General features: G+C 42.1%; 9 protein-coding genes across 9 annotated transcripts; 6 read left to right on the top strand and 3 right to left on the bottom strand.

Annotated features, from left to right (window-relative positions):
* Window positions 1–20,192: 20,192 nt before the first annotated feature.
* Window positions 20,193–30,820, top strand: LOC101388759 (H1.2 linker histone, cluster member). The gene is made up of 2 exons (XM_004432047.3): window positions 20,193–20,883; window positions 30,555–30,820. Exons 1-2 carry the CDS (start codon window positions 20,246–20,248, stop codon window positions 30,781–30,783), a joined length of 867 nt encoding a protein of 288 aa, XP_004432104.2. The 5' UTR covers window positions 20,193–20,245; the 3' UTR covers window positions 30,784–30,820.
* On the bottom strand, window positions 29,025–29,523 carry LOC106802100 (histone H3.1). The gene has a single exon (XM_014788701.2). It carries the CDS (start codon window positions 29,519–29,521, stop codon window positions 29,075–29,077), a length of 447 nt encoding a protein of 148 aa, XP_014644187.2. The 5' UTR covers window positions 29,522–29,523; the 3' UTR covers window positions 29,025–29,074.
* A 394-nt stretch (window positions 30,821–31,214) lies between the features above and the next one.
* Window positions 31,215–31,664, top strand: H2BC3 (H2B clustered histone 3). The gene has a single exon (XM_014788696.2). It carries the CDS (start codon window positions 31,236–31,238, stop codon window positions 31,614–31,616), a length of 381 nt encoding a protein of 126 aa, XP_014644182.1. The 5' UTR covers window positions 31,215–31,235; the 3' UTR covers window positions 31,617–31,664.
* Window positions 31,665–42,183: 10,519 nt separating this feature from the next.
* H2AC4 (H2A clustered histone 4) lies at window positions 42,184–42,735 on the top strand. Its single transcript, XM_014788690.2, has one exon. It carries the CDS (start codon window positions 42,237–42,239, stop codon window positions 42,627–42,629), a length of 393 nt encoding a protein of 130 aa, XP_014644176.2. The 5' UTR covers window positions 42,184–42,236; the 3' UTR covers window positions 42,630–42,735.
* An 839-nt stretch (window positions 42,736–43,574) lies between these two features.
* H3C2 (H3 clustered histone 2) lies at window positions 43,575–44,079 on the top strand. The gene has a single exon (XM_014788689.2). The coding sequence runs from the start codon at window positions 43,619–43,621 to the stop codon at window positions 44,027–44,029; it is 411 nt and encodes a 136-aa protein (XP_014644175.1). The 5' UTR covers window positions 43,575–43,618; the 3' UTR covers window positions 44,030–44,079.
* Window positions 44,080–48,524: 4,445 nt separating this feature from the next.
* Window positions 48,525–48,979, top strand: H4C2 (H4 clustered histone 2). Its single transcript, XM_014788699.2, has one exon. The coding sequence runs from the start codon at window positions 48,583–48,585 to the stop codon at window positions 48,892–48,894; it is 312 nt and encodes a 103-aa protein (XP_014644185.1). The 5' UTR covers window positions 48,525–48,582; the 3' UTR covers window positions 48,895–48,979.
* Window positions 48,980–57,430: 8,451 nt separating this feature from the next.
* On the bottom strand, window positions 57,431–57,862 carry H4C1 (H4 clustered histone 1). The gene has a single exon (XM_004432049.3). The coding sequence runs from the start codon at window positions 57,819–57,821 to the stop codon at window positions 57,510–57,512; it is 312 nt and encodes a 103-aa protein (XP_004432106.1). The 5' UTR covers window positions 57,822–57,862; the 3' UTR covers window positions 57,431–57,509.
* Window positions 57,863–58,407: 545 nt separating this feature from the next.
* H3C1 (H3 clustered histone 1) lies at window positions 58,408–59,125 on the bottom strand. Its single transcript, XM_004432050.2, has one exon. It carries the CDS (start codon window positions 59,074–59,076, stop codon window positions 58,666–58,668), a length of 411 nt encoding a protein of 136 aa, XP_004432107.1. The 5' UTR covers window positions 59,077–59,125; the 3' UTR covers window positions 58,408–58,665.
* Window positions 59,126–61,662: 2,537 nt separating this feature from the next.
* Window positions 61,663–62,607, top strand: H1-1 (H1.1 linker histone, cluster member). Its single transcript, XM_004432051.3, has one exon. It carries the CDS (start codon window positions 61,708–61,710, stop codon window positions 62,359–62,361), a length of 654 nt encoding a protein of 217 aa, XP_004432108.1. The 5' UTR covers window positions 61,663–61,707; the 3' UTR covers window positions 62,362–62,607.
* The last annotated feature ends 7,506 nt before the right edge of the window (window positions 62,608–70,113 follow it).

Here is a 70,113-nt window from a genome sequence, read left to right as displayed (position 1 = left end):
AAATGGTGGGAGACTGAAAATTCCAAGCTTCTAATCATAGTTGAGTGATTCTGGTGACCAGCCCCCATCCAGGAGCCAACCAAGAGCCCACCCAGAGTCACCTCATTAGAACAAAAGACACTTCCCTCACCAGGAAATTACAAGGGTTTCAGGAGCCCTGTGTCAGGAACTAGGGGCAGAACCAATATATATTTTCTCAGTTGTCCCAACACCATTTGTTGAAAAGACTGTTCTTTCTTTACTGAATTGTTTTGTCACCTTTGTCAAAAATCAATTGACTGTAAATGTGAAGATTTATTTCTGGACTCTCAATTCTATTCCACTGATCTATATTCCTGAAAGTGCTTATATCAAAATTAAGGATTCCTGTTCAGTGAAGGATACCATGGATAAAGTTAATACAGTAGACAGCTGACAGAATGGCAGAAAATTATATGCAATATCTAAAACAGACAAAATGATTAGTAATTAGAATATACAAGGAACTCCTATAAATCAAGAAGAACAAGACAGAAGCTCCAAACTGAAAATGGGTGAAAAAAATGAATAAGAAATTTGTATGGAGGAAAACCCAAAGCACTTGGTAATAAAGGTAATGCAAAGTGATGTATCATTTTGCATCTCTTAGATCATTAGCAAATTAGAAAGCTGAATGCTGCCCAGTGTTGTGTGCATGTGGGGACACAGGAATCCTCATGTGCCGCTGACAGGAGTGCAGACTGGGGCTTCAACTCCACTCCTGGGCAGGTTTTCTAAAGAATTTCTCAAACATGTCCCATGTTTGTGGGTGACCAGAAAGTGCAGGCAGACAGGGTATCCTTCGCTGAGAGAGCAGAGAGGTGAAATGGAGCAACTGCGTGATACGGTATTGGAAGAATCCACAAGAAGTTATTTTAGTAAATTAAAAATGCATGCATAGAAAACAAGGACATTTTCCTTCTGAAAGACATTTTCAACCAAAAATATCCATTTAACTCATTTTAAAGGAAGTCTGCAAGGGTGGAACAGGAATGGGATATGGGGAAAGAAAGGAATACGTAAGTGGATTAAAGAAACATACACACACACGTACACTCCTCTGTGCATGCTGTTGCTGGCAGAAATAGGTGGGCCTGGAAGATGAAAGGTCTTCTACACCCCACCTGCTGGACACAGCAAATGGCCAGGGATGAGCTCTCACTCCATGAAGGGAGACTGGAGACAAAAGGTGCTAACTGGTCTGGGGCTTCAGCAGCTGACTGCAGAACAGATTGAGAGTAAGCCCCGCTACCCTTCTTCTCATCTTCCTTATCAGATTAGAACAGTTTTTTTCAAAGAACTCCATTTCAGCCATGGCGAGAATGTCTGCTAAAATGAGCACCCAAGCAGTGGTGTTCATGGTGTCAGACGAAGACTGAAAGGAGATGCGAAATTTGGGGTTCAACAGGACTGAATGTCTGACTTCTTTCCCCACCTCACCAGGATGTGAGATTCTGGGTCCTTTGTCCCAACCCTTTGTTCAGGTGAATATGCCAGACCCACCCAGAGCTACCAACCCCGACAGCCTGGATCCATACTCCACATGCTGATGACAGTCCCATTCATGCCTCTGTCCTCAGCATGGCAGGAGTATATGGCTTCCTCTCCCCCAGAGACGATCACATTCACCCAGCATTAACAGGTTCCATTCCTGCTGGGCCAGCACCCTCTGTGGTCTGAGTCCAGGCTTTCCTGGCCCCTTAGCAAGCTTAGCATGATAGCACAGTGGAAGAAACGGGGGACTTGGCACCAAAACACTGTTTCCCACCAAGAAGTCTGATGGCTGGTCACATATGTTGAAGGAGGTTCTGAGGAGCAGGAGTGAGATGAGGAATGAGCCCTGGGCTGTCCTCTTCCCTGGCCTCCCTCCTTCCTGAGATGTCAGCTCACTCCATGAGACTCAGAAACCACTTACACGCCAAGCCTCTGGTCCTCGGCTAGTGCTTCAGCCTCATCGATTTATGTCTCTGGATACCCTCATGGATGAGCAGATGTTATGGGTTGAAGTGTCTCCCTCCCAAGAGTTGCTGAAGTCCTAACCCCTAGTACCTGTGAATATGACCTCATTTGGAATAGAATCTTTGCAAATGATCAAATTAAGATGAGGTCACTAGGATGGGCCATAATCCAATATAACTGATTTTGACACAGAGAAGCTTACAGAGAGAGGATGTGAAGACACAGGGGACGCCCATACAAGCCAAGGCAGGCTAGAAGCTAAGAGAGAGTCCTGGAGCAGATTTTCCCTCACATTCCTCAGAAGTTACCAACCTTGCTGAAACCTTGATTTCAGAACTAGCCTCCAGAACTGTGAGGCAATAAATTCTGTTGTTTAATCCACCCAGTTTGTGGTACTTTGTTACTGCAGCCTCGGGAAACTCATGCAGGAGGAAAGGATGAATCATGGAGTCTCGAGTGTCAGGAAGTCCAGGCCTCCAGAAAAAGGCTTCACTGAAATCTCTGTTAGCAAAATCAAATGAATTAAGAACCTTTTAAGGAATCTGATAAGTTGGCAAGATGCTGGAGAATGCTCTAAAACAGCACTGTTCATAGAACTCTCTGTGATCGTGGAAACCTTTCTGTACTGTCCAAAAACATAGCTGTTCGCCACATGTGGCTGTTGAGCTCTGGAAATGTGACTAGTTTGTCTGAGGAACAGGATGTTTAAATTTACTAATTTTTATTAATTACAATAGCCACGTGTGCCCAGTGCTTACCGTATTGGACAGCACAGTTCTTAATTCTTTTATGGTGAGACAGGACTCACCAGGGTGTGAAACTGGGGCCAATTTGCTTTAACTCAGTTAGCTGTCTGTTTGCAAAAGTGGACAGACAATGCATTACTAAAGCCCACCCTATAGATAACATCTCTGACACTTGGGTCACCATGGGAATGGGTGCTTAAGTTGTTTTTCCAGAACTGAGAGTCAGAACTGAGAGTCGACTCCTTGTCTGGTTCAGGCCGGTTAAGACCACTGACTCATCAACTGGGCCTGTGCAAATGCCTGATAGGTGACCCTTTGACGTCAGGGGGCTGAAAACTCCACCCTCAGGTCATGCTAATGCCACCATTTTGTGAACATGCGTCCTACGAAGAGCCATGAATCCTGACTACGCTTGCGCAGATCATCTATTACCTCACTTATCCTTACCTCCAATCATCTATCCCTACATTTCAGACCACCCTGCCCCCTTATCCCATAAATATCCCTAATCCCCATTTTCGGAGAGGCAGATTTGAGACCTGTTCTCTTGTCTTCTCAACTGGCTGCCTTGTAAATAAACATTTCATTGCTGCAAAACTCGTCATCTCAGTGATTGGCATACTGTGGGGCAGGCAAAATGAGCCTAGTTGGGTAACAGGTGGATGCTGATGGCCAAGCAGCAGAGGCAGGTGACAGACATGCAAGAGACAAATGCCACAGTGAGGTCTCCCCAAACCTGGACATAAAGTCTCCCCACCCTTAGCTCTCCACTGAGATAGAGTTGATGTTATTAATGTGCATTTTTATGTCCTTTTCCTTACAGAAAGATCGTTCAAGAATTACCTTGGCATTTTAAAAACACAATGTTCAATTCATTATTATGACAAAAGTAAATTAGTAGCTCTTGTTTAAACTTTTAAATTCAATTGCCATAAGTCATTATTGCACTTACCAATCTACCAAATTTTTGACAATAATTTTTGATGGGACTTTTGGAATTTTAATAACCGAATTTTTAAAAACATTTTAACTGTGATTATAAATTTAATATATTGGATTTTTAAAGTATCCAATTATCTGATTAACAAGCAAAAGTTCTCCACATGCTTCAATACCTCTTAAAAATCAAATAAGCAAATACTTAACATGGTGAATTTTAAATGTTATAATAATGCTTATCAACTTAGTAAGACAGCGAATAAAAATCACGTTTTCATTATTTTCTCCAATATAATTTTGTATCAATCAAATTCTTTTAATCATTTGAAATACTTAAAATATGAAATATTCACACTTTACTTCTTAACACAAAAATATTAACATAATGGGTTTGATTTGTTTCATCATTTATCAACTTAAATCTAGACCTGTTCAGGATTAAGGGACATTTGCCTCCTAGTAAGTGTGTCCCCATAAACAGCTATGGGGCCTCCAGCCTTCCCAGGAGAATTTTGGGGAATATCTCCTCAGGCGGTTATGGTTGCATAATAACTAGAGATTTTTGGTCAGAAAGTGAATTCTGAAGCTATAGATACTCAGGAATAATTCTTCTTAGGTCGCAGCCACCAGTGCTCTATAATTCTGGGCCATTAGTGTTCTGAGTACCTGCCCAAGGGGTTCTCTCCCAGCCCAGATCTCAGTAGGCAAGATGCACTTTACTGGATTAGGTTAATGGTCTCTCATAGCTAACTCGCTGCACAGTGTGGTTATGTAAATGACCTCTAACTGGACATTGCATTTCTCTAGCCTGGCAGTCTTGCCTAAGGTCATTCTACTGACAAATATAACACAAGCTGCAGCTCAAATTTACCATTCTTAAAATATGTCTGAAGATAGAATGTTCCAAAACAATGAAGGGGGTGACCAATGAATACTTAAGAGGGAGTTGGAAGAAACATGAATGGGAGTAGATGCCATGGCCCCCAACAGGAAAATTCAACTGTATTTCCACTAAGTGTAGGAAAGAGTTAGAAACATTCAAGAGTTAGAAACAAGAGTTAGAAACATAAAAGTTAGAAACATAGTCTTAGGTGAAAGGACGCTTTATTAAAATTATCATACTCACCTGGTTCTGACTCTCCCACTCATCAATGGAAAATAAAAGTAATTTGGTTACTCAAGTTGAATTTCTGATCAGGAAGCAGGTGCCTTGTCCAAGTTGAAACATGAATTCCAGTCTGTTGGTCAGTTGGTGTTTAGACTATAAATTAAATGGTGCTATGGTTCCTATTCCAGTCTCTTGTGTTCTGGGTCAGTGGGAGATGGTCCTGTTCTCACCTGCCTCCCATGTGCCTCCAGGCCAATCCTTGCTCTGACAATACTGAGACCTAGCTCACTACTAGACTGCATGACTCAGTACTGGGCCTTGGTGAAGTTCTAATGGATACTGACTTCTCTGACCAAAGGATGCGGTTGGGGCTCAGGAGGTCACAAGCCTGAATCTAGTTTTAAAGATTCCATTAGAAGGGACAGGTACCTAATTACACCAGAGATTTCTTCCTAGGTCCTGAGTACTTCTGAAGATAGTGTTTACAATCACCATTAATAAAGGCATGGTGGTGTTGTGCGCAGCCTTTCTTCTTCTTCAACTTCTCCACCATGTTTTGGGCATCAGGGATGTCAGCATTCCGGCTGAGTGACTCCTGCTAGAATGTGAGGTACTCCTGACCCTCAGAGCCATATTTCCAGAAGCTCTCATAGTTGCTATCCTCCTGGAGGTTGCAGTTTACAGCCATCGGCAGAACATAAGGCCCTGGTGTCCCAAAGCCTGAAAAGGAGCATTATTTCAGGTCAGAAAAGTAAAAGCCCCCCTTTCCTCTTCCCCGACATAGCATTTGGGCAGAGAGGACCTGCCACCTTTCCATCACAGAAACCCTGAAAGGAGGGCTAACTCTCCATTGGGTTCTGAGACTTTCATATGCTCATGAAAAACTGGGAGGAGTGGGGGTCCCTGACTCACTTGTCCCTGAGTCTTGTCCCCACCTCATTTCAGGGCTCATGTCCCTCCTCATTAGGCCTCTGGCTATTCTGCTTTATTATGTCCCGCAGCAACACTCTGGAGTTCCATCTGAAGAGTTTCATATTCTGTACTAACTCCTACCACTCCTCAGAGCCCTTCAGGGTCTCCCACAGATCCCAGCTTCGAATGCTTTGGCTCCTAGCGTCATATTTCAAAAAGAGCTATTTGTTCACATACACGAAGGCCTGAGTCTGGGTCCTGCCTTTGACCGACTGAGTTATGGTTGTGTAGAGAAAGTGAAGGGAAGAAGACCCTGCAAGGAAGACACTCTCTTCAGAAATGAGTTCTCCAACATGAGTGGAAGCTCTGATCAAACAAGTCTGCAGCTCAAACTGCTCTCCTTCTCAATAGTCTTCAGTAGTCAGCTCTTAACTACCGAAAGGGGTTGACGCCACTTGGTTTCGAGTCTAACGCCACCATGGTGCAGCCCTGGCCTCATCTTATAAATGAAGGGCTTCCAGCTCCAAGATTCCATCTTTGCCTTTTGTCAATTGTAATCTCAAATTGTCCAAGTCGTATTCATCACTCAGGGAGAAAAAGAAAAATGAAATACAATTTGCAGAATTCCAGCTCTGTACCAAGGATCATGCTAAGTGAATACTCTCAACATCTTTTAAAAAATATATTATCCCTATTTACAAATAGACACTTGAAGGTCTTGCTCAAGTTGACAGAGATTAATAACTCATTATTAACCATAGATTAATAAAACTCATAGATTAATGAACTCAGAGATTAATAATTCTGTGAACTCACAGAGATCAATTAATTTTGTTTTTTATTCCACTTTATTCATGACTTTTTTTTTTTTTTTTTGGTCTTCTGAAGCAAGTGGTATAAACCTAAGATGAATTTCTAAGAACATTTGGATTTGTTAGGAGAACTTTTTTCCCCGTCTTCATCCAGATATCCACACAAGAAAAACTTGATTGTGCCCTTTTAGGCCCCCTCACCTGGCTCCTCCCCTGACTGCTCTCAGATCCCTGGCCACTTCACCCACCCTCCACCCCCACCCCTGGCCCAGGCCCCCTCTCTGGCTAATTCCCAGACCCCTCCAAAAGTTTCCTCCTACCCCAAACCCTTCCGTCACCGCGTCCAATCCACTACGCCAGTTGGGGGCCCCTCCCTCCAGCTCCATCTACCTCCCCCTCCTCTACCCTTTCCCAATCCCTTCCGAATCTGACCCAACCCCATCCAGGCTGGGTTTCAGGCTCCAGCTTCTTGCCGGCTCTTCCAGCCCCTAAATTCAGTTTAGTCACAGGAGAAATTCTGCACAAAACCCGAAAGGGGGAGAGAAATGAGCACAGAATTTTTATTCTTATTTTATTTATTATATATCTTAAGAGCGAGAGAGGAGACCTTGCAGAGGAACAAATAACAGTGGCCTGGAAAATGACCACACCTGTGGGAGTTACTCAACCAGGGGACCCGCGGGGTGGGAAGAGGGCAAGGGGTTCCAGCCAGAGACTCCGTGGTGGGGGCAGGGGGACAGAAAGGGTCTCCAGGAGGAGAAGCAGCTGAATTCAAGCCATCTTGGAGCAGACTACACTTTCCCAAAGAAAGGCTGCTAGGAGCTTGGGGAACATCATGGCGGTGCTGCGACCTTAGCTGCAGGTTTAGACAGGCTTTTGGAAAGATGCGTGTGTGAGCTCTTGCAGGTGTTAGTGGACACCACCTACCAACTATGGGCTTACACAAGACTGGGGGGAAATGGAAAGCTAAAAGGATGCTGGGAGTTGAATCTTCTAAAGCAAGAGTTGTCAAATTGTGTTCCCCAGACCAGAAGCATCAGGGTCGCTCAGGAACCTGTCACAAATGCAAACTCCCAGACCCAATCCCAAACCTACTGAAGTACAAACAGTAGGAGTAGAGCCTGCCAATCTGTTTGAAGAAGCCCTCCTGGTGATCTGATGCACAGTGGAGCTTGAACACCACTGCTCTTCGGGTTACTTGTCTGATCTGGGGAGCATATAGGCCAGGCAGAGCACTCAATCAGCCAGCTTCCATTCCCTTCCCACGGTCTTGCTTCTGAGTTTCATCTCCATGTGAGTTCCAGCTCACATCACATCTCAGCAGAACTTCCAACAACCTTTGAAAAAATATCACTTTTCCCTTTGCCAAAGGACTTTGTGCACACCGCTTATTATAGAAATTGTTTTACAGACTTAACATATGTTTATGAGAGAAAAATTAAAACCAGATAAGCAAAAAGAGGAAAATAAAAATCGCCTGCAATCTGACACTCTAGAGATAAAGCTCCATCGACATATTCATATATTTCCTTCCAGTAGTTTCTCACAGAGCCACAACTAGGAGATTTTACATATATACATTTATATATATCTCCATCCCTTTTACATACTCTTCCCTCGGCTGGAAGACCTCTCTCCCTTTTGTCTTTCCTTTAAACTCCTCCTAAACAATGAGCACAGTGACCTTTTTCAACCTTGTTTAGCACTACTGCCTGGTGTAAGTACTCATACAACAAACATGTGTGAATTGAATAAACAAATGAGTGAGTGAGTGAATGAATGTTCAAGGTTGGATTGTGAAGCCAACTGCAGCCCACTTAGGAAGAGTTTCTGGCTCTCTATGTTCCCAGAGCACCTGGTACATGTCAACATTAGAGAATATATTGCATTGACTTACAAATATACGTTAATATCTGAACTCCTCCACTAGATTCTTCAGTGACTGAGACCATCTCTTTTCTTCTTGATAATCCTAATGCTTTGCAGAGTAACAAGGACAGAGCTACAGAGTTGCTTCTGTCATAACAGTTTGTGCATTCCTGAAAAAACCCACATGCAAAAAAAAAAAAGTATGCTAAAATCAACAAGGTTTATAGAAAGATAGGATTGGGCAGACAACTCAAAACTGTGGAACACGTTTGCAAAAGGAAGAAGCAACTGCTTCCCTCACAGATACTCAGAAGAGGTCCTTAAGTAACTTAGAACCTTGCACTGATGTTCAATTGAGTTAATTAATGGATAATCATTGAATAGATAGCTAAGTCATTTCTAAGTAAAATAGAACACTGAAATGTTTTCTAAGCACATCTGTAGGTTCATATGCTTTTTCTTCTTATTTTTACATGCTCTAGAGAGGCTATATCTTTGGGTTTGTTAATGAGCATGTTTATTTTAGCCACTTTCAGTAGCTCTAAGCAAATAACCTAACATTCATATCATCAGAATCCCAGGAGAAGAAATAGAGAGTTGGACTGAAAGAATACTTGAAGAAATAATACCTAAATATTTCAAAATTTGATGTAAGACATAAACCGAGTGAACCCCAAATAAGATATAACCAACGAAACTCATGTCAAACACTTCATAATTAAAATTCTAGAAACTATGGACAAATTTAAAAGATCTTGAAAGCATCCAGAAAGAAATGACCTAAATGGGAACACCAACTCAGATCACAGTGGATTGCTCATCAGAAAGAATGGAGGCCAGAAGGAAACCGCATATATTTTTTAGGTGTTGAAAGAAAAGAACCGTCAACGGCAAATTCTGTATCCTTTAGGTAAAACTATTTTCAGGAATGAAGGGGAAATAAAGACATTCTCAGATGAAAGAAAACTAAAAGAATTTTTTGCTACCAGACCTACCTTTAAAGAATGGTTAAGGAAAGTTTTTGAAACAGAAGAGAAATGATGAAAGAAGGAATCTTAGAGCCAGGAAGAAAGAATGAACAATGGAAAGACCAGAAATATGAGTAAACACAATAGATTGTCCTTCTCATGAGTTTCTATATCATATTTGATGACTGAAACTAAAATTATAATACAATTTGATACTCAAGACAATATTTTAAATTAAGGAGGATAAAGGGATCTAAATGGAAATGAAGTGTCTATGATTCACTCAAGATGATAAAACATTGATTCTAGTAGACTATGATAAGTCACATACATTGTAAGCCCCAGAGTAACCACTGGCAAAACCATACAAAGAAAGACACACAAAAATATTATAAATAAATCAAGATGGAATTTTAAGAAATTGTTCAAGTAACCCACAGAAAGGCAAGAAAAGAGAAATTGAGGAAACAAACAGAAAACAATAAAACGGCAGAGTTAAACCCTAACATGTCAAAAATTGCCTCAAATGTAAATTATCTAAATACCTAAATTAAAAGCAGAGTTTGGCAGAGTGGATTAAAAAAAAAAAAAAAAAAACCTGAAATCTTAATTGCTTCTCTATCCTCCAACAAAATTTTCCAACACTGGAAATGTCTGTACCATTCACTCCATAGCTGAGGCCAAAATACGTTAAGTCACTCTTAACGTCTCTTCCACTGGAATATAAGTTTCATGCAAGGCTTTGTTTGATTCACAGGTATAGTTGTTATGGGTTGAATTGTGCCCCCTCAAAAAAAGATACGTTGTAGTCCTAATCCCTAGTACCTCTGAATGTGACCTTATCTGGAGATAGGATCTTTATAGAGGTCACCAAGTTAAAATTAGGTCATTAGATTGGGCTTTAAACCCATTTGATCAGTATCCTTACAAAAAGGGGGAAATGTGAACAGACACAGATTCACAGAGGGAAGAAGATGTGAAGAGAACAGGGAGAAGATGATCCTCTACAAGTCATGGAGTGCCTGAGGCTGCCAAGAGAGAGGCCCGGAACAGATCCTTCCCTCACAGACCTCAGAAAGAACCAACCTTGTCAACTCCTTGATTTTGGACTTCTAAGCCTTCAGAACTGTGACACAATACTTATCTATATTAGAGCTGTATAGCAGCTCTAAGAAACTAATACAGTTACGGTACCTGGCTCAGTGTGTTATACACAGTAGACACTCAATGAAAATTTGTTGAAATAAAAAATAATTTGGGGAGATAAGCCTGGGTGTTAGTGTTCTAGGAGGCAAATGGAGGAAGGGGCAGGGAGAATTTAATATTGAGTATGCAGATTTTCTTTTAAAGTCCTATTTCCAGTTTTGCACTGCATCTTCATCTTCAGCTGTGCCTGAGGCCTCTGAATCCGCTGTCTCTCTGATTCAGCATTACCAAAGAAAACCCCTCAGTCTTCTGCTGAGCTGGGCTCTGGTAGTCGCCCGGCTGTTAATGTGAGGAGGTAATCTGGGCAACAAAATGCTTCTTTCACAGGTCTCTAACAAATTGGTTAGATTTGCCTATTTTCAGTCCTGCCCATAACCCTGACCTCAGAGATACCTGGTGTCTCAAAGACCTAAATATTTCTAGGGTTCTATGGCAGGGAATTTATTTGTTTCTTATTGGTCTTTCCTCCTGGAGGTGTTGGATACAGCTTTCTCTGGTCTAACAAGGCATTTAGCATTCATCCATCTGCTCTAGAGCTTCTAAAATTCTGTTTACTTCTCTCATGGGTTGTTGTCTTTTCTCCCATTCCCTTCATCTATGAGGGTTTATACCTTCTCTGCAAAATCCTTTACTGTCATTGGCTGGGGTTAGGAGAAGGAGCAGAGACTGACGTGTTCAGTCAGCATGTTTAACTGCAAGTTGGTTCCTTTAAACAAAAAAATAATGAGATGTAACAGTGGTAGGAGCAAACCCTATTTGCTAGGAACCATGCTAAACCTTATGTATACATTATCTCACTTCATTTTCAAAAATATCATGCTATCTATCAAGGAGTTTACAGTCAGGTTGAGGAGACACGCCCTAATACATTAAATAGCTAAATAGCAACGCCCTGGAGTTCTAGTGTTGGAGTTCAAGTGTCATCTTGACAATTCCATTTCTTAGTGCAAATGTTATCTAGTTAGGAGTCCAAAGACCTGATTGCTTGTTCCTGGCCTTTTACTGTACTGTGGCCTTACCCAGCTTTTCTGAACCTCAATCTGCTCATCTGTTAAATGGGGTTAATCATTTCTTACCACCAAATGATACTTTATATGAGTGACCTCTTACAACTGTTAACAGATCTAGACATCACTAGAAGGTAATAAGTACAGACCTGGCAGATTAGGAATAAACTGTATGCAATACATTTTGGTTTAGAGTGCCATCAGAACTAATGCCATACCATCGTGTAAATGTCTAGTTCAGCTGGGAAGAGTCTGAGGCCAATGCCATGGCTACTTTTGTTAATTGTTATTCTTCAGCCCTTTCAACAGCCTTAGAAAGTTTAAGGGAGAAAATATCTTTGATATTTAACATCTTCCATTGAAAACTGTCCATATATATTTTTTTTCATCACTGATGAGAAAAGCAACAGAGTCTACTCTTGTTCACCTTTGCACAACCTGAGTTTTTGTAAACTCTATTTTCTGGTGAGTATAAATGTGTGCTTTAAAGGCATATGAATTATAATCAGTCTGCAAGGCTAACATATGGTAAAGCCACTTCAACTCTCTAAGTCTCAATTTTCTAATTTGTAAAGAGGTGATAGTAACAGCTATTTCATAAAATGATATTTAGAATTAAATGAAAAAAATTAAAGGTTGATAAATGAAGGCCTCAGCACAGTGCCTGACATATAATCAAGGCTAAACCATGTTTATTGTTATTACATATCCTAATATAATAATAATAATATTATCAATGACATTGCATATCTGAAGATGTTGATCCCTGCCAAGTGACTGGTTAGAACCCTCTTACAGTTTGCCTGTATTGTGGTTATCATCTCACTACTAAAATAATAATAATAAAAAAGATGAAACATATGCAGTCTCTCCGGGTCTCTGGGGTTCTTATGCTTAATTTGCTACTCACGTTTAAATTGAAGTGGCTCTATGAGACTATTTCTACTCCCATTATTTGGTACAATTGGCCATTTCCTCCTTTGGTCTCCACTCTACACTATACAGACAGACGTAAAACATTCCTGCCCATTCTCTTCCCTTGTCTTTCCCCTTTTATTCTAAACTGTAAGCACTACGAGGGTAGTTATCTGTATTTCTCCTGCTTAATAATTGTTTGGGGGAGTGAATGAATCAATCAATGTGAGTTTCTTGTCCATTTGACAATTTATTTTTCTTTATGAAGAATATTGTCTCCGAAGGTCCTGGTAGCCAGCCCCCATGTATTTGACTGCTCTGGGCCCTTACTCCAGTCTCACAGCTTCTCAATACTGTCGCCGTCAACTGTGGGTAATAATCATTTTTTTTTTTTATTTTTTTTGAGGAAGATCAGCCCTGAGCTAACATGCGTGCTAATCCTCCTCTTTTTGCTGAGGAAGACTGGCTCTGGGCTAACATCTATTGCCAATCTTCCTCCTTTTTTTCCCCCAAAGCCCCAGCAGATAGCTGTATGTCATAGTTGCACATCCTTCTAGTTGCTGTATGTGGGACGCGGCCTCAGCATGGCCGGAGAAGCGGTGCGTCGATGCGCCCCGGGGATCCGAACCCTGGCCGCCAGTAGCGCAGCGCGCGCACTTAACCGCTAAGCCATCGGGCCGGCCTGTAATAATCATTTCTGTTCATCAAAAGACTGTATGTGATTCGGTTTTGAAACCTTTTGAAACTGCAGGCATTTTTAATTTGGAGCATCATCTAGTGCCTTTTGGCACAAACAACATCCTACATTATAAATACCTTTGCCGGGCAGGGAAGTGAGGCCAAAGCAAAACCTGTTAAATTGTTATCCTTCAGCAATTCAACTAGCTTTGGAAACTTTAAAGGTTAAAAAAATAATCTGTATATTTAATTCTTTACCTAACACTCTTTAAAATCTCTAGTTAGCAATTGGGTGTTTTAATTTAATTAATCAATTAATTTATGTTTTATATTTCACAGATGAGAAAACAATGGAGGAGAGATCTCTTCTATTGGACTTTTATAGAACCTACACTTTAGTGTGATCTACTTTTCGGGGTTTTGTTTGTTGTGTGTGTTACAATCAAGAAGCCACATTGATCTTAGACACATTGCAAAGTCACATACCCCTTAAATCATTCTATCCTTATTAGCACATAGTGTTTAATAAATTTATTATTACTGTTATAATTACTATTATCATCATAATTAATATTCCTTAATATACCAGGAATTTCATAATTTTGTTGCTTGTTAAGCAAGGGCCAGTTCCAGTGTTACTGTCTTTGCACACTGGTGTTTTCTTCCATCATCCTCCTTCTCACTTGGTCATTGTACTTTAAAAATTAAAAAAAGTAATTTAGCATTTTAGAAGTTGCCCTGGTAAGACTGCATGTCTAACCTGCGCCCGCAGGTAAAATGGACTGTTTCCTCCTTGCATGTCCACTCTGACCTCTTTCTCAGCCACTATTTCCTATCTTTTTCTATGTCCCCATCCTCCAAACCCAACCTTAAGGGTAGAGCCTGTCTTATTTACTTTCTTATTCCCCTAACCCAGCACAGTGCTGGGCTTATAGAAGGTGCTGATTAGTTCTTTGTGGAATGAGTCAATTATCCAGCATGATTTTTCTAGACCACTTACACAAGAGTCCAAGCCACTTAATTTGTTCCTCCCATGTTCTTGCCTGCGTATGGACTTATTACAGTCTCAGGGCTTCCCAGTGTCCTCAGGATCATCATCTATCAGATGGGGATAATAATTTCTGTTCACCAAAAGAGATGGAAATCGGTTAAGTGTATAACTAGAAGTTAATCATTAGAGAGGCTTGGAGAAATTGGAACATACCAGCCTCTAAAATAAGCCTTGGTTGGTTCAGAGCGCCACCTCGTGTCCATAAGAATAAACAGCATGACACATTCTAAACACCATTGAGGATGTGTTTGCAGGGGTGAAAACGCCTTCTGCCTAAAACTCACTAAACAAATTAGTAAGTAATTAATAGTTGGGGGTGTATTTTAATTTTATGCACTTTATAAAAACAAAAGTATTATCTTCTTTGAATTCAGTTCAATTGGTATTTTAATGTGTGCATGTGTGTGCGCACGCGCGCGTGTGTGTGTGGTACATGAATTGTAATCAGTCTGCAGGGCTGTCCTAGGAGAAATCTGAATTCACAACCTCTATTTCTTTATTGCTGAAGTGATAATGCTTGTAATGGTAGGTACAGGATGCTGGTGAAGATGGAATGAAAATAGCACATATATTGCCAGGGACACGGAAAGTGTTTAGTTAACTATTATCTTTATTAGCAGTATTGACACTCTTAAATCAACAGTTGCAGAATTGTGCCATGTTGTGGTTATAAGAATGTATGTATAATTTTTTAAATAATTTTTATTAAATATATATACAATTTTGTACTTACAATATGGCAGGTACTACTCTAAGAACTATATCAAAATTAACTCACTAATTCTCATAACAACTTATGAGACAGGTACTATTATTGCTACTTTATAGATGAGAAAACTGAGGCATAGAGAACTTAATTAACTTGTCAAATGGCAAAGTTGAATTTGAACCCAGGCACTCCAGCTTCTGAGCCTCCTTTTGATAAATATACCACGCCACCTCTGTATTTTTCCTGGATTATTTTATAATATATATATACTTATATAAAATATAAGTGCTACTACCACTAACCATGAAAAGTATAAGAAATCTATGCATTTATGGAAACATAGCTACAAACCCTTAGGCAAGCTAACAGAATGAGAATTTGGTCCCAATCAGAAGCTTTGTTTAATTTGGGCAGGTTTAGGTGAGTTCAGTAGTAAAAAATGCAGGGTGATGGACTACTTTGGTCCCTCTCACATAGTGGCAACACACAGTTCTCCATGATAGCCACACTTGCCTGCCATTGAAAGTATGCACACACCTGGGATGCAGGAGGCAGGGACTGGGTGACTATGTGAGTGTCATTGTAATCTTTTCCCACTGAATTTTGAGTAAGGAGTGAGTTCCAAGAACAGCAACAGGGGGATGTTCACTGAGGAACAGTGATGGTCTTGAGTTATGTGCTCACCTATCACTCCTCAACACACACACACAATTGCATGTGTGCACACATATGCTCATATGTGTATACACACATACACGTACACATACGTCTCTCTTCTCTGATGGTCCAGCTTCATCTCTTGCTAGAATCTCTTCTTGAAGTCTTCCTTGGTATAGTACATAGGTCCCGTGACCTTCCAGAGGCTGCCAGAGGAAGTGCACATAATTGGAAAGAGTGAACCAGTTTGTTGGACTTGGTCTACTCTCACCCACCCCTCCAACTCAAGGAGAGTACCAACTTTCCCAGGATCACCCTAAAGCAGGAGGATCCCATGGTGCAAGGATCTAATGGGAACAAACCTCAAAGAAGAGGCTGTTGTGTGCTCAGCCCAATCCCAGGAACTATATTTCTTTTGGGGATAGTTTTGACTTTTGAAACAAAGCCATTTGAAAACAAGCTTGAAGAATAACATGGCTATTAATGATCTAGTTTCCTGTGTCACTTACGTGGTGCTAAAAGCACTTCCAGAATGTTAGGCAAATATGTTTTGCAATGTATTGTTCCTTTTGTAATACTCTCTACACATTTATTAAGCTCCTACTATGTGCTTTACTACTACATTCTCTGTCGGTTTCCCCAATGTATTTTGAGGGTGTGTCAGGGAATAAAGATACAGAAACTTTGGTCTCAGTCCTTGAGGTGCCCACAGGCTGGTAGGGGAAATCTTTTGGCTCAAGTCTAAATGTCTAATTCTTGGCCATTTGCCTGCAAAGATTGAAAAAAGAACAGAAAAGTTGCTCTGGGTTGTTTGTAAAAATGGTTTGTGCAGCTGAAGCAAGGAAACAGACTGGAGGGCCTACACTCTCATTTAGGCTGCTAATCTTTTGAAGCTCTGTCCTGCATATGTTTTCTCAGTCTGCCCAACATTGTCAGTCTCATACTGGACCGAAGCACTAACACTGTACACTATTGGAGCAGGCACGCCAGTGGAGTGGCTGCTATCATGAGCCTCATCCCCTGGTGAGTCAGGAAAAGGCAGGTTTTAATCACTCCCAGTTATGGCCTGCAACAAGGTTTATTAATATTAGGTTAGCTACCTCCAAAAACAAACAGAACCCTGTTCTGGCATGGTAGAAGGAGGAAGTGAAAGAAAGATCAACTGTCGGCCCCTGATCCATACACCCGTCCCAACAACTTTCACTCTCCTTTGAACGCGTCTTGCTGTTCAAGTCTGTCTCTCTCTCCAGCTGCATTTGGATTGGACATTCTGCTGTGCATATTTAGTTTGTCCACCAGCTTTCAAGACCTGAAGAGCGTGAAACAAAAAGAGCCAACCATAATATTCAGGATGTGTGTAAATACAAGAATACACAATTTATTGCATTGTAATATTTAACTGTGTCCTCAATTTATTGATAGCTATGTTGAGGCCATCAATTTTAAGTGGGAAGACCACGCCTGTAATCTGAATTTTCCCTTGGAGCTAATTTTAATTGGCCTTTTATTGCTCACAGGCTTGTTCAATCTTATTTCAAAGCCTGAGACTCGAAAGGACATCTACTGGATCTAAGGTTGCTTTCAAGTTGATGGTCAAAAAGTTTTGTATCTTCCAATTTTTAGAATGGTTTCTAAAGATTCTGATTCAGAGCCCTTAGGATAAAATGACTAACCAAGCATCAAAGTAAAATTTTCAAAACGTTAAAAACATGACTCTCATACAAGTACTGTATATAGCGAGCTAGTGCATGGATCAAGGAAGGATTTAAGTCATTAAGGAGGGAGCAAGCAGGATGACAAAGTTAGGTCAAAGCAGGATACAGGGGAATGGAAAGTCAGGGAATGAAAGAATGCTAGAAGGCTAAAAAATCAGATATAAAATTGGTTAATGTCCTATTGGCCAATACAATCATAACTTTTAGGATTATCTTTTCTACTGGAAAGAATTCATTTGCATCTCTACTGGACAAAACCCTTATTAATGTATCAATCTTCTACAAGTGAAAGTCTAATTTTACATACCCTCGGCCGAATCAAAAGTAAATATTAAGTCAAAGTGATCTTTGCAAAAGCCACGCTGTCCAGTATGACAGCCACTGGCCACATGTGGTCACTGAGCACTGGCCAGGCTGAATTGAAATGTTTTACAACTGTAAAATACATACCAGATTTTGAAGACTTACCATTTAAAAAAAGAATATAAACTATCTTAGTTTTTAAAATATTGACTTCATGTTGAAGTGATGATTGTTTGGATATATTGAGTTAAAATATATTGTTAAAATTAAATTAACCTGTTTCTTTTTACTTTTTTACTTTTTTCAATGTGAAAACTTAAAATTAGTTCAACTAGAAAACTTAAAATTATATACATGGCTCACGTTCTATTTTATTGGATAGCACCGTCCTATCATATGACCCACAACTGGACTTAAACAATTTTCTAATACAGCTTGGAAAGACGTGAAGAAATATTTTTGTGCTGTTTTTAAGTTTTGGATAACTTTTCTCAACACAAATTACAGAGATCTGGAGAAGGGTTACTTGTTTCTCTGCCTTCTGGCCTCCACCACGTGGCCAGGAGGTTGGGAGCAAGACTGGGGGGCTGGTGTCCTAATGACTTGAGATCTGGGCTTTAGATTTGCTAGTAGAGAGGTGTGATTTGATTGATTCAACCTGAGTGATCCCATTAGCGAACCAAATCACAGTAACCAAATTTACATGTTACTGATTTATAAATCAGGACACCAATTTATCGTGAAGGGAGGTCCAGTGACCTGGTAATCAAGACTCCACACAGCTGTTTTCCTGATGGTTACACACACTTAACTGAGTTTCAGATGAGGAGGGTGCACAACGCACATAGAACCAGAGCAAAGTGACAAGTTCTTATTTTTTTACCAAAATGATGCAAGTGCTTTAGTTTTTTGTACACTTTCAATACTTTCTGACAATTCCTATACTCAAAGTCACACTGATGGACGGCAGCCCTACAGTGGTTTTCTATGGCTGCTAATTCATCTATCACTAATCTTATTAGGCAGTTAATTCCCAGGGGACGTGATCAGTAGTAGATACAGTTGCCAAATGTTGAACAAATGTTATTCAACGAAACCATGGGGTAATCCTTAGTCTAAAAGAAGATGCTTCATTTTTCCTTCATCACTGAACTTAATTTGCATAACCCTTTTGACTACTACAATCTAAGGCTGACATCTTTAATACATATTTTTATGCAGATGTATATTTGAACAGTAATTTCTGGTGAGTTGTAATACTTCCTTTGTCCCTAAATATAAATGTATAACTATATTAAATATATGAGCAGAAATTTTCCTTAGCCTTTTCTCTCTCAAAAAGAAAAAAAAGAAAGAAAGAAAGCAACGCTTGGAACCAAAGGGTGAAATATGAAGTAGCAAGCCTTAAAGTAGTAAGGCAAACTTTAGAATAGAATACATGTGGCCAGCTTCAGAGAGGCTAAGAGGTGAGCACATCAACAAAAAGTGGTATAATAATTAATATGTTCTAGTACTATTCCTCTATTTCTGTTTAAACTTTTGCCATATAAGTTTTTCTATTTCAAATCTATCGTGCATCTTATAAGTCAAAATGTATCTTATTAAAGTCAGCTGCTTTATTTTTATCTATATCTTTGAGTTCCCAGTTAGAGAGTATCCTATACCATGACATGGGTTAGATGATGTTATTTTCATGTGCTGAAATTTATCTCTTTATTGCAACATACAAAAATAAATAAATGCTTGTTTTCTTTGAAAACAGATCATCTCAATGTCTCTAGCTGCCAAGTCTACTGGGGGTTCTTTGCAGGCTTAGGGGGTCTTCTTTCTTCCTTTATTACCCCTATTCTTATTATCCCAGACCCCCCGCCTTGCACAACCCAGAGGGGAACCTGAGAGCTTTTTAAAAACAGCCCAATTTCTCGCCTTTGGAGAAGTGAAAAGAGTGCCCCGCCCCCATCTATGAAAAGAGGGATTTGATAAAGAGTTTCAATGTTTTCAAATCCAAGATTTAAGTCTTTAACCCCCCATCATCCAGGAACCCCCCCAAGGCTTCTGAACCCCCTCCCATCCCGCCCTAACTGCTTTGGACTGGCCCGGGAATCTCTGTCCCAGTCCACAGTTCCTGTGGGTCTGTACGCAGAATTCACAGAGGACCTGTGTTACTTCCCTTGCGAAGAAACAGAATTATCGTAAAAATTTAGGTGGAAACCATTTCATTTTTGTCCCCAAAAGAAGGGAAGGATGTGCCCAACCACCCCTGAGAAAAAGAACTTTCAGGGGCAAAGGAGCGAACAGGTAATTTAGAAGAAAAACAGAAAGTGGTCTCTGACTGCCCTGGACTTCCCTTGGAGTTGGGGGAGTTGGGGACGCCTGGACGCGTTGTCTTTGAGGTTGCGGACAAAATAAATGGAGAGCACGAAGCCTGAGGCTTCTCGGATCCTTTCCTGACCAAGCCCGGGTGATTTAGTGCCGGGCATTTTAATATTTTTCCCCTTTTGTGCAGTGGAACAAACACAACTTGGGCGCACAGCGGCGGCTCAGAGCCTGCCAGCCAGGCGGGCGACCGAAGCACCAATCAGCGCGCGCCTGCGCTCTATATATACGGCGGCCGGGCCCAGGCGCAGTTCCATCGGTGCTTTGCCACTTGTGCCCGAATTTTAGATCGTCAACATGTCGGAGACTGCTCCTGCCGCTCCTGCCGCCACTCCTCCTGTGGAGAAGGCCCCAGTGAAGAAGAAGGCGGCAAAGAAGCCTGCAGGGGCGCGCCGCAAGGCGTCGGGGCCCCCGGTATCCGAGCTCATCACCAAAGCTGTCGCCGCTTCCAAGGAGCGCAATGGCGTGTCCCTGGCTGCGCTCAAGAAAGCACTGGCGGCCGCTGGCTACGACGTGGAAAAAAACAACAGCCGCATCAAGTTGGGACTTAAAAGCTTGGTGAGCAAGGGGACTTTAGTGCAGACTAAGGGCACCGGCGCCTCGGGCTCTTTCAAACTCAACAAGAAGGCTGCCACCGGGGAAGCCAAGCCCAAGGCCAAGAAGGCGGGTGCGGCCAAGCCCAAGAAGCCTGCGGGAGCGGCTAAGAAACCCAAGAAGGCTACTGGGGCGGCCACCCCGAAGAAAAGCGCTAAAAAGACCCCGAAAAAGGCGAAGAAGCCGGCGGCAGCTGCTGTGGCTAAGAAAGTGGCCAAGAGTCCAAAGAAAGCTAAGGCTGCCAAGTCTAAGAAGGTCGCCAAAAGCGCAGCTAAAGCAGTGAAGCCCAAGACTGCCAAGCCGAAGGTTGCCAAGCCCAAGAAGGCTGCACCCAAAAAGAAGTAGGTTGACCATCTGCTTCTAAAACCCAAAAAGGCTCTTTTCAGAGCCACCACTGATCTCAAGAAAAAAAAGAGCTGAACATCTATCTGTTTACCTGCGTAGTTATTTTTCTCTCTTTCCACTTACTATACTAACGCAAGATTTGCGCGGGAGGGCTTGAGGACTGGACGCCGGAGATCAGGAGTTGGAGAGAGTGACGGCCGTAAGGTCATAGGACCTGGACCTACCCGTGTGGTTCGTCTCTTCCCTTTCGCTGTTTCTGGTCAGCCTCCCCGGTCAGCTGTTCGGGAGCGTTCTCGGGCAGCTGGCGTACTTCAGATCCGCCAGCCCCGCCTCACGCCTGTTGAACAGCAAAAACAACTGCAAGTAAGACTAGCCAGTCTCTGTCTTGAGGAATATCCCGATTGGGCGAAAAAGTCTTTTAAAAGTCCCGCCTTGCTCGCGGGTTGGCCCACTCCTTCAGCCCATGATTTTAATCCTGCATTTAATTGGATGGTGCCCGGCCCGCTGTTTGTTTATTGTTTCGTTTCTGTTGGGTTGAGTTTGCCTTTTCCCCTTGATATGGAAATACCTGGTCTTTTGGACACTTGACATGTTTTCGAAAGTCAGGCTGCTGTCTCCTGGGGTCGTAGGTAGCATCCATCCCTAGGAGGAGAGTGGCTGCAGGCGCCCTGCCCCGCATCCTTCTGTTAATTCCCGTTTGCCTGGCAACAAAGGAAGGCATCTGAAAAACAGCTGCGGCGGCGGCAACGACGCTCCCACCCAGGGCAATGCTGGACCGGGGATCTTTCTGTTCCTTGTATCCTGTAACTTTCGACAAAGGTGTGATTGATGGATTTGAGCGCATCAAAAACAACTTTTTGTCGGCCATTTTGTCCTGGCAGGCCGGTCACCGATCCTCATTTTAGATAGACTTCAGCATTTAAAAGTCGAAGACGCTTTAAAGGCATTTTTGTGCAGTTCAAATGTTTGTACGCGAAAAAGAAAAAAAAATATATATATATATATATAAGGAAACTTGGAAATGTGTGTGGATGGGGGTGACGTTTCCAATAAAGGGCTTTAGTTTTCATTAACAGTGTCATCTGTGGATTCTTTCATAGTCATGGCGTTTCTCCTGGATAAATTCCAGCGTCCTGTTTTTATTCCGGGGGACACAGATTTTCTGGAGACAAGTGCCAGGGACAGGCTCTGGAGACCCGTTGCCACAATGACGAATCTAGTATGAGTTAATTCCCGCATTAGTGGTCGTAACCACGAATTTAATCCCGCCCCGCCCCGCCTCTCCTCTCCCAACCGAATTGAGTATTTTAATCTTCGTTTTCTTTATAATCAGTAGTAGAAAGACCTTCTCTTCTTTGACAGCACAACACATACAGGAGGAGGAAAGACAATTCTCCCTTGGTTTCTTCCAGTAATTTTGTGTTGTTAATTCTACATTTTAAAAAATAGCAGTCTGTATTTTGGTGTAAGGTTTAATATATGGATAATTTTTCCCCCAAGACCATTTATTAACGGTTTCATTTCTGCCTCCCCTGTCCGCCCAACCCTCATTTGAGATGCCGCGTTTATCAGAGGCTAAATTCCATGGATAAGTGGACTAATTCTTTATTTTCTAGTTTGTTCCTTTGGTCTTTCTCGCCATTCCTAAGGTGAGATCACATTGTTTTAAGTATTGCTCATGGCGCTATCTTCGATGTTAAGAAAAATACTGACCCATAGTAGGTCATGGTAGGTCACTCAAGTAACAGTTGAATGTTTAATAAACTGAGGTGTTATAATATGACTTAAATAGCTGGTAGAGCTAATTCCCTCTCATTACTCTTCTTTTTCAGAATTTCCTGGTTATTCTATTTCTTGTTTGATTATTTTGTTTTTCCATATGTACTTTAAGACGCTTCCCCCCTCCTACCCTTTCATCCTTCCATTACACATAAAACCTCAACACCCTATTGGTAGATTTATTGTAATTGTGCTAAATTTATAAACTAATCTAGGGAGACGAGTTTTCCTATTCGAGAACATTTTGTGTTTTTCCATTTGCTCAAATATTTTGTACCTGTGGAAAATGTTTTAAATTTTCTCCAAATATATCTTCACGTTTATTACTTTTTTTTTTTTTTTTTTTTTTTTGCAGAGGAAGATTTGCCCTGAGCTAATATCTCTGCCAATCTTCCTCTATTTTGTATGTGGGTTGCTGCCACAGCGTGGCCACCAACGAGTAGTGTAGGTCTGCACCTAGGAACTGAACCCAGGCCACCGAAGTGGAGCTTGCAGAATACTTAACCACTAAGCCGTAGGGCCGGCCCCGATTCCCAGATATTTTATCTTCTTCGTTGCTGTTGGAAATGGCAGCTTTAGATTCTTTGAGGGCCAGCATTCCATGAAGTGCACATTAAAGATACTCGGTTATTGAAGGGATCTATGCATAGGTGAATTAACAGTCTCTAGAACAGTGCTGTCCATGGCTACACAAATAAGGAAAAAAGAAACAGGTGAAATCAATTTTAATAATATAATTTAACACAATATATCCAAATTATTATTTAACCTAAAATCAATGTAAAAATATTGAGATATTTTACATTCTTTTTTGTTTCTCATACTCTTTGTTTTTTTGTGTGTGTGAGGAAGATCAGACCTGAGCTAGCACCCATGCCAATCCTCCTCTTTTTGCTGAGGAAGACTGGCCCTGAGCTAACATCCATGCCGATCTTCCTCCACTTTATGTGGGATGCCGCCACAGCATGGCCTGACAAGCGGTGCGTCGGTGCATGTCCGGGATCCGAACCCGGGACGTCAGCAGCGGAGCTCGTGCACTTAACTGCTACGCCACGGGGCCATCTCCTCTCACACTCTTTGGAATCTCTGTATTTTACATATACAGCACATCTCAGTTCACAGTAGCCTGTTTCAAGAGCTCAGTTAACCATATGTGGTTCATGGCGACGATATGGACAATGAAACTCTAATGCCCTCTGGTCTCAACTATCCTGGTCTTCCCCAACCTCATCTTTGGTTTAAAGCTTGAATGCCAGTATGTCTTAATATATACTGTCTTCTGGGGACTAAAATTTGAGGGAGAAAAGGTGTCTGACCTCAAAGGATGGTTGATTGGTCCAGAGGTCATTGGACCAATTTGAACTAATCAAAAATTTCCTGTTCAAAAACTCGAGTTGAGTTATGGAAACTGAGGTGACTGGGAGCCGCCATCTTAGACACTGTAGGAGAAACCAAGAGATCTGGTGGATAAAAAGAGTAGAATGGAGCCAGAGTGAACGGAAGAGCAGAGGTGAGATGTATAGAGCTGCAATGTCTGGGTTCCTGACATCTCCTGAATTCCTGGTTCTTTGAGTCATCTAAACTGCCACTGGGGCCACCTCACTTAGCTCAGGTTGGGTCAAATTGCAGCAACCAGGAAACCTAATGAAGACACTCCAAATACAATCACAGTTTGTGCTTACAGTAAGAGCACCATGCACTTCCATGTTCCTTTTCTCCTTCAGATACTTAGAAGTTCACCTACTTGCTTGATTTCTCACATCAACTCTAAGAGTTAGGCAGGGGAGGAATCAACCTAAGCATAGAGAGTTGATTCTCTAATTTTCCTTCAAACTTCTTGTGTACACCCTTTCGGGTGTCAACTTATTGGGTTTACATTTCAGCCTAACATTGAATGTCTCCTGCAAACAGATTTGTGTAGATGAAGGATGTCCTTCACTTTAAAATGGAATGTAATCCTCAAAAACAAATATAGTCACCCTTCTCCAGTACGGGGGGAGGAGAGCTCATTCACAGAGAGCTAAAAGTTATTATAAAAATGTCTACTTTTACCTAGCCTTTAGATACAGTCTTCAACAATATGTTTTCTCAGGTTTGTCAATCTTCTTTATTTCTATTCCATTTCCTAACAATTGTTCACATGGTTGGCCAGCTTAGGTCTAATAAGCGATTCATTTGAGTCTAAAAATTGACTCTTTTAAGAAAAAGGTCCTTGTCTTGATTTTATTTAGTTTATGAAAGCTGTATTTTATTTTGACATGAATATTATCCTTTTATTATAATTTATTATAATATTATCCATTTATTATAAAATAATATTGACAATGGCAATAATATATTCAAATATTTGCCCAAACATGGCTGATTAACCAAAAATGGCAACAAATACTGCATAAACTGCTGACTGATAATTCAACAATGAAAATTCATGAAATGTCCATGTCCAATAGAAGTAAGTACCACAGAAATTAAGGGCTACTCGTAATGCATTATTCTAAACTTTCTTTTCTGTACATATGTACACAGTGCTCTCATGGCTGAAAAATTGAATATCCTATTACTTACCCTAGGTGAAGCTCTAGGTGTCATTTCTTCTATGCCTGAGGGAAACATAGAAGGTAATTTTGTGGTTGAAATCCATGCCAGAGATGAACAAGTCCAGTACAAGGCAGGATTACATCATTAGAGGATTTCAGAAGAGAAGAGGGATTTAGGGCACAGTGATAACAACAATAGCATTGAGAGCTAGCATTTCTTGAGCACTGATTTACGACATGTCGAGCACTGTTGCTGAGCACTCTACATTTATTTTCAAACACATTCTTGTCATAGCACTTTGAGGTAGGTGCCATTATTGCTGAGGCTTGGGGACGTTATGGACGTAGCTAGTTAGTTTCTGATCAGTGAGTCAGTATAATTATCTTCTATCTACTCGTGCTCAGAAATATAGTAAGAGCCACACAAGTAATTTAAAATTATATAGTAGCCACATTAAAAAAAAGAAACAAAGTCTATTATATAACATTTTAACCCACTATAATCAAAATACTACTTCAACAATAATATAAAAATATTAAGGAGACTTTTTGTTCTATTTTTCATATTAATTCTTTGAAATCTAGTACATATTTTACAGTTAAAGTTCATCTCAATTTGGACTAGCCACATTTCAAGTGCTTTATAGCCACATATGGCTAATGACTACCATCTTGGACATTATAGCTCTATGGTAAATACTGTGAGGAAGATACAAGCGAATACTGCTCTGGAGCAGAATCCAGATGTTTCCAAGGAAATAATTATTCTGACCTGGTCTTGAAGCCCAGAGAGCATTCCTAAGACCTGATGTTTCTGCTGATCATCCTACCCACTTCATCTCATACCAGGCCTCCGACCAGAGGACTCTGATAACAGAATTTAGCCCAAGCCAGGCCACTGCAGCTCCTCCTCATTCACCCTCAGGCAGCACAATCTCCGAGACAGAGCTACCCTAGAAGAGAAAACTAGATCTATCATCCATTTTGGGGCCATCTTATTGATCAGAAGATATTTAGACAGTGGATTTGGTATGAGACTGCATGGCAATGATATTTGCTAGTAGTATGAATTTGGCCAATTTACTAAAATCTCTTAGGCTACAGTTCCTCCTCTGTAGAATGGAGACACCGAGAGAACTTGTCTTTCAGTGTTGTAGTAAGAATTATATATAATAATTCAGGCCAATGAGTGCATGTGGTACTTGACCCATGGAAAACTATCAGTGTTAACTATTAGACTGACCCCTCCAATGAATCTGTGGTATTATTGTTTCTTCCTTCCATGGGGACCTCTCTAAAGGAAGACGGTATTCGGTACAGAATGGTTCTGTAATACATCCTGCAAAGCTGTCCCAGTGAATTCACCTTTACACTGAAAGTGTTCAAATTGCTCAGAGTTGACTTTATATCCTCCTCATTAAGTTTTCTCCTCCTGGTATCTCTCTCTGAGAAGAGTACCACCATCCAAAGCATCATGCAAAGCAGTGCTGTACCTCAGAGGCCTGCGAGTCATCCAAGACCAGTGACTCTCAATTCCTAGGGCACTTGACTGAGATGTGCTAGAACAGAGTGGTGGGAGGGCAGGTGAAGACCATGTATCAGTTGGAAAAGCATAGTCAGTTCCGAGGCAGATTTACCCTGAAGCTAATTGAAACTCAAGTGTCAGGCCTTGTGCTTCCAATGCCCTGGGAGGGGCCCCTGGGGGTGTGTTCTCTCCGTCTCATGTTTTTAAAAACTGCAATGTTAAGATATTTTAATCACAGCTGGTTAAAATCATTATTTCCACTCAATCTTCCCTTCCATTACAGTTCACCTTTTGTCTGATTATGTTGGGATGCTGATGAGCATATTTGGGATTTGTGAAGAGAAAATTTACTTGGCTATGTATTTAGTTTGGAGTTAATGAGGTGTATAGTGTAATTTGCAGATGTGCTCATATATAGTTCAGTTGTTGCTAGCCAATCTGATGTAAGAATTGCTTCAAGGAATATTCCTACTGCTCACTGACAAACTCCCCTGGATTTCTTCCAAGAAGATGCAGAACTAGATGCCATGTGCCATCCATGTATTCATAGCACCCAGCACTGGGAATGAGTGCATAGTAGAGAAGAATCAAGATTTGAAATGTATAGAGCCAGAAGCTAGTCTGTGAAGAATTCTTCCCAATTTTACATTCACATATGAAAGAAGCTTGACAGAGGATTTTCCCAACTTTGAAAACAATCTTAAAAACTTACTTGACATTATCAACAATGTTTTGAAGCTGAAACTCTTCCAAGTTATCAAGAGAATAAAGCAAGTTGTGATCAATCACCCTGGAGCAAATACTGAATTCTCTTCCCATTGTCTATAAAAAAAATATTACAAAATATTTATTTGAAAATGGAATCAGAGTATGCAGTCAAAAATACAGAAAAACAAAGGTTTATGGTGTTGTATTTGGGTTAATGTGCTATTTTTCTAAATTCTGTGATGGCTATGGTTTTGTCTGTTTTTGTAATATTGGAATTTGTTGATTTATTCCCCCATTATAAATTAATATTCACTGTCTAGTTTTGTATTTGTAATTTTGTATGGTAGTTTTTAAGAGTCACCAAGTTGTATAAGCTTTAGGGCTCAGAAAACCTTGATCTATTCCATCAGTTACATTATACTTTTATATTTGGAAAATTAAAAAAGAAATTAACAAGGCCAGCCCCGTGGCTTGGCAGTTGAGTGCGCGCGCTCCGGTACTGGCGGCCCTGGTTCGGATCCGGGGCTCGCACAGACGCACCGCTTCTCCGGCCATGCTGAGGCCGAGTCCCACATACAGCAACTGGAAGGATGTGCAACTATGACATACAGCTATCTACTGGGGCTTTGGGGGGGGAAAACAAAAGAGCAGGATTGGCAATAGATGTTAGCTCAGAGCCGGTCTTCCTCAGCGAAAAAAAGAGGAGGATTAGCATGGATGTTAGCTCAGGGCTGATCTTCCTCACAAAAAAAAAGGAAAGAAAAAAAAAGAAATTAACACTTGATGTTTTTGTATTTATTAAAAGGAGGCATGGGTAAAAGAGAGAAGCTCTATAGTTGATACCCTTCAGTATCTCAGATATCATTGATTTTAAGCGTAAGCAAGGGAACTTTGGAGTTCCTAACAAGTCATCTTTCTTGTTACATAAACCTATTTTGTGGACCTCTGGTGGTGAGTACTGAGGTCAGTTTCTATCACCTAAACTACAATCCCATTTCAGATAGACCAATACCGGATTCTGGAGCCAGATGTGAATGTTTTGTGGACTACTAGTAATTTTATGTATACTGATATTGCTGTTAGACTTATTTGTATTATGTTAGATGGGTTAAAAGTAGGAGTGACAGGGCACGGTCAGGGGCTTCTATATAAATATACTCACTGTTGTCTTGGACCAAATTCAGTTAAACAAGAAAATATGAGAGTATCAATATGAACGTGTTTCTGAAAACTAAAGACAAAAGATAACTATTTTAGAGAAAATTCTCTGGACAATCCAAGCACAAAAGCTTACTTTGGCCTCCATTTCCTGTACACAAACATAGCTTTTTGTGCGTATGTCAAAGTAAAAGAATTGCTTTCTACAAGTCACTAGGCAACACGTGGCTATTTAATAGTTAATAGGTCTACTGCCGCTTACAGCGATCTCATTTAAATCTAGAAAGCAGCCAATTAAAGTCTCAAATACGTGGTATTAACTATATACGCCTTCAAGCTTTACATACTTACACTTTTTCACAATGCGTAGTATCTTACCTATTAGCAATTGAGATCTACAATCAAATTACAACTGCTTTTAAGTGAAATTGTGGGTGGCTCTGAAAAGAGCCTTTTTTCAATCAAGAGGAAAAGCTTGTTTTATGCTCTTTCTCCGCGGATGCGGCGCGCGAGTTGGATGTCCTTGGGCATGATGGTGACGCGCTTGGCGTGGATGGCGCACAGGTTGGTGTCCTCAAAGAGCCCCACCAGGTAGGCCTCGCACGCCTCCTGCAGCGCCATCACGGCCGAGCTCTGGAAGCGCAGGTCGGTCTTGAAGTCCTGCGCAATCTCGCGCACCAGGCGCTGGAAGGGCAGCTTGCGGATCAGCAGCTCGGTGGACTTCTGGTAGCGGCGGATCTCGCGCAGCGCCACCGTGCCGGGCCGGTAGCGGTGCGGCTTCTTCACGCCGCCGGTGGCCGGCGCGCTCTTGCGGGCTGCTTTGGTGGCCAGCTGCTTGCGCGGCGCCTTCCCGCCGGTGGACTTGCGAGCAGTCTGTTTTGTGCGAGCCATTGGTGCGACTAAAGACAAACCCAGAATCTGTGGCATGCAGAAGCCAAGTTGCCTTTAAATATAGTTAGAAACATTCTGATTGGTCTTGTCATTTTTCAAAAGTCCCGCGCGATAAAACCATTGGCTCAAGGGTGACCAGGAGGATTGGTTCATTACTAGAGAATCTGATTGGCTGAATTATGCCACCGCCCATCCCTGTACTATTTTTTAGTCTTTGAGACCTGAAGGTATTAATTTTCAAATGTTCTGTTTCATCCTGTCACCAAGTACAGTGTGCATAACTAGCCATTTAAGGACCATGTTGAATGTAACTTCTGATTCAGTTAATCTGAGTGGGACCTGATACACTGAATTCTTGACACGCTCGCAGATTTGTCAATCCTGCTGGTCGGCACACTAAATTGAACCTTGTTTTCTTTTCCCCGAGTTGAGTTAGCTTTTTAAAAAATAAATCTTGAATCGCCTGGACTGCCGCTTCCCAGCTCTTAGTCATTTTATCTCCCCTAATCCCGAGTCTGTTTTCTCTTGTGTGAAACTACATGGCACTAGGTTCCCTGGGTGGATTATTTGGAAGATCATATGTAAAGCGTCTGGTCTAGTAATGCCAGATAACACACTGGACCGCAGCAAATATTCGCTGACTTGTGTTGGACAAATGGTTTCTGCTTAAATTGAAATTCAAAAACCCCGCGCAGCTCTATTATCAGCCAACGGAAAATTTTCCCTGCTCCTTGTTAGTCTCGAGTTCGAGTGACATTCCTACCCTGGCTTTATTTTAAAAACACCTTGTCGGTTTCCCAAGTGTCACCTGTAGTGCACTAAAATAATTGTTGTGGACAGCCTATTTTTCTGGAACTCAAACGTTTTAACGGTACCTTGTATATTGCAAAGAGTCAAGACTGATGTTACCAACGAGGCGTGGCTTCGGTTACCAGCTTTTTTGTGAAACTATGGATGGCTCTGAAAAGAGCCTTTAGATAGCTGAAAAACGTGGGAGTTATGTGTTGTTTTGTTGTAGACTTTACTTGCCCTTGGCTTTGTGGTGGCTCTCGGTCTTCTTGGGCAGCAGCACGGCCTGGATGTTGGGCAGGACGCCGCCCTGCGCGATGGTGACTTTGCCCAGCAGCTTGTTGAGCTCTTCGTCGTTGCGGATGGCCAGCTGCAGGTGGCGCGGGATGATGCGCGTCTTCTTGTTGTCGCGGGCCGCGTTGCCCGCCAGCTCCAGGATCTCGGCCGTCAGGTACTCCAGCACCGCCGCCAGGTACACCGGCGCGCCGGCCCCCACCCGCTCGGCATAGTTGCCCTTGCGGAGCAGGCGGTGCACTCGGCCCACGGGGAACTGAAGGCCGGCTCGGGATGATCGAGTCTTGGCCTTAGCTCGGCTTTTACCTCCTTGTTTCCCACGTCCAGACATAGTAACCTAAAGAAATTCAACAAAACCTTTGCAGAAGGCGAAGAAATGTATACCAGTGCTTGAAGAAATTATTTTATGCACAGTGCAAGGATGCGCTAGTAAGCTATCCGATTGGTCACAATGTACTGTTTTCTATCCAATAGGAAAAGAGAATGAGAATCCCTTATTTGCATAAACATCTCCCCGTAGTGTGCTGCTCTGTCCAATCAGGAGTGACAAATCTTGAACCTTCATTTGCATTTAAGAACTATAAATAAATGGGCTCTGGACTGTCTACAATACTAGACTTTGTTGTGGAGAGTGCTATTCGCATTTCTACAGCTTTTGAGAAAAGCCATGCCTGAGCCCTCTAAGTCGGCTCCAGCCCCTAAGAAGGGCTCTAAGAAGGCTATCACTAAGGCCCAGAAGAAAGATGGTAAGAAGCGCAAGCGCAGCCGCAAGGAGAGCTACTCCATCTACGTGTACAAGGTGCTGAAGCAGGTCCACCCCGACACCGGCATCTCGTCCAAGGCCATGGGCATCATGAACTCGTTCGTCAACGACATCTTCGAGCGCATCGCGGGCGAGGCGTCGCGCCTGGCGCATTACAACAAGCGCTCGACCATCACGTCCAGGGAGATCCAGACGGCCGTGCGCCTGCTGCTGCCCGGGGAGCTGGCCAAGCACGCCGTGTCCGAGGGCACCAAGGCCGTCACCAAGTACACCAGCTCCAAGTAAATGCTTGTGTAGGCACCACCTTAATCCAAAGGCTCTTTTCAGAGCCACCCACTTTGTCGAAGGAGATCTGTAACTGTTCTTTTTTAGTGGAATAATTGTCTTGACCACTAGTTTGAGTTCTAAGGAATTTATTCAAATAATGTTGATAGTTGAGGCAATCTTAGAGCCAAGATGGTGCTTTGAAGGTCACTTCGCTTTAAGAGAAATACAATTCTGTAGTGCAGTGGCCAAAAAACAACTATTTCACATCTTTGTTTTTCTAAACCCACGTTCCATTTCCCCCTGACCAACCCTCCAGGTGCTCTTTAAACTGTACATGGAAATACTCACTCCTCCCCTCCCTGCCTCTGCACGTTTCTGATGGAGATTGAAGTTTCCTTGCTGGGTAAAGAAGCGGCGTAAGGATTTCAGAGAAGTAGGAACCCTAGGGATTATTTAGGCTGCTGTAAATAAGGGGGGGGGGGGGCGGTGAATAGGCGGGTCCGGGCGGCAGAAAGGCTAGTTAGGGGCCTTTCTTTCCGGAGCCTGAACTCACCCTGTCCTAGAGCATTGGGGAAACAGTAAGCAAAATCGCCTGTGGGTCCCATGGGCACTTCTACGAGGTTTGCAATCTAAAGCCGTTTCAATTTTTCTTGCATCCTCGAAATCTAGGCTCCCATTTCCTGGGTCATTTACCCTTCGGGGATGCCACTAGAAGGGCGGGGAGGGTTGCCTTCCAGCTCTAGGAGGGACAAAGAATTTGAATTTCCCGCCCTTCCCCATCTGGCGCCACCTCGTGGCTGACAAGGAGGGCCCCAGTTGGAGAGGAAGATGTGCTGGCTTTTCTTTGTAAACTTTTTTCAAAGAATCCCAGACTCCAAAAATAATCCGAAGAAGACAGACAGGGTCTTGGTTGAGGAAGAGAAGTCAATACGGCAGGTCGAGGTCCGGGGTTGGGGGAGCGGAAGAAGAGCAGAAGAAGAGTCAGCTGTTGACTGCCTTTTAAAAAGGCGGGAAAAAAGTATTTTCCTTCGGTTCGTGAGCCCTTTATCTAGGTGATATACAACAGTGTCTTTGAATGAAGAAATAAAATATAAAGTCGAACTTCTCAAAAAGGACCTCTTTTAAAAGAAAATTTTAATTTAAATTATCTTTTCCCAGATCCCACGTCAGCCGACTGCTGTATGAGAAGCACTTCCTATCTCTGTATATGCAAAATATAGTTGTGAAAGAGACGCTTGCCTTAAAAATGAGCAACTTTTGGTTTTTTAGATTATAAAAAGACACCCCAGCCCCCAAAAAACAAACCAAAAAAAGCCAACTCAGGCCACAGTTTAAGAATCACCGACCCTTGTGTTCTTCCCCGGAGGGGTAAGATCTGGGTAGTAATATTATTAGCCTTTTCAGAATAGTCTTCCAAGGTAGGGATTATTTTCTCCGCACCTTATCCTTCATAACTGTCGCCCGCCTGCTTATTTTCTTTTTTTTTTTTTTTTTTTTTTGTGAGGAAGATCTGCCCTGAGCTAACATCTGCCAATCCTCCTCTTTTTTTGCTGAGGAAGACTGGCCCTGGGCTAACATCCATGCCCGTCTTCCTCAACTTTATATGGGACGCCGCCACAGCATGACTTGACAAGCGGTGCGGCGGCGCGCGCGGGATCCCAACCGGCTAAGCCCCCGCGGGATCCCAACCGGCTAAGCCCCGGCGGCCACAGCGGAGCGCGCGCACTTAAGCCACCGGCCGGCCCCCTGCTTATTTTCTATCTTCCTTCTCTCGCTCTCTGTCCTTTCTCTCTTTTTCTTCCCTCTCTCTCTCATTCCTTCCTAATATTTGATGTTTTCCCAAAAACTATACCCTGAATTGACAAGCTCAAACCAAAACTCAGACCTCCTAAATTTAAAGCTAGGCCTTTCTGCCATCTGGTCTGATACCTGGCTGATCTTTAACAAGTGAATGGGGAATTAAAAAAAAAAAAAGAAAAGAAAATCAGATGCCTAGAGTCCCTGGTAGACCTTGGATATAGAGTGGGGAGTGGGGAGAAGCCAGGAAAAAAATTTATGAATCTCCCCAGTTGATTCAGATGAGGCACCAATTCTGCACACAGCAAAACCAGTGGGCAAGCCCATCAAATTGAGTGAAACACTAGAAGGGTATATACACCCCCTTTCCTAATCAACACTTTCTCCAGAACTGCAGTCTTTGAGTTACAAAGCAAATGAGAGAAAAATTACTTGTACTACAGCCCAGTCCTCCCTTCAGTAATGGAAACTTTTGCCTACATCTCTATCCAATAAAGATGACCTGAAGACAGGAAGAGCTGAATTTGTGGAGGGAGTGAAAAAGGAGCTGCCATAGGCTGAGTTCTGGGTGCCCAGAGCAAGATGGTGGGGGCTTGGGAGAATTCTAATTTGGAGGGAGGTTGACTTAGAATTCAGAAAAGAGAAGAGAAGTCCACAAAGAGACAGATAATAGGAGGTCCAGAGACTTTATGATCTGAGAAAAAGAAGGCACAGTTAGCAGAGAAGGAATGCCCTGGCCCCTGCTTCATGGCAGGTGAGAGGACATAGGCGTCTCATTTCTTCAGCATCTCTCAGCAACATTTGATGTTTTTCTTGGCTTTTCATTTCCATTAAATAATGTATACATTTAAAAGAGTACTTTTTAACTTCCTTGAAAAATAATATATGCCCATAATTTAAAAATAATAACCACTACAAATAATTTCAAATAAATAAATAAAAATCAACTGTAAATCCATCATCCAGGACATTTTGGCCACCAATCTTCCAGAAATTTTGCTTTGTGCAAGTCTATAATACAGACATATAAATATTATATAAGTGAGAGCATACTCTTTGTTATTCTTTTAAATTAATAAGGACAGATCCTAATGGCACTTCTACAGTGAATGCAATCTAAAGCCATTTCAATTTTTCTTGCATCCCAGAAATCTGGGCTCCCATTTCCTGGGTCATTTACCATTCAATATACATGTATAGTTATATTTGAAGTGACTTTCTTTTAGACAGTGAAGGGGAGCAGAATTTGCCACCCCAAAATACGCCTCTTTGGCATAAGGATTACCTTGAGCTGATTATTTTTAAAAAACAGCAAACATAGGGAAAGCTCTGAAAACCCAGAAGTTACCATTTTGAAGAGAAATTTACATTTATAAGGGAAATCTTCATTTGTGTGGGTGTCTCCCTCTCTGTACCAGGAAGAGGAGGATGACAAACTCTAGAAACTCAACAGAGAAGGCAAGGACTTAGCCCTGCATAACAACTATACCCTTGTTTACTATGCTTTTCCTGGCAATCTCCCAGAACTGTCCCCCCACCCCCCCCAACATTTTTTGACTTTAGCTGGAGATGGTATTTAAGGTGGTGGCTTGGGCCATTTTGAGGTGTTACTCAGTTTTTCCTGGGTCTCTCCCATGTATACAGGAGGTATACATGTTATAAAACTTCTGTTTGTTTTTCTCCTGTTAATCTGTCTTTTATTATGGGGGATCTCAGCCAACAACCTAGAAGGGTAGAGGTAAAATTATTTTTCCTCCTCTACAACAGCATACTGTTGTGGCATGTATTGTTATCCACTCAGCCAATCTCTTTTTTTTTAATGGATATATTTAGACTATACATATTTAATGCAATTATTGACACTGATGGGGTTCAGAGCACCCTATCCCAAAAGATGGCACCTTGACATATTGAATATCTTAAGCTGAAGGAGTTTGGGAAAATGGCAACAGCAGGAAGGTCACCCTGACCTCCTCTCCCTCACCCTTCTTTCTTGAAAGCAGGAGATAAATCTCCCATGTGAAAGTCACCCTCCCTATACCAGGAGGAAGAGAGACATCCTTATCACCAGAGACAGGGAATTTAGGACCTAGAAGGCTGAATGAACAAACCTTGTACTTCTTCACTATTTGCTACCTCTGGCCCAAACTTCCTTGTCTTTTCAATTCTTTAGAAATTTATTGTTTCTTTGTCTAAAAGGCTTAAAAGCTTCCTGTTCTGGTTACTCTTTTAGGTCATTATTCTCTTGTGAAGGCTCCCATGTAAATGTAAAAATTTAATAAAATTTGTATGCTTTTCTCCTGTTAACCTGTCATATCAGTTTAATTTTCAGACCCAGCCAGGGACCTTAAGAGGGTTAAGGAAAACTTTTCCTTCCCCTACAACATGTTAGGGCTTAAGTTTGCCATTTTATTTTTTGTTTTCTATTTTTCTCTCACTATGATTCACTTCTGTTTTCTATTTTCAGCTTTCCTGTGAGTTACTTGACTATTTTCTTTGAATAACTCCAATTTGATTTATCTATTGTCTTTGGATAGTTTTTTTGTGGTTGCTCTAGGTATTACATACAATAATTTATCCCAGTCTACTGGTATCAACATGTTACCAGTTCAACTGTACAAAGGTTATGGCCTTTTAAAATCTTTTTACCCTCCCCTGTTTATAAGATAATTATCTTAAATATTTCCTCTACATACACTGAGAACCACATCAGATAACGTTGGAAATTTAGCTTCTAAACATAATTTAGAAAACTCAAGAGGATTGTATTTAGCCATATTTCTGTTTTTCTTTCTTCCCTCCTAATGTTCCAAAAATCTGATATCATCTCCTTTCTTTTCAAAAACATCCTTTTGCCATTCTTGTATGGATAGATATGCTGGCAGCAAATTCCCTTGTTTTCCTTCATCTGAGAATGTCTTTATTTCCTCACTAATTTCTAAAGGACATGGAATTTAGGGTGACAATACCAATTCTTTTAGCTCTTGGAAAATGTGACACTTCCTTTTGGCATGTGGTTTCTGATGAGAAATCTGCTGTCATTTGAATTGATTTTTCCCTTATACATAGGTTTTGTCTCTGTGGCTGCTTTCAAGACATTTTCTTTGTCTTTAGTTTGCATAACTTTGATTATGATGTGTTTTAGCATGAATTTCTTTGCTTTTATTCTATTTGGGGTTTGTGTCTCTTCTTAAATCTGTAGGTTTATGTGTTTTGTTAAGTTTAGGAAATTTTCAGCCATTATGTCTTCAAATACTTTTTCAACGCCACTCTCTTTTCTCCTCTCCTTTTGGTACTCTAATGACACGAATGTTAGGGTTTTGTTATAGTCCCACGTCTCCGATGTTCATTTTTCTCCCTAGTCTATTCTCTGTCTATTGTTCAAATTGGGTAATTTCTATTTTTTTATCTTCAGATTCACTGATTCTTTCCTCTATCCTCTCCACTCTGTTGAACCCATTCATTGACTTTTTATTTCAGTCATTGTATTTTTCATTTCTAAAACCTGAATTTCATTCTTTATATCTTTTATTTCTTAGCTGAGATGTTCTAGTCTGTCATTTGTTTCAAGTGTGTCTATAATTGCTCACTGAACTACTTTTATGATGGCTACTTCAAAATCCCAGTTGGTTAATTCCAACATGCATGTTGTCTTGTTCTTAACATTTCTTGATTATCTTTTCTCACTCAAATGGAGATTTTCCTTTGTTGGGGAAGAGGGAGAATCCCCTTCCACCCTTTCCCCCGAGGTTCTTATGGCTGGCCAAATAATTAAAAGACAGGTTAGCAGGAGAAAATAATACTAACTTTAATAACATGTATACATGAGAGAAACCAGAGAAACTGAGTTTCTCAACAAAATGGTGAAGGTTCTCATCTTAAATACTATCTTCAGCTAAGGACAAAGGAGGATGTTGGCAGTGGGGGAGTCAGTTATGGGAGATTACCAGAAAAGCACAGTAAACGAGAGTAAGGTTATTATGGAGATTTAAGGCCTCACTTTCTACATTGATAAGTTTCTAGAGATGAGGTCATCCCCCCCTCTTCCCAGTACAGAGAGGGAGATACCTTTACAAATGGAGATTTCCCTCATAAATGTAAATGTTTGTCTGACAACCCTTTACGGGGCCACCCAGAGAATGTGGTCAGGGAGAGACAGAATTTTTGATAAGATGGGCTTGGTGGTATCTTTCCTATTGTAACATCTATTTTACATTATATTACGGCCATCATATGGTAGTGGCTCCTTCCTGAAATAGGCCTTATGTTAAATTCTTTAGGCAGTTTGGGGGAGGTCAAATGTCCACCAGAGAAAACAATCAAGGTAAAGAGACATATTTCGTGGTAGGCAATTTTGATCTCCCACACCTTGTTATTGGTATGACAAGTAATTTTTTTTTTATCTTATCCTGGACATTTTGGGTATTGTTATGAGACTCTGGATCTTATTTACATTTTTGGTTTTAGGAGACTCCCCCCTGCCTGGGGTGGAAGGAGAGGCACTGCTTCATCATTGCGAGGTGGGAGTGGAAGTCCAAGTTCCCCACTCAGCTTCCTTTGACATGCTGAGAGGGGAGAAGTGCCTCATTATTGCTGGCTGGGGGTGGAAGTCCAGGATCCCTATGTGGCCTCTGTTGAATCCTTATACGTGGGGAGATGGGAAGGGAGATGCACAACTTTTTCCATGGTGTTTGATTGGAGTAGAGTGGTTATTTCTTAAGTTTCCTTAAGGTTGGCCCTTTCCTAATCTTTTGGCTAGAGAGAGCAGGATTTTCTTGTTTTGTGTTTATGTTGTCTTTTATTTGCTCTCTTCAGCATTTCTAGATTGCCATCTTCTTCAGTACCAAGCCCAGAATACATGAGGTAAAAGAAAACCCAGGGAACACACCACTGTGTTATTCCTGTAGGGGAGCAGAATTTACTATCCCAAAATGTGTCTCTTTGGCTTGATTATTTCTAACAGCAAAAGACTCAGAAAGAAACTTTGACTTTCCCTTTAACTGCCTAAAAAAATTTAAGATTAGAAGGCCTGTTCCAGGAAGGGGCTATCACCATGGATAACTATAGTATAATACGAACTAGGTATGGTAGACAGGGTGAAACCTAGCAAGGCCCATGTAATCAAAGTCCTCTCCATGTTCCATTGTCTTTGCAAGGCATGGCGAACATCTGTTTACCAAACATTTGCTTTTCCATCTCCATGTGATTTGCCTTTCTCCCCTTTAAAGTCCCATACCACAACACCCAACATTCTCTTTTGTCTTTAGTTGAAGATGATATATAAGGTGGTGGCTTCAGCCATATTGGCAAGTTACTCAGTTTTCCTGGGTTTCTCCCATGTGCACATGTAGTTAAATTTTGTTTGATTTTCTCTTGTTAATCTGCTTCATGTTAATTTAATTCTTAGACCAGCCAGAAGAACCTAGAAGGGTAGAGGAAAATTTCTTCCTCCCCTACAATCCTTGTGTCTCCACTCTTTCACAAGTGTTCTATAATGTGTTTAAGGTAAAGAACACGTGGCCTTCAGAATAAATTAAAAGTATTTATGGTTCTAACTCTTGCAGTGTTCAGATGAGTGACAGAGTCTACTCTTGAACATACTCAAAAAAATCCAGTATCTTTCAAATGCTACTATTTGTAGGGGAGGAAAATATTCTCCTCTACCCTCCTAGGGTCTCTGGCTGGGCATAAGAATTAAACTGACATAAGACAGATTCATAGGATAAAAGCATACAGGCTTTAATTATTATGTTTTAAATGTACATGGGAGATTTCACAAGAAAAATGAAGACCCAAAGAAGCAATGAATGCTTATATACTGAGTTGGACAAAGAGTAGTAAATTGTGAAAAATGTAACAAGGCAAAGGGACTGAGCTAGGGTAGTTAATTGGGTGTAGTAACTGGGAGGATAAGGGTTAATTTAACAAGGTTTTTTGTACAGATTTCTCTCAGCCTCAACTTTCTATTCTTGGTGATACGAATGTCTTTTTCCTTCTAGTATAGTGGGAACATCTTTCACATGGGAATTTCATCTCCTGCTATTAAGAAAAAGAAGGAAGTTCAGAATGTCCTTCTTGCAGCTGCTATTTTTCAAGTTCTTTTAACTTAAAATTGTCAATAAGCCAGAGCAGCATATTTTGGGATGGTGAGTTCTGGATTCATTCAACAATAACCTTGACGCCAGCTAGTTTTTCCTCAAGTGTGTTCAAGTCACATTATACTTTTTTTACTTACATTGAGCAAAGAACAGATATTTACTTTCTTTCATTGCTCCTACAAACCAATGGGCATCAAAGTGTCCTCCTCCCGGAGTTGGAGTTGTTATTAGGGAACAACTACTTTTCCTCTCATATTCATATGGACAAATTTACCCCCATCACCTCCCTCCCCATCATCTGCCCTCCACATTTTTTCCAAAGTCAAGTGCCCAGAATTTACTGATTTTGAGAACTTGCTGACAGGATTTCATCAAGTTGTTCTACTCACAGCAGATGCCAATGCTTGTTGATTTGCTTGACTTAGGGTGATTTGGATGACTTGAAGATTTCTTCTCATCCATGATTCAATGGAGTAGAGATTCTTAAGGTTATGACTGTCTGTACTCCTGCTTCTATTCTGGGTTTTTGAAGCAGGCCTTAATCTTGGCTTCTATTTTCCCTAGCCTTGTACATACCCACTGCTCCATCCAAAATGACCTACAGTTTGTTCAGGAAATTAGAACAGTTCTACCTTCTGGCCCATGGCTCCTGACATTCCCCTGGCTATGAAGGCATCTGGACTTTTATTGAAATATTTATTCTTCCTACTTAGCTACCTTCTTCACCTCTTTCAAGTTTGAAATCAATTGACACCCTCCTGGTGATGGTTTCCCTGCCCATCTCTGTTTGTCACACATGCCCTTTCCTTACTTTATTTTTCTCCATAGCACTCATCACCAGAAATTACACTCTATACTTTTATTCCATATTCAGCTTACTGTGTGCCTTCCCCGACTAGAAGAGCATCACCACAAGACCATAGGTTGTTGCCTGCTTTGTTCACTGTTATTTTCCATGCACATAGAACACTCTCTGGCACTTAGCAGGTGCTTAGTAAATATATATTGAACAAATGCTGGATTCACATCTTCCTCATGAATTCTCGTGATCCTTCTAATTCACAGTGATTACTCTTCTCCTTTATGTGCTCTTATATTATTTATCCTTAAAACCTTCATTTTTGTATATAGAATATGCTCTACTATTTAATCTTCAGGCATGCAAGCCCTCCCTTTTCAAAACAGAGTATAAAGTCTTTGAAGCGGCATCTGAGAGAACTTTTTACATCTCCATCATTGGTCTTGCAACATTTCAAAGACAGTGGGCCAATGGTTGTTGATGTTTCTTGTTGTTGTTGATGGTGAAGATAATGATAAAAAATAAAAGAGAGGTTGAATATTGTTAAGAGAAAAAAATCATGAGTCAGAAGACTTGAGAGAAGGTAAAAAAGAAACAGAAGATGCACATCTTGACTCTCCTACCAAGTTTCCTGGATCAAAAGATGGCTCTCTGACAGAGTTGGCTTAGGAGTAAATTTTCTCCCACGCAGGCTTTTGTTCCCTTTACCATCCTGTTTGAGACTCAGTAAGACCTTTAGGCTTGAGCCTCCAAAAGTTTCTAAAATAATTATCCACCTCCACCTAGGCCCCATCTACTTCTATCTCATGGATCACAAAAAGAAAAACAGTTAAGATTTCTCTTGGCAGTCTCTCTTTACTTTATGTTCCTCGATGTGAGAGCTTAGACCAGGCAAGGACTGTATAATATTAATATATCATTTTATAATACATACAGTAATCTCTTTGTAAGCATTTCTGTGCTATGGGGTGTTTGTTCCCTCATTTCCTAAAAGAGCCCCTAGACTCCTTGCACTTGTGTGCTTCAGTGTTTTCAGCCCTCTAACAAGGGGTGCAGTAGGATATGGAGGATGATGGAGACGTTTTCCGAAATAACCAGAATCCTGTGTGTTGTAGCCAAATGAGAAAAAAAGGAGGGTAGGAGGTTTGGAAATGGCGCTAGAGAATGATGACAGACTTTTCCAGCCAGGAGTTTGGAGTCCTTGGTCTCATTAACTCAATGTCACCTTGAGCAAGCTGAAAAACCAATCTGGGTCTCTCGGTTTTGCAATCTCTAAAATGAGAACAGTACTCGCTCTACATACCTTCAAGGTGATCCCAGAAAGCCTCATATGTAAGATATGAATGAAATGGAAGAATTGCTGTCCTACGTCAGCGGCTGGATTATCCAGTTCTTGCCTTCAGTTTTAATTGTTCAGATAGTTTAAGAAGACTTGGGCTACGACAGAGAATTGTTTCTTTCTCCCTTTTCTCTGTTGTGAGGTTTAAAAGACTTAAAGCAATGCCTGGCACAGAAATACCTCTTGAATGTTATCTATTTAGAAATTGCTCTGCCTTTATTCCTTTTCAAAATCATGAGACACAATGCTGGAAAAGGATCAGTAGCCAAAAGTCAGAACAATGAGGACAAATAAATCCTGCTTCTGATTGCGTTTAAGAATAGTATTTTGAGAAAACCAAACTGATTAAAGTATTAAATTAGTATTAAAGTAAAGGTTTATCAGACCGTATTAGATTGGAGCAAACAAAAACCTGACTCTAGATGGAGGGATTGTATGCAAACGAGGGATGCTGGTTCTGATTTCCCATTGGTTAGTTGATGATAGCCAATGGGAGAATTGCACGCAGCCTACCTCCAGTTACTATAAATACTTTTCTTGATGTCATTTGTGCTATGTTGCGCTCACTCTTTCTTTGAAAGCGTTTGCTTGTTATTCAAATAGTCATGTCAGGACGTGGGAAACAAGGCGGCAAGGCTCGCGCCAAGGCCAAGACCCGCTCTTCTCGGGCCGGACTCCAGTTTCCTGTCGGCCGTGTGCACCGCCTACTCCGTAAAGGCAACTACTCCGAGCGGGTGGGAGCTGGCGCGCCGGTGTACCTGGCGGCGGTGCTGGAGTACCTGACGGCCGAGATCCTGGAGCTGGCGGGCAACGCGGCCCGCGACAACAAGAAGACGCGCATCATCCCGCGTCACCTGCAGCTGGCCATCCGCAACGACGAGGAGCTCAACAAGCTCCTGGGGCGCGTTACCATCGCGCAGGGCGGAGTCTTGCCCAATATTCAGGCGGTGCTCCTGCCGAAGAAGACCGAGAGCCACCATAAGGCCAAGGGCAAGTAAAATGTGTTTTTGGTACAGGCCGTCTTTTGGTCCGTTACCAAAAAAAAAAAAAAGAAAATAGTTTACAAAGGCTCTTTTCAGAGCCACTCACCGTTTCCATTGACAGAGCTGTGATGCTTCTAATTGTTGGCCGAGGGAAATCTTTAGTCCCCATGAAATCCTCAGAAACACTGGCTGTGAAGAAAAAAGCCATACACGACTCTATGGTAAATGCGGCTACAGCATTGAACGGGTTAACGGTATGGGTGACTGTCTAAACAGAAAGAGCATCACTTTCCGGGTTCCAGCAGTGACTTTTGAAAATTTATTCACAAACACAAAGCTTCACATTTTGGAGAACGAAAGAATAGCGAAAAAGGCGCCGGATTCTTAAAAAGTAACTTCAACATTTTATGTTGCTGTTCAGGAACACCGACATCCTCTCCAGATTCAACAGTTTATAAATACATTGCACACTTGCTGAAGCAATTGAGAGTAAGTTACAGATCCTTGACACTTGGCGCTTATAAATCAACAGGGTTTTCCTAATTGTCCACAATATTCGTACCACACTCAAGAAAATCTGAATATCATTTTAGATGCAGCCCATTTGTAAACTTCCCTAAGCACTTCCAAAATATCTTTGACGGTTGCTTTAAAAAAAGAAAATCCAATGGAGGTTTCCGCGTTGCTTTGTGTGATTACCTTTATATTTTAAGACCTCGGAAGCTTTCAGTGCAAGATGTTTCTCCGTAGTGGGCAGAGAAGCGAAAGGGTCAATAAAATGACGTCACCGTAGCTCGGTGAAGGGCAGGGCTTCGGATTCATTCACCAACCTGAAAGCAGCTCTTAATCCGGGCAGCCAGGCACGAAGATGGACCAATCCGGGAAGGGCGCGGGGACTTTTGAATGTTCTTGGGCCCAATAGTTGCTGGTCTGGCTGTATAAAAGAAGGATGGCTCCATGCTTTATACTGGCGTCTGTGAGGACACTCTCTGTGTGCGGTCGTCATGGCTCGTACTAAACAGACAGCTCGCAAGTCTACTGGCGGGAAGGCGCCGCGCAAGCAGCTGGCAACCAAAGCAGCTCGTAAGAGCGCGCCGGCCACCGGCGGCGTGAAGAAGCCCCACCGCTACCGGCCCGGCACGGTGGCGCTGCGCGAGATCCGCCGCTACCAGAAGTCCACCGAGCTGCTGATCCGCAAGCTGCCCTTCCAGCGCCTGGTGCGCGAGATCGCGCAGGACTTCAAGACCGACCTGCGCTTCCAGAGCTCGGCCGTGATGGCGCTGCAGGAGGCGTGCGAGGCCTACCTGGTGGGGCTCTTCGAGGACACCAACCTGTGCGCCATCCACGCCAAGCGCGTCACTATCATGCCCAAAGACATCCAGCTCGCTCGCCGTATCCGCGGGGAGAGGGCGTAAACTGGTTTCCCCATTGAGTGCCAACGCTGAACCCAAAGGCTCTTTTAAGAGCCACCAATCATTTCAGTGAAAGTAGCTGTGATAGCTTACTTACCTACCATTTTGTAAAAGACAGTACGTGACCGAGCTTACAAATGGAATTTCACTTATTAATACTAAGCTTATGATAGGTATATTAGCTGGCGGGTATGATCGCCAGTTACAAAAACAATGGGACAATGTAGGCTATTGATCCATTTCTCCAAGATAAACTCGTGTAGCTTTCTTAGCAGTTGAAGCAGTTCTCAACCACAGTGAGAAAGGTAGTCTTTTTGTTTTCTTGATATGATCTTAAGCATATTAAACTATTATGATGAGTAATTTCACCTCCAAGAACAAAAATAACCTGAGAAATGTTCACTGGTGTCCATGAGGTTTTTTGTAAAATGTTTAGGGTCAAAAAACAAGCTTGAAATCTAGAATTCAAATACATTAATCTTTTCAATATATTTTTAGACCTTACACCCCAATATATATACATCAGATTTCTTAGAACATTTGTGTGTCTTTTTATTCCTTTTACCTTTTAGATTAACCTGAAATTCTGTTGTAAAGGAGGTATCTGCTTCATATTTTGTAGCTAGCTACCCACTTTTTGTAATTGCTAATCTGTTGACCAAGCATAATTTATCAAACCCCTTTATTACTTACTAAGTTAATTTTATATATGTGGCCTTGCTTGTAAATATTCTACTTGGTTGCATTGCTTTATCTCTTCTAGGGCTATGCACCATGGTACGCTATACCACAGTTTTTTCACAATTCTTGGCTGTAGTTCCTACTCAAATATAGGATTTACAAGTCGTAACCATTTTCCTTTTATTGATGTTGCTTTCATGTTTTTTGGAGTTGGGGATTCAGTACTAGAAGGAAGGTGACTCACGTGGGAATAGTGGCTGAATGTAAGAAGAAAAATAACATTTACTTTAAACTTTAATTTCCATATTTCACCCAATGATTGTTTCAGAAAAACATTTTTTTATTGTATAGCTTTTACACTATGTTTTACAAATTAACTTTAGAACAACAATGCAGAATGCTGAAGAACATGACAGTCACCAATTCCAAAGGCTTTGCTGCAGTTTTCTTTTTCACACCTTATTCCTTATCCCTAAAATTCTTTCTTTGCCTACATCTGAGGTATGAATTGATGCACCATGATAAAATCACTTGAACAACTCAACAATGAAAAACACAAAACACCCAAAATTTTAAGCTTGAATTGTGTAGTTTACTTGGATTTATTTGCATTCCAGGGTTTTAATAAAAAACTTTTCGTTTACAATATAATATTTGCATTTTTTTTAATGATAAGGACATTTCTCTATGTGTGTGTGTGTGTGTTTTATTTTTAACATTTCATTTTTCGAGACTCTGGTACAAGCAATTCTGCCTGCCACAGACCTTGTTACCCATATAAGGGGTCTGTCAGAGGCACCAATGCCCTTGGCTTAAACCAAGGTGACTTTGCCTCCCAGCTCTGGGCCCCAGCTGAAGTCCAAGTATCTTGGTTTTTCTTGGTATAGCTGTGTTGGCTCCTATGTACACTGACTTTTTCCCCTCAGATTTTATGTATCTATAGGAAAAAAGGTGTTTTAGGTACAGGGCCAGAAAGGACAACTTTTTAAAAAAGTAAAAGTGCCCATTACTGTCTGAGGGTCAGATGGACAGGAGACAGTGGCTAAGACTGGCTGCTCCTTTCCCCCACTCCCCACCCCCCAGCCAAGGAACATGGATTTGGCTTTAAGTCTTCATTTACTTAACACCCCAGCAGAACAACTGCCTAGGGTCTAGGAAAAAAGGTTAGCACCATCTTAAAATTCATAACCTTGTTAATCCTTCTACAAGAGTATGTACTCTGGAAGCTGGCAGCACGGAGCAGCATTTGAATGCTAGCTTGCCAGGGTTCAAATTCAAGCTTTACTACTTCCTGTGTCATCTTCGACAAATCAGTTTCTCTATCATCAGAAAAGTGGTGGTAACACTACCCACTCAGGTATTGGGTATAACTGGGATAATATGAGTTGATTTTTGGACACATAGCATTATATAAATGCTATTAATTTTCCTGAGCTGTGTATCATTTTCCCTTGTACTCTAGGATTTTTAAAAATTTGAAATAAAAACTCAAACTTTAGCTTCTAAATTTCCTTTTCATTTGGCATGACTTAGTTGCATAGATTATGCTCAGTTTAGAAATAAAACTTCAGCAGATATTATAAAATCAAAGAATGGAAGAAATTCACATATGCGAAAGAAAATTTGCTGAACATTTTGGACTGGAGGGTAGCGCCAGCATATTAATATCACTGCCTTAAGCATCTATTACTTTATATTAGGGGAGGGACTAAGGTGGGCTGGAGACAAAAAGGGGGTGTTTAATGTACAAATTGTATCTTTTAAATGGCTTTTGCAAGGCCCTCTGTCAAACAGGGATTTTCTTTCCCAGGCACCACAGAGTGATGTTACCCCACAAGCTGAAGTTTACAGCTAATGTTGTTGGAGTCTAGAACTAGTTTTGGTTTGTTAGACTCTCAGAGGAGAGGAAGAGGAAGTCCAAGTCAGAGTGTGTTTTTCAGACTTAAAAATTTAGCGGTAGCCCTTCCAGTTGTCCCAGCAGAAGTGACTTACTGGTCAATGAGTGTTTTAGGAAGATTTAAAACAACAGTGGGAAGTCGGTATAGAGATTTGAACTGCCCTTCAGGCTTGGCTGCAAGAAAGCCAGGAGGCTGAGATTCTCAATGCACCTTGGGAGAGGGTGCAAAAGAACGTTTCCAGACAACTATTTTTAACATGTCATGTCTGAAAAACAAAACAGAATCCGTCAATGTCTTGTACTTTATTAAATGCTGTGATTAAAAAATATCCTCTCTAATACAGATGTATTTGTGTCATCAGTATTGTGTTGGGAGTAAAAGCCTGAAAATGAGAGCTCAGGGCAATACGCTAAGTCCAGGCAGATTCTTTAAGTACAATAACAGCTAAAAATAAGTCCCATTTATGAAGGACTTCTTTGTGCCTATCTCTGTTCTAACACTTTGCTTATATTAGCTAATTTAAGGCCTCACCAAAGTCCCATGCGGCCTATCATTACCCCAGCTTTACAGATAAGGGAACCAAAGGCAAGGTTACAAGGTCACACAGCTGTAGGGGAGGAAAAATAATTTGCCCTCTACCCTTCTGATTTCTTAGCTGAGATCCCTGTAATAAAAGATAGATTAACAAGAGAAAAACAAACAGAAGTTTACTAACATGTATACCTCATGCGTACATGGAAGATACCCAGGGAAAAAGGAGTAATTCAGAGTGGTGGCTTAGAATTCAGACTTAAATACCATTTTAATAGGGAAAAAGGAGGGGGATTGTAGGCCTCTGAGGGGAGAGAGATGATTTTTAAGAGAGATGAATGGACACTTAGAATAGATGGGAGGTATGATAGTTTGTGACAAGATTTGTCTGGGTGTGGTGTCAACTTTTAGTCTTTCCTGTGATGTCAATCCTCCCTGGTTAATGAAACTCTCTGAGAAGGGATTTATGGCAATTGAGTTCCTTTTGGAGGATCTGTCTTTAGGAAGATAAGTGGAGTTCAGGAAAGTCTATCTCTGCATTTGGTGTTTTTCAAAGGGCCTACAGCTCAAAATAATCAACATACCTGAAGGGGAGGAAAAATAATTTTCCCTCTACCTTTCTAGGTTCTTGGCTGAGACCCCCTGTATAAAAAGCAGATTGACAAAAGGAAAACAAACAGAATTTAATAGCATATATACTTCAGGTGTACCTGAAAGAGACCCAGGAAAACTGCACAAAACTTCCTAAATTGGTCCAAGCCACCACCTTAAGTATCATCTTCAGCTAAAGAAAAAAAGACGTGGGGACAGCGGGGAGCCAGCTATGGGAGGCGACAAGGAAAGGGACAGCAAACAAGAGTAAAGTTGTGATGCAGAATTATGTCCATGCCTTCTCCATCGACAAGATTCTCTGGTGATTTAGTCATCCTTCTCTTCCCGGTACAGAAGGGAGACAAAAATTGAGATTTCTTTTATAAATGTAAGTGTCCCTGACAAAAGAGTAAATTTTACTGTTTTTAGAGATTCTCCTGTGTCGGATGTTTCTTAAAAATAATCAGTTCAAAATAGTCCTTTTGCCAGAGACATACTTTGGGGTGGCATATTCTGCTACTGTTCACAGCTAACAATCACTCTCTTCTGAAGGAGAAAGAGCAGGACTTTGTCATAAAATACAAGCCCTATTGAAATTTTCAGCCAAAGATATTGCTTCAGATTCAAATAGCAACGAGAGCAAAAACATCGAAAGATTATAAGTGAAACGATTTACTCTGTTCTTTCCCACATAGTCCCCGGATCACCGCCCAGAGAGGGACGGAGCTGGTGGGTGCGTCAGCAGTTCCTCGTTTCCCGCCTGGGCTTTCAGTTCTCAATTAGGTCCGATTACAGCTTATAATTACTCCAGACGTATTAGCAGTCTCACTACTCCGGCTGGCACTTCAGACAATCATGTCTGGACGTGGTAAGGGTGGAAAGGGCCTAGGTAAAGGAGGCGCTAAGCGGCACCGTAAAGTGCTGCGCGACAATATCCAGGGCATCACAAAGCCCGCCATCCGGCGCCTGGCCCGACGGGGTGGTGTCAAGCGCATTTCTGGACTCATCTACGAGGAGACCCGTGGGGTGTTGAAGGTGTTTTTGGAGAATGTGATCCGCGACGCCGTCACCTACACCGAGCACGCCAAGCGCAAGACTGTCACCGCCATGGACGTGGTCTACGCGCTCAAGCGCCAGGGCCGCACCCTCTACGGCTTCGGCGGCTAAAGCCTCGTTTCTTTTCTTTCTAAAGGCCCTTTTCAGGGCCGCCCACTTGCTCTCAGAAAGGGCTGTGCGTGGCTTTTGTATTGTAGTCGTACTACAGTTATAAATCTTGATTTAAACGCTAACGTGGTTTTACCTTGGGTAGTAACTAGAGAAGATGGTTGGCTCCTTTAAGGACAGGCGTCCCTCCGTCTGTATGTTGACAGTGTAATAAGCAGCGCCTACCTTCCGCCAATCAGGAAGGAGCATCGAGACTGCAGACTGCGTGGGCCTGAGGCTGGAATATGGAACTGGAAAGAAAAGATGTCTGGAAGCCCCCGGACCCCCAATGGAGGACTGAAAGGTCAGGAGTCCCCAGCTCGTTAACGTGAGAGGGATCCCGCCTATCCCACGTCCCTTGTACAAGGAGTATCAACTAGGCTGTGGTTTAGCGAGGAGGCAGTTTCTCTCCCGTGTGGCAGTAGTCCTTAAGTACCGCGAGCTCGTTTTTAGCCGTAGCAGCGTTAAATATTTGTTCAAATTACGAGAGCCTGCGAATGTGCTGTGCTGCCAGCCGCTCGCAGGAAGCCAGATAGATTAAAAGAGGACATTGCCAGCAAGACTGTTAATTCTTTTTTGTGTGTGTGAGGAGCATCGGCCCTGAGCTAACATCTGCCAATCCTCCTCTTTTTGCTCAGGAATACCGGCCCTGGGCTAACATCCGTGCCCATCTTCCTCCACTTTATATGGGACGCCGCTGCAGCATGGTTTGACAAGCGGTGCGTTGGTGCCCGCCCAGACCCGAGCTGGCGAACCCCAGGCCGTCCCAGCGGAGCGCGCGCACTTAACGCTTGCGCCACGGGACGGCCCCTGAGTTAATTCTTATTGTATTTGTGAAACCCAGCATGAAAAGGTTAAAAAAATCTTCCCTGGGCTAGAAAGAGCAAAAACTTTGAGATAAGCTTTGCTTACTGCAGCTGTGCATATTCAGTATAATCAACTTGTTTAAAACTAACCAGGCCTTTCTGTCCCTCCTTAGTATATGAGTGAGCTGTCTTTCCCAGAAAATCAAGGTCCAGACACCAAGATAAAGACTCACAAGGCCAAATGCAGGCTGAAGATGAAAACTAACCAAAAAAGTCCAGACAGTTAAGGGAAAGAAATTCAGACTTCAAAGCCAAACGCAGGATGGTGGTGATTGGGGCTCTAAACAAGCTTGACATAAGGGAAGCCATATTGTAGAAAAGAAAAACTCTATTGTAACTTTGAATGACCTCTGACAAACCAACCCAGCTGGATATGCCCCCTCCAGGAGATCTAACTGCTCTGTAGATTTTAAGACCCCTGCTTCTGCATGTACCTCCCAGCTGCGATAAGATGATAACTGCTTTTCTGAGTTCCTTAGGAATGTGATGACCCCTGAACAGAGAATCTATGCTGATAGCCATCATCAGTGAAAACTGAAAGATCTGGTGTGGCATACCCAGTCTGTAACACCAGAAGGTCAACATTCCTAACCCCCTCCCCAATAACACAATGGCCTATATAACTGCTGTAAGATTTCATGCCCCCTTAAGATGGTTTTTTTAGACATTAGTCAGCCATCTTCCCTCTTGCTACAAGCTGTAATAATAAAGTCCTTTTTCTCCTACCACCTTCCCTCTTGACTATTGGCATGTCTTGTGGTGAAGACCCCACGTTGGTGAGTAACAGCAGGAAGGTGCCAACCAGCAAGGCCACATGCTCCCCCTCCCTTACCTAAAACCCCAGCACATGCTCCCCCTCCCCTACCTAAAACCTCAGCACATGCTCTCCCTCGCAACCTTTAAAACCCCTGGCCTCCCATCTTTCCGGGAGACAGGACAAATTTGAGAGCTCTCCTCTCCCGGCTGACATCACCCAAAGTAAAAACTCTTTCCTTGCCATAAGCCTGGTGGTCCTGTTTTTATTTGGCCCCTCTGCTGTGGTGGGTAAAGAACCTGTGTTTGTGTCCAGTAACTGGCCCTGAGTGACATCAGGAGAGGTCTGCACTTTGGCCTCACACCCCCAGACCCCCGCCCCCTCCTCCTCCACTGGGTCGCACGCGCCAGGCCTTCACTGTCATACCTCTAGAGTTTGAGCCAGATATCATCCTGAGTGTCGTCACCCCCCTAAAGCCGGCCGTCTTGGGTTTAAAGGTGCCTTGGCATTGCTGATTTGTGTTCTCATGCTGAGGCCCCTCCCTAAGCCTCTGGCTAAGCAGTTTGTAAATTCCCATTTACTAGACTAAGAGTGTCTGTTCTAATTCAAGACTAATTTCCTCTGAACACCCAGGCCTCTGGCAGGGCCTAACTTTGAGGTTGTAAGGAATCTCCCTCCTTTGTGGTAAAAGTGGATCTCCAGGCTCTCTTGCACCTTCCCCCTAGTTCCCTCCTTCCTCTCAGCTCATCTCTTCTTTCCTCTTCCTGCTGTAAATTGTAAGATTTTTTTTTTTTAACGAACCTTTCAAACACTACGTTATGGTTATAAAAAGTTGTTTGAAAGTATGTCCTCAAAGTGATAAATCAGCCAAGTGAATGATCTTGCATTTTTGATTTGCTTGAGAAATGTATCAATGGCTGCTTAAGAAAACAACTTTGCTGCCTGATTACTCTGCTATGATGTCTCTCCCTGACTCTGGAGGAGATACCGAATAGACAGTTGGCAAAGTGAAATTCTTGAGTTTGTAGGGGGAAGAGGGAGAATCTCCCTCTGCCCTTTTCCTTAAGGTTCTTATGGCTGGCCAAATAATCAACAAGACAGGTTAGCAGGAGAAAATAATACCAAGTTTAATAACATGTATACATGGGAGAAGCTCAGAAATGAGCAACTCGTCCCTCTGTCTAAGCTGCTTGCTTAAGTATTGCAGCTAAAGGCGAAGGAACGTGTTGGGGGTGGGTAGTGGCCTGGGACTTCAGAGGGCAGAAGGACAATTCTTTTCAGGGTCATCTATTGATAATTTGGTCAGGGAGAGATAGAGTTTTTTGATAAAAGGGGCTTGGTGCCCCTCGCATTGCAACATCTATTTTACATTATCTTTATAGCCATCATGATAGAAGATCTGTTCCAGGAATGAGCCACCATGCCAGATTCTCTAGGCAGTTAGTGGGGGAGGTCAAATATCCTTATTGTCTTCAGCTCAAAATAATCCGCATACCAGAGTGGTGCTTCCTGGGGCAGCTTGCCCTGAGCACCATCAAGTTCAAGAGAGAGGTCTGGACTAGAGATAAAAATTTGGGAATCATCAGCATATAAATGGTGAGACTGGATGAGATCACTAAGAACTTGAACACAATTTATTGCAGCACACTAATAGTAAATGAGTGGAAACAATGTAAATTGTCATTAGAAGGGACTGGATAACGTATTATCTACATCCATAAAATGGTGTCATAGTTCAGGCTGCTATAACAAAAATACCATAGACTGTGTGGTTTAAACAGCAAACACTTATTTCTCACAGTTCTGGAGGCTGGAAGTCCAAGATCAAGGCTCAGGCAGATTCGGACAGGACAGATTTAGTGTCTGGTGAGGACCCAGTTCCTGGTTCATAGATTGCTGTCTTCTCAATGTGTCCTCACGTGGCAGAGGGAATAGGCTAGAGAGCTTTCTGGGGTCTCTTTTATTTATAAAGGGCACTGATCTCATTCATGAGTGCTACATCCTCATGACCTAATCACTGCCCAAGGGCCTCACCTCCTAATACCATCACATTGGGGGTTAGGGTTTCAACATATGAGTTTGGGGAAGACACAAACAGTCCATAACAAATGGGCTACTACACAGCCCTACTAAAGAATAGGGAAACTGTACTCTCGTATAGACTCTCTGGAGTACCTTTGGCTCAGTTCTTGGGTCCCTTCTCTGTTTTTGGTGACCTTGCCTAGTCTCACCACTTATATGTTCTGTGTTATATAAAATAGTTTTTGTTCAACAGAAGAACACCATGGCCTAGCTGTCAGGTCTGCTTGTAGTTACACTAAAGCTTATGATAGTGTCAGCTTCCAGCTGTTTCTTATTCTCAATGGTTGTTTTTGGAGAGTAGCCTTAATCACCTCGCTCAACTTTATCAGTTTCCTTCTACCCACTTCAAACGTAATAAAACATATCATCTTAGAAAAATAGTGTTTGCAATATAAATCATCTCCCTTACCTCTCCCCTAATCTCTAGACTCACATATCCAACTGCATATTTGACATACCTACTTGAATTTCTAATGGGCATCTCAAAATTGTCCAAAATAGATAGATATCTTTTTTTGTTTGTTTGTTTTTTTGTGAGGAAGATCAGCCCTGAGCTAACATCTGTGCTAATCCTCCTCTTTTTTGCTGAGGAAGACCGGCTCTGAGCTAAACTCTATTGCCAATCCTCCTCCTTTTTTTCCCCAAAGCCCCAGTAGATAGTTGTATGTCATAGTTGCTCATCCTTCTAGTTGCTGTATGTGGGACGCGGCCTCAGCATGGCTGGAGAAGCCGTGCATTGGTGCGTGCCTGGGACCCAAACCCGGGGCCACCAGTAGCGGAGCGCTCACACTTAACCGCCAAGCCACAGGGCCGGCCCCAAAATAGATAGATATCTTGACACATAAATCTTTCCTTCCTCCAATATTCTCCACCTCAATAAACGTAACTCCATTCTTCCAGTGGCTCAGTTCAGAAACTTTACATTCCTGTTTGACCTCTTTCTCTTACAACTTTCATCCACTCTAGGCAGCTCCATCTTCAAATTCAATCAGGCCACCTTTCACTACATACTCTGCTGCTGCTCTAAGGCAAGCCACAGTCACCTTTTGTCCCTATGGCCCTAGTGACTCCTAACTAGTCTTTCTGCTTCCACTCTTGATGGCTACTGTTTTCTCTACCCAGCAGCAAGAGTGATCCTTTTAAAAGGTGTCATGTCCACCATCTGCTCAAAACATTCCAATGGATTTCCATTTTCTTCGTAATAAAAGCCAGTGTCCTTACCATATCCTCCAAGGAGGGTGAACAAAAATTCCAGTTTGGCTGAGTCTGAGGGGTTTCTGGAAATGTAGGACTTTCAGTGGTAAAACTTGGAAAGTCCCAGGCAAAGAGGGTGGGTTGGTCACCCTACCTAGAAGGGCTTACCTGATCTGGCCCCTGGCACCCTATAACCTTATTCTCTATCACATGTCTTTGTCTTCACTGAACTTTTTGTTCTTTCTGGAATGGACCAAGCATGTGCCAGTATCAGAGGCTTTGTACTTATTTTTCTTTCTTTCTAGAAGTATCTTATCCTGGTGTAGGGGAGACAAAATTTTACCTCTACCCTCTTAGGGTTTTCTGCTGGGCCTAAAAATTAAATTGACATAAAACAGATTAACAAGAGAAAAGCATAGAATTTATTTATATTTATATAAATATAAATATACATATATAGTTATACATCTAGACATTGGGGTAGGGTACATCAACGTATTTTACGTGACACAGGCACTCTCACAAATAAATGAAGACCCAAAGAAGGAATTAGAATTGAACACTTATATACTGAGTTGGACAAAGAGTAGTCAATTGTGAAAACGTGACAAGGCAAGGGGGCTTGGGCTAGGGACTTAACTGTAGAGAAGTGATTAGGAACATAAGGGTTAGTTTACAAGTTTTGTATAGATTTATCTTGGCCTTGACTCCCCATCCCTGGTGATAAGAATGTTACTTTCCTCCTGGTATGTGAAGGACACTTTCCCTATGGGGACTTTATCTCTTGCTTTCAAGAAGAAAAAGGAGAGGTCAGAGCACCCTTCTTGCACCTGCTGTTTTTCAAGTGCCTTTAGTTCAAAATAATATTTATGTCGAAGAGGCATATTTTGGGGTGCCGTATTCTGCTACCTTTCACTGTATATCTGCATAGCTTCAGAACTCATTTCATTCAGGCCTCTGCTCAAACATCCCCTTATGAAAGAGACCTTCCCTGAGCACTCCTTGTAAAATAATACCCCTTTCTGCTCATTTACTAAAATAGCATATGTATCCCCACCTGTAACAATATATATTTATTTTTTGTTTGTTGTTCTGTCTCCCCCAACTAGAATATAATTCCTTGAAAGGATTGAAAGTGGGGACTTTGTTCTGTTCCTGAAGTATCCCTGGAACCTAGAATGGGGATGACATCTAATAGGTAATCTACGAAGGTTTATTGTGTTGAGGAGGAAAAATAATTTTCCTTCTACCCTTCTAGGTTCTTGACTGAGGCCTCCTTGTAATGGAAAAAAAAAAAAAAAAGAGTAAAAGGAGAAAAACAAATTTAATTACATACTTATGTACAGGAGCCCCACAAAGATATCAAATTCAAGGAAGTGACCAGAGCAGGAGGCTTTTATCTCTTTTACACAAAGAAACAATAAATTTGTGATGAATTGACAAGACAATGGGGTGTGGGCTAGGCGTAGTAAAACAGCGAAGAAGTAACAAAGTTTGTTCACACTCTGATGATAAGGATGTCCCCCCCTGTCTGGTACAGAGAGGATACCTTTCACTTGGGAGATTTATGTCCTGCTTTCAGAGAAGAGGGAAGTGAGGGGAGGTCAGAATGACTTTCATGCTTCTGCCATTTTCTCAAACTCCTTGAGCTTAAGATATTTAACATGCCAAGGTGCCATATTAGGGGGTAGCATGTCCTGAACCCCATCAGTTGAAAGAATGCCTGAATGAATTTTCTACACAAGTCCCCAGGCCCTCCCTAACCCCCAGGCTCACCAGAGTGCTGCCATCATTGATTGCCCATCTTCAATTCCTTGACTTGCCGCTGCCTGAATCTATGAGCATGGCAGTTTTTCTCTAGATCTGAAGAATGATGCAGAAGTGGCAAATCAGGCAGCATTATTTTGGTTCTGAGCAAGGACTTCATGAGTGTTAGGACTGAGGCAGGCTCAGAGGTTTTCACCCAGAGTGGTGGTGGGTATGACTAAATGTGCATGATACTATCTCAAGGCTATGATCTAAAGAAGCCAGGCTGGCTGACCATAACAGAAGCTAGTGTTTCTATTGTTATAGCAACCACACCTCCCCTCCCATATAGGGAATCAGTATCACACACCTCTCTACATATATTCTGGGTTGAGGATAGGGTACTGTGTCTGATTTGCTCACTGGTGTACCCCAATGCCTACAACAGTATCTGACACATTACCTGAGGTTAATAAATATCTGTTGAAGGAACACCAGCTATGGAGGACACAAGATGACCACTCTCCCAACCAGGCCCATTTTTGCTCCTCTGGCCATCCAGGATGCAGCTCTGAATTCTCCTCTGTAAATTAAACCGGGCTAGGTACTTTTATCATTCCCCAAGAAATCTTAGAGGACAGTTATCAGGTGGAAAATGGGACCTAAAAAGCTAGGAGAGACACTGGCTGAAGCTAACAGCCCTCTAAAACACAATACCAAAAAAAACCTAAGGACAGAGGCATTTGTGAATATCTCTTTAGATGGGAATAAGATGTTTCTCTATCAGCCAACTTCAAGTGACTTCACGTCCCCTCTCCAGCTGAGTTCTAAAGTCTGATATGCTCCTGGAACACATAATTGGACGGGGAACACCCTTGCTTAAAACCTTCTGTGGCTAGGACTGACTAGATCAGGCCCATACTTCCACGTTTAGCAGGAGAGGCCTTTCACAGACCAACAGTGCCTACCCTACCAACCTCATCTCCTGCCACCCTGCCTCATATGTATATATATATATAAAACAGCTTTATTGAGATATAGTTTACATACCATAAAATTCACCCACTTTGTACTATGCAATGATTTTTAGTACATTTCCTTAGTTGTACAACCATCACTACAATCTGATTTAGGACATTTCCATCACCCTAATTTCCATGCCTCTGTGAAGGAAGGAAAAAAAAAGTATGGCTAACTGCTGAGGGCTGTGTTGACACTGAGAGGCGCGTTCTCTCCATAAACCCGCTTTTAATTTCCCCTAAATCCAGGGCCCTGGGTTTTCCCGCACTCTGAATCCGGTTTCCTCCTCTGCCCACCATTTCAGATTGCTTTTTCAATCGAGACAAATCTATTAGGGACGACAATTTTAGTACTGTTCTCAGGACATGATCGAGGGACATTTAGATGTCTCTGTTTCATAATCTATAAAAAGACAAATTTTAAAAATTCCCTAAACCAGTGCTTTGGCGTTTCTCGCCCGCTCTCCCATCCCCCATTCTGGCTCGCTGCGGGGAACCACATGAGATCATCAGTTCTGATTGGTTGATAGCGACGGATGGGGCTTGCTGATTGGGCAGTGTTCCTCTTTGTTCCTGGAAGCCCAGGCAAGTTCCTTACCGTACTTGCTTCTTTTCCACTTGTCTTTGAAGAGTTGTAATATCATTGCTTGCCTACCCGTATCCAGTTACTAGAGGCAAAAGTGGGGAAAATACATTGTCGACCTGAGGCAGTTACGGGTATATGCAAATATGGTAGTAAATTTTGCTTTCAATTCCTGCGATCGTGCAATTCACGGGTCTCTCAAAACTACAGCATTGAACTAGCAGACTCAAGCGCTGTGGCTATCGACTGAGACAGCTCCTTTTTGAGTAGATGGGTGGCCCTGAAAAGGGCCTTTGGTTGAGTAATGCAAAGTCCTGGTAGCAAAGTCGTAAAGTTTAGCCGCCGAAGCCATAGAGAGTGCGTCCCTGACGCTTGAGCGCGTAGACGACGTCCATGGCGGTGACCGTCTTGCGCTTGGCGTGCTCGGTGTAGGTGACGGCGTCCCGGATCACGTTCTCCAGGAAGACCTTGAGTACACCACGGGTCTCCTCATAGATGAGGCCAGAGATGCGCTTGACGCCGCCGCGCCGGGCCAGCCGCCGGATGGCGGGCTTGGTGATGCCCTGGATGTTGTCCCGCAGAACTTTGCGGTGGCGCTTGGCGCCTCCCTTACCCAGACCCTTCCCGCCTTTGCCGCGTCCAGACATTGTCCTCCCAGAAGCGAACCAACAGCAAGTAACAAAGAAGCAGAGAGCCGATCCTTATATAACCACTTCCCCCGCCCCTAGCAGTTATAGAGAATTGAAAGCGCGCAGGCGGGAAATGTGACGACAACAGTCCCCGCCTTTAATCCCTCCTCCAATCCCCGGAAACTCGCAGGGGGAGGAACAGAGCCCAGTTTGACCATTGGTCTTTGCTTCCTTCACTAGGCTACATTGTTTTAACTGCTTCGAGGAACTAGGCTTAAAGTAAATTCGTTGTGATTCCAAAAATATTCTAAATAGGAGAGAAGAAATACTTAAAAAGATCATTTCACAATAATTAATTTCGGCAATCTTAAAATTAGCAAGATCAAAAAAAGAAATGTAAGATGAGTAGTCTATGGTTAATGACAAACTAGGTTTTTAAGACATTTGACTTGTCCATATCTAATCGTTTTATTAAAAGGCCGTTTATACTATTACTGTTCGTCTGCTTTACAACTGATGCTCAAGACGCCATATTTAATGCTCTTCAAATGCCAATTCTTTCGCATCTTTCTGAAAACTAACTGGCTCTTTATTACGACGTAAGCAGTACTACTTAACATTTATAAAGGGTCAGTTCGCATATGCAGTGATTAGAAAAAAGTAAGCACCCATAACGCGGCAGTGTTGTCGATGCATATCCTTTCATTATCCCCTTTCATTTTCAGGGATATGGCTAGTTATATTAAACGACGAGTTGGTAACTAGTAATTTTTTACAGCCACTTTACTTGAGAACGTGGGTGGCTCTGAAAAGAGCCTTTGGTTGGAATTAAGTTGGCAAAAAAAACCAGTAGTGTAACTAATTACGCCCGCTCTCCACGGATGCGGCGAGCGAGCTGGATGTCTTTGGGCATGATGGTGACGCGCTTGGCGTGGATGGCGCAAAGGTTGGTGTCCTCGAAGAGCCCCACCAGGTAGGCCTCGCACGCCTCCTGCAGCGCCATCACGGCCGAGCTCTGGAAGCGCAGGTCGGTCTTAAAGTCCTGCGCGATCTCGCGCACCAGGCGCTGGAAGGGCAGTTTACGGATAAGTAGCTCTGTAGATTTTTGGTAGCGGCGGATCTCGCGCAGCGCCACCGTGCCAGGCCGGTAGCGGTGGGGCTTCTTTACGCCGCCGGTGGCGGGCGCGCTCTTCCGAGCTGCCTTAGTAGCCAGTTGCTTGCGCGGCGCCTTCCCTCCAGTGGACTTACGAGCAGTTTGTTTAGTTCGAGCCATACCTAGCAGTAGCTATAAAAACACAGCGAACAGCCACACAAATATGTCACTCACAAGCATTGCTAGTATTTATAGTGCATACGGTGTAGTGATTGGATGAGAAAAATATTTAAATATGTTCCAGGCTCTGATTGGCTTATCTTTAAAACTTCCAACAACTGTGCAGTTTCATTGGTCACTAGGTTCCATCTTCAATTCTTCAAATTTATGTTCCCTTCTTCCACATCTGATTTTCATAATCTGAATGCAATGCTTTGAGCATTACTTTTTCATAAAACTAAAGACATTGACTTCATTGATACTGTAGTTCTCCGATTCTGTATATTTCTTTAGTTCTTGGGAGGAAAAAATTAAAGGAATATTGCCCCTAATGATGTACTCTTTGCCCTCCCCGATCGATAATCCGATATCGGGTTACAAATTTCCGAAACCTTTTCCAAAAACGAGATCCGTTTGTAATGCTTAAATTGATAAATTTCTTTGCAACCTACAAGACATAACATACTTTCAAGCATAGTAAAATCACACTAGCGTCTGCACAAATATTTCCTATCAGGCATCTTTTTGTTAAGTGTTCATGCTCTGACTTCTACACTTGAAGCTTTCTGAAACTTCTGTTTTGTAATGCCTGGAGTCCATCCTGCCAGCTGCAAAATGGAGGTGACTGTCAAGTTCTCCAGCACCGCCGCTGGGTACACAAAGCGCGCCAGCCCCAATGGTTCCCAGCAGTTGCTCTTGCGGAGCAGGCGATGGACTCCGCCCAATAACTGGATTCCAACTGGCAATAAGGACAAGTTATCATTGCCAAAAGCTGATTTTATAGCTCTTTTAAAAATTTCAAGCTTGAAAACACCGAATGTGATCCTTTTATAATAAGATGAGGTAGACCAGATTCTACCTTTTGATTGGTTGGGTCTATTAACTGAGTAGCCACTAAGAAAGCCGATCTAGCATCCTTCATTTGCATAGAAAGTTTCCATTTTAAGCCAACAGACACATAGAAGGCAAAAACCATTATTTCAACGAGAGACTCCTGAATCCAGCATTTCAGTTTTAAAAGCTGCGTTTGATTAGAAACCTCCTTTATTACTCTTAAGAAAGTTTTTTTAAAAATGTTCATTTACGAAACATTCTGGCCTTGGAGGAAAATTGTTTATTTGTGTTACTGTTCTTCAACCTAAGAGGCATAGTTCCAATTGTTCTCTTCCAAATTCTCAAAAATTCCATGATGCCTTTTGAAAACATAGACGCAAAAAAATGGGAAGTAGGAAAGGGTGGTAGAGAAAATGGACGAATGTGCGTCTGGGACCATTACATTATTGGCCGCAAGCTGGTAACAAGCTCTTACGTTGTTTGAGGGAAACCTGGGAAGCTCGGGTTGTTTAGGCCAGGTGCGGACTTGTTTGAAAACCGCAGTGGCGCGCGCGGGAATGAGACGTCACTGCCGCCTTCTCCCAGCCGCTAGGCGATTGCCCAGAGCAGAGTTGTGAGAGGGAATGTTGGTTACCCAGCATAGGGTTGTGAGAGGGGCATTGTATTCTCTCAGTTAGTCTGGTTCCCAATGTGAAATCGTTTTCGCATCGTTGACGCTGTTAAGTGCTCTTTACAGCCACAAACAAAGGAAGATTGTTCTAAAATGTTCCCCCGGGGCTGTGCCCTCCCGCTTTCATACAAAGGCAACCTAAACCCCCTGGCACAATGCCTATCAAGAAACCGTTTACTCCACCCAGCGCTTATTTAGTGCCTGTCGTTTGCCAGATTTTAAACTATATAAATCTTTGTTGAATACAATATGCTGACAGGAAACACGAGTTATAAACGGTAGCGCCTGTTTGGGGTATGTTGTAAGGATGAAAAGATAGCGAAGATTCATGAAGTGCATTGGTCTAGAAATAAGTTGCAATTATAGAAATTGTTTGCATATTGTTTTCCACATGTGCAGCTTCAGTGTTAATAGCGGTGTTAACGAGTTCCGCTGTTTTCTACAATTCTCCTTTGACCAAAATGTCTTCACCAGATATATCGCTCTTCAGCGAAAGGCAGGAAAGGCAATGGCATTTATGAGAACTGTCCTAAACCCGCAGGCGAGGCCTACACCCCCTTGCTTTCCTCTCTCCTGCCCCAACCATTCAAGACACAATGTTATGTTTATTGCAAATTAGAAACGAATGTCCCTGACAATACTTCCTCTAGGTGAAGTTTCAGGTGAAACTCCTTGGATTCTTACATGATTGCCTCACTTACAAACAGCTCTTTACCACCACCCCAAACCCTGAAAAAGAAAAAAAAGAACTTTAAAGAGAAGCAGCACCCTCTGGTGTTAATGGACGGCAGAGCCCGACCCTTTCCTACAGTTATTTCCGTCTTCATGAAGCGCGTGGGGTTGCTGTCTGGAGGCCTTAGCGCGCGCTGCAGGAGAGCGGGACAATAGGCCCCAGCCGCCCGCGGTTCCCTTCCGACACAGGGCGAGGAGGGCAGCGGCACAGGGGGCGCTAGGGTGCCAGGGGCGGGCGCCAGCGCGCACCAATCACAGCACGGCCCCGCCCTATAAATACGCTCGCGCCGGGGCCTCAGGCGTCTTTCTGCCTTGTCAGGTTCTAGTGGTTTATTCGGTGTTTTTCCGCTGTCGTCATGTCTGAGGCCGCGCCGCCGGTTCCAGCTGCTGCTGCTCCCCCTGAGAAGCCTGCAGCTGGCAAGAAAGTGAAGAAGCCTGTGAAGGCTGCAGCTGCTGCCAAGAAAAAGCCTGCAGGCCCTTCTGTGTCAGAGCTGATTGTGCAGATCGTCTCCTCCTCTAAGGAGCGCAATGGTGTGTCCCTAGCCGCGCTTAAGAAGTCGCTGGCAGCTGCTGGTTACGATGTGGAAAAGAACAACAGCCGCATCAAGCTGGGCCTCAAAAGCCTGGTGAGCAAGGGTACTCTGGTGCAGACGAAAGGCACTGGCGCCTCGGGCTCTTTCAAGCTCAACAAGAGAGGGGCCTCTGGAGAAGCTAAGCCCAGCACCACAAAGGTGGCAGCGAAAACTAAGGTAATGAGTGCTTCTAAGAAGCCCAGGAAGGCCACAGGGCCTGCTGTTAAGAAAGGTGTCAAGACTGCGAAAAAGGCCAAGAAGCCTGCAGTGCCGAAGAAGCCCTCGAAGAGTCCCAAAAAGCCCAAGGTCGTGAGAGCTAAGAAAGTAGTTAAGAGCCCTGCCAAAGCAAAGGCTGTGAAATCCAAAGCGACCAAGGCAAAGGGGACCAGTTCAAAGACGGCTGCCAAGCCCAAGAAGGCAGCGCCCAAGAAAAAGTAAAAGTTGCAGTTGGAAGCTCATTCTAATAACCCAACGGCTCTTTTAAGAGCCACCAACGTATTTCAAAAGAAGAGCTTGAGTACACAGGTCTGGTTCAGTATAGATGAAACTCGATCTCATGCAAATGCAGAGTGCTTTCTAAACTAGTCTTGGCTCCATATCAGAGTCTAGTTTGAGGTTTACATAAATTCTCACTGGGGTTCCAAGTTAATTTCTGCCTACTAGATAAAGCTTCCTTAGAAATCCCAGGTGGCTTCAAATGCAGCCAAGTATGGGAGCCACTTCTCTAGTCCTCTGTCTTGCGAGAAGTCTACAACTCCGCGTGTACTTAATAGCTGGGGAACTCGTTGAGCCTACCCTGAGGTCCCACACCCCAAACTAATCAACCATCAATGGCAACTACCTTTAGCCGTGATTCAAGTCCTGTCCCAGGCTAGGGGCATGTACCACGTGCTCATTTGTATACTCAAGATTTACTTGGTGGTCTCATCCGTGCAGGGGACACTGCGTTCTCAGGCGGCAATATTGCTAAAACGGCCTTTTCCTAAATTAGATGGCCCTGAGAAATGCTTTTGGGGTAATTGGCGAAACCTATGGCTTAACCACGCCCTCTGCAAACGTGGCGGGCGAGCTGTCCTTGGGAATGCCGGTGTCTCACTCGTCTACATTGGTATCCTCGAGAGCCCCACCAGGTAGGCTTCGCATGCCTCCTTCGGCGCCCTCATGGCCAAGCCCTGACGGTGCAGGTCGTCCTTGCTTGCTTGGCGCCTTACCCTGGGTCGATTTTCGGGCTGTCCTCTAGTTTCCGGCCAAAGTCAGGACAATGGAATTTTAGAGCTAAAGCCCGAAAGCTTTTACCCGGTTTCTCTGTGTATAGAAACAGAACTGCCCTGATTGGATAATATTTGAAAATCCCACTCTGTACCTAACTAGATCGTATTTCATCGTGTGCAGGGTTTTGGATCCTAGTGGCGCTACACCACGTTAAGTACTTGGGGACACTGTTGCAGAATTGCCCTCTTAAGCTTTTGAAGTTTTAATCCGAGGTTTCAGATTTTAATAACATCTTTTTTGTATCCGAGAAAAAAAACAGTATATGACGAGCCAGCTTTACTCACTTTTACTTAATGCAGCTCAATTAGTTGTAAAACTTTATTTTTACATATGAGCATACAAATTCTTCAATCACTATTCTATTTTTTTAATGGTACTTTTTTTTTCCATTGTTTTGCTCGGCTCTCTCCATCCGTTAAGACCCGCCATATAGGCTCTTCACATCCCTGCTCCCCCTCCCTCAAACTGGTATGTAGCTATTCATGTTTTCCTTTGAATTCAATCTTTTACGTACACCTATCCATACACATTCCTGATTATTTTATTTTTCGGTTAGGGTTGTTATTATTTACAAAATGGTGATAATATATACACTTCCCTGCATCTTCCTTTTCTCTTTTAACAAAACCTCTCGAAAATCCTTTCAAATCAAATCTTTTTTTTAATGTCCTTCATGTGGAGTAGCATAGTTTATTCATAGATTTCCTATTGATAAGCATTGACGTTGTTTCCATTTACCACTGCTGACCATGGTGCAATAAACAATAGAATTCCAACACTGAAATTGCTGATTAGAGTGTATTTTAAATTTCAGCTGGTGCTGACATATCCTGAAAATAGCTCCCCCTCCTCCATTCCAACCATCAAGTTGTGGTCTCATGAATTTCTGCCAATCTAAAGCGTGTAAAATTATTTCACATTGTCACTTTGATTTGCATTACCATGGCCACTCGTGCATCCTTTCTTTAGGTTATTGGTTATTCGCATATGCTCTTCAGAGAAACCCCACTTATATCTCTTTGCTCATTTATTCATTGGGCAATTTATTTTTTTCTTGTCCAATTGTGTTTTTTATATAATAGAGAAATGAAAGTTATACTTATCACCTGTGTTGCATATAGTTTTCTAATTTTGGCATTTTTTTCCATAGTTTCTTTGTTTATCGTGTATTTTCCATTTATATATTATATAAAATTTATTAGATATATATACAATTTTGATGTTAACTATTTTAATCACAAATGTATCTTTTCTTTATAGCTTCTAGATTTCCACTCGTGGTTAAAAAACTGAGCCCCACCCCTCCATTATTCATTCAGCCTTCTACATTTTCTTCTAAAAAATTTTGCTCCTTAAAAAAATTTTTGGTCTCTAATCCATCTAGAATTTATTTTATTCTAGTTAAAGATAGAATCTGAGTTTAATTCTCCTCAGATGGATGGCCAGTTGTTCTAGCCTCATTTATTAAATAATCCACCCCTTTCTCCCACTGAACTAATATATCACCTTTATTTATTAAATTCTTATTAATGGGATCTATTTCTGTATTCTTCTTCTTTTCCATTGATCTCTCCATATAAGTCATGTACCTTTCTTAATTCTATTCCTAATCGATTTCTATGCTTGTTTCTATTGTGAATGGAATGCTCTTCTCTCTTTGTTTTTTTATTTAAAATTTTTCCCCCCCCAAAGCCCCAGTACATAGTTGTATGTCATAGCTGCACATCCTTCTAGTTGCTGTATGTGGGATGCGGCCTCAGCATGGCCGGAGAAGCAGTGCGTCGTGTGTGCCCGGGATCCGAAACTGGGCCGCTAGTAGCGGAGCACGCGCACTTAACCACTAAGCCATGGGGCTGGCCCAAGGAATGCTCTTCTCATTTCCTTTTTTTAGTTCTTACTGCGAGGAAGGAAGAAATGTAATGATGTATTACATCCAGTAAATTTGCCAATTTCTGTAATTCTACTTTCCTTTCTTTACTCTTAAAAACCTAGAGCCCCTTGAGTTTTTCCTAGTCATCAGCAAAATAATTTTGTTTTCTTCAATGTGAATACCAATCATTTCATTTTCTTTTCATACTGCATTTGCCAAGAATTTCCAAAGTACAGTTGAATGATAATTTTAGCAGGCATCCCTTTTTTAGTTCTTGGTTTTAATGAACATGGTATCAAAGTGTTTGTTCTTTAGGGTAATATTTGTTAGTAATTTTTGGTGTCTTCATTATATTTAAATGGTTACCCTCAATTCCTATTTCACTTTTTTAAAAAAATTTTGAATGGCTGCTAGATTTTCTTCATGTATTAATATGATCGTATGGTTTTTCTGTTTTAATTTGTTCAGTGCTTTTTAGACATTAAGCCCTCAAACTCAATGTGGCTGAAAGAATGAACTAGAAGAATGAGATGTGTTTTTCTAAGATGGTCATTTATAAGAGAGAAGTAGGCGTGTTGTGGTGGATTTGGGGGAAGGTGACTCAGAAATTCTGTTGTGAAGTTTTGCAGAGTCTATGAGATTACCAAATGGATGAGGGAGTAATCAACTGGGTTCAAATGCTGCTGATAGACTGAAGTGAGTAGAAGCCTGAAAATAGTCCCCTGGTTTCACAGTATGAAGATCACTGGTAGCTTTCACAAGAGTAGTTTTGGGGAGGATGAAGTTGCATTGAGGTAGAGCTGTAAATTTGGAAGTCACTGGTATATGGATGTCATTTAAAGCCATGAGACTGGGCGAGGTCACCAAGGGGGTGAGTGAGGTAGAGAAGAGTATAAAGAAAGGGGAAAGGACTGAGTCCTGAGGCATCCAACATCAAAGGCAGAGGAGGCCTGGCCCTGACCATGTATCATAGATAAATCTGAATAATTATTCTACCTCTTTGTGCTTCCATTTGCCTATTTAAAAGTAAAGGGGTTGGATTAGAGCAGTGTTTTTCATGGCCTGTTAGCAATAGAGTAGAATAGAACATATTAAAGTGTGACACATTATAAAAGTAAATATGGCTTCCTGGAATTTAGGTTTTAGGCACACATGTTGTTGGGCACATGTATGCATGTTCTGGGTCATGAAGAATGTGTTTCTTATTGAGGTCACAGTCAAAGAAGTCTGAAAACCAGTGGTCAAGATGCTCACTGTGGTTTTTTGTGTGTGTGTGAGGAAGAGCAGCCCTGTGTTAACATCAGCCAATCTTCCTCTTTTTTTGCTGAGGAAGACTGGCCCTGAGATAACACCCGTGGCCATCTTCCTCCACTTTATATGGGATGCTGCCACAGCATGGCTTGCCAAGCAGCGCGTGGGTGCGCGCCCCAGATCCGAACCAGCAAACCCTGGGCCGCTGCAGCGGAGCATGCGCACTTAACCGCTTGCGCCACTGGACTGGCCCCCTCACTGTAGTTTTTCACAATTCCAAGAGTCTATTGTTTTAATAGCTGTTCTGACCACAGAATTATATCAGATCTAACATTTATATGAAAGTGTAGAGACTTGAAATCAAGATCTCAGAGATCTTTCTGAGACAAGCAGGTAACAGTAGTGACACAGAAACTGTTCCTTTTTCTTTCAGGTAACATTGGTTTATAACAGTATGTAGGTTTCAGGTGTAGAACATTCTAATTCAACATCTCTATATACTACAGCGTGCTCACCACCAAAAGTCTAGATTCTCGTCTTTACTAATTGGTCTAATTGTTCCTGCCAGTGGGGCTTTTGGAAGGGAAAGAAAAGAGGGAGGGGCAGAGAAAAACCGCAGGAGATTATATAACTGCCAGGATTGAAAATCAGTGGGGCCTCCTTAAAACGGTATAATCCAGGGGCCGGCCGCTGGCGTAGTGGTTGAGTTCCGCGTGCTCCGCTTTGGCAGCCTGGGTTCCCGGTTGGCACCTACACCACTCGTCAGCCATGCTGAGGTGGTGACCCACATACAAAATAGAGGAAGATGGGCACAGATGTTAGCTCAGGGCCAATCTACCTCAAGCTAAAAAGAAGAAGATTGGTAAAAGGTGTTAGCTCAGGGCCCATCTTCCTCATCAAAAAAAAAAAAAAGTCCATCTTTACTTCCAATGATTAGAAATGCTGTCTTTATTGTATATGTACAAAATTCCTATATTGTCTATTTCTGGACTTTCCTGTATCAGTCTTTCTATTCAAGTCGTTCTGTCTATTCAAGCACTAGTACCACATTGTTTTAATTGAGGATTGATGACTTTGTAAAATATGATAAAGATCATCCACCCTTCCTGTTCTTATTTTTCAATTTTAGGGCAATCATAGGGCAATTCCAGCTTTTCAAAGAATTGTGGAATGCTTAGAGCTATAGAAGCCTTGGAAATCATTTAGTTTTTGTTTTTTTCAGGGAAAATTCTGTAGAGACTGTCCTGCTCTCTGAACTCCACCCCACAGCATCTCCTATCAGCTGTTAAAGGCCAATAATATCTTAAAAGCAGTATGCTTTTACCTCGAATCTATGCTGAGCCACAGTCAATGCAAACCAGTGGGAAGGAAACTGGAAAAAGTTTTATGATCTAAGAATCAATGGGTGATCTCTTTGAATTAATTTATCACACCCTCCTCCAAACTTGATGGAGGGGCACGGTGCCTCCCTTTCCACATGGGGACTCCTAACTACAAAGGAAGTAGATAAGGAGGCTGGTAAAATACTCTCATTCAGGTGCGTAAGAAGAAGTTGAAACAGGTTTGATAAACAGCCATTCTCTGCCACACTTCTGTATGTTTCCGTGTTTTTTAAAGGAGTATTTGCTTATTTGTTGACTCTTCAGAGAGAGTGCAAGGTCCAAGTGTGCAAGGTCCAAGTGTGCAACTCTAGACTCTGTCCCTTTCTACCCAGTGGTGTTCTGCTTCTTTAAAACAAGAACCAGAGGTATGTGGGAAGTGACCCATAAATGTGCACTTTCATATGGCCCACAATGGGGAGAAAAGGTACCATTGGAAATAGGATTAGGTCAATGACAGTAGCAACTCCCAAAAAACCTGGTGGGTTGATTTTATCCTTTATTTATAAAGCTGTTATTATGCTGTATGATCTTTGGTTGTGCAGTAAATACATATTCACTATTTCAATATTGATAAATGAAAAAAAAAAGTGAGTAGCAGTTAAGCAACCCATAAACCTACCTATAAGGCCAATTGGAGATTTTACAACTTATTCTGGATGCTTAAAACCCTTCTCATTGAAAACATTTTCCTTAGTAGAAGATTCCAACATATTTTAAACTTTTTTTTTTAAATTGGGAAATATATAAAGAAAAAATCATAACAAAACACAAATGTAAAGTTCAATGAATGATCAAAACGTGAACACCATTGTAACCATCACACAAGTCAAAAAATAGAACATCAGCCAGAGTCTCCTCACACGTGCTTCCAATCAGAAACTCCTCCATCTTCCCTAAATGTAACCACTATCCTGATTTCGAACACTATAATCTAGTTTGCCTGGTTTGGAATCTTATATAAAATGGAAATCAAACAATGTGTAGTCTTTTGTGCCTGGTATTTTTCACTCAAAACATCAGGTTTGACAGATTCATCTGTGTTTCTGTGTATAACTGTGATTCATTAATTTCTATTGTGTAATATTCCTTTTTATGAATACACCATAAATTAGGTATCTATTTCACTGTTCATGGACATTTGAGTTGTTTCTCTTTTTCAGCGATTACAATCAATGCCATGAACATACCTGTGTATGTGTTTAGGTACAGAGGTGGACACATACCTGTTGTTTGTATACCTAGGAGTGGAATCACTGGGTCAAATGCTAAACTCTTTTTTTTTTTTTTTTTTTTGCTAAAGAAGATTTGGCCTGCGCTTACATCTGTTGCCAGTCTTCCTCTTTTTGCTTGAGGAAGATTTTCCCTGAGCTAACATCTGTGCCAATCTTCCTCTATTTTGTATGTTGGTTGCTGCCACAGCATGGCAGCTGCCGAGTGGTGTGAGTCCACGCCCGGGAACCAAACCTGGGCCGCCGAAGTGCAATGTCCTGAACTTAATCACTAGGCAATGAGGCTGGCCCCTAAACTCTTTTTGAAAGTGGTTGTACCAACTTACATGCAATGGAATGAAAAATGAATGAAAATTAAGACCATAGTAATAAACAGAGTTGGATGAACCTCACAAACCTAATATTGAGTAAAATTCAGATGAGAATTTCTGTTGTTCCACATCCTTCCCAATTGTTTTTTTTTTTTTAATTGAAATTGTTAGTCTTTTTTAATTGTAGTGGCAGGTGTGCAGTGGTATCTCATTGTGGTTTGTTTTGCATCTCTTGCCCATTTTTCTGTTGCGTTGTGTTTTAAACTGTTTGAGCTGCCATAACAGCTTCTGTGGCCTAAACAACAGAAATTTATTTTTTCACAGGTCCAGAGGCTAGAAGTCCCAAATCAGAGTGCTGACAGATTTGGTTTCTGGTGAGAGTGCTCTTCTTGGCTTGCCGATGGCCACCTTCTCATTGCGTCTTCATGTAGCCTCTTCTTTGTGCATGTGGGGAGACAGAGTGGCAGGGATCTGGTGTATCTTCCACTTCTTATAAGGACACCAGCCCTATCAGATTAGGGGCCCACCCTTATGACCTCATTTAACCTTAATTACCTCCCTAAAGGGCCCATCTCCAAATACAGTCACATTAGGGGTTAGGGCTCCAACACACGAATTTGGGGAAGAACACAATTCAGTCCATAACAGGTTGTTTTTGGTTTTTCACTAGTTTAAAATAGTTGTTTTTCTCTTTTTAATTCTGGGCACAAGCTCTTTGTCCATTTATGTGTTGCAGGCATCTTCTCCTACTCTGAGACTTGTCCTTTTACTCTTTCAAGGATATCTTTTGATGAATAAAATTTGTTCATTTAATTTACTTCAACTAATTATTCTGTTTATTTATATTACAGCTTTTTTATGTCTTGTTTAAGAAA

Source organism: Ceratotherium simum, chromosome 13 (assembly GCF_057802395.1).
Source record: "Ceratotherium simum simum isolate JZ-2026a chromosome 13, ASM5780239v1, whole genome shotgun sequence".
In the NCBI taxonomy this organism is placed as follows: domain Eukaryota; kingdom Metazoa; phylum Chordata; class Mammalia; order Perissodactyla; family Rhinocerotidae; genus Ceratotherium; species Ceratotherium simum.
This window is presented reverse-complemented; position numbering and strand designations above follow the sequence as displayed.

Excerpts from the sequence above, each read along its gene's own strand:
- H4C1 (XM_004432049.3), bottom strand. The coding sequence starts at position 57,821 with ATGTCTGGACGCGGCAAAGGCGGGAAGGGTCTGGGTAAGGGAGGCGCC.
- H2BC3 (XM_014788696.2), top strand. The coding sequence starts at position 31,236 with ATGCCTGAGCCCTCTAAGTCGGCTCCAGCCCCTAAGAAGGGCTCTAAG.
- LOC101388759 (XM_004432047.3), top strand. The coding sequence starts at position 20,246 with ATGTCGGAGACTGCTCCTGCCGCTCCTGCCGCCACTCCTCCTGTGGAG. Across the intron at positions 20,884-30,554 it reads AAGGCTGCACCCAAAAAGAA|CACGGCCTGGATGTTGGGCA; the intron begins GTAGGTTGACCA and ends CTTGGGCAGCAG.
- H3C2 (XM_014788689.2), top strand. The coding sequence starts at position 43,619 with ATGGCTCGTACTAAACAGACAGCTCGCAAGTCTACTGGCGGGAAGGCG.
- H1-1 (XM_004432051.3), top strand. The coding sequence starts at position 61,708 with ATGTCTGAGGCCGCGCCGCCGGTTCCAGCTGCTGCTGCTCCCCCTGAG.
- H4C2 (XM_014788699.2), top strand. The coding sequence starts at position 48,583 with ATGTCTGGACGTGGTAAGGGTGGAAAGGGCCTAGGTAAAGGAGGCGCT.
- H3C1 (XM_004432050.2), bottom strand. The coding sequence starts at position 59,076 with ATGGCTCGAACTAAACAAACTGCTCGTAAGTCCACTGGAGGGAAGGCG.
- LOC106802100 (XM_014788701.2), bottom strand. The coding sequence starts at position 29,521 with ATGCCACAGATTCTGGGTTTGTCTTTAGTCGCACCAATGGCTCGCACA.
- H2AC4 (XM_014788690.2), top strand. The coding sequence starts at position 42,237 with ATGTCAGGACGTGGGAAACAAGGCGGCAAGGCTCGCGCCAAGGCCAAG.